Consider the following 68,609-nt stretch of genomic DNA (forward strand, 5'->3'; position numbering starts at 1 on the left):
ACGATATACTGTAGTATATGGGGGAAGCGTACATGTGGCGGCCAAGTAGCTACAAAATGTAGCATAGCACTCACATACACGCAATTACAATACCGTACACTTGTACTGTACACTTGTAAATGGTTTTGTAAATACATGTATTTCGTTTGGAGGCGAGGCGGCCAGCAGAGTAACGCTAGATAGTAGAAGGCTTCCCATTCGGCATTGGCATTGAAATTGTACAATGTCTGCTTCATCTTCTCCTCTTCTTCATCCCCTTTCCCTTACCGCCTCCCAAGTACGAAATGATTTTTAGAGTGTTGTGTGTATGCATGTGTGTGTGTGTGTTTATAACGTTTATTGCACAATTTTCTGCAAGGAAGAGGTGAGTTTCTGTGCATGTGTTGATGTGCCTGCAATACAGCTGTACTATATAAGCCTGACGTCGTCCGACGCTGCCGGCAGCCCTGGCCTGTTACTACGCTGTTTACCTACCGTACGTACAGCGACTGGGCTGTGGGGGTGTGTAGTTACTGCAGGTGAAAAGCGTTTGAACTTTCTCTCCCGTGTATCGTGGAAACTCGATGTGTGTTTCTAGGCCTATCAAAGAAGATCTCACATGATATGATATTTATAACAAACTGTTTTCCATTCCAAATGAATTAATTTTCTTTGTTTTGTATCGTCCCGTTCACTTGATTCCAAGGATCTCTTCGCAATACCGAGTTCCTAATGTGTAGATCTAGATCTAGGCTTAGTGTCTATTTATTTTCGCTTAGCTTTTTCATAGTTTCGGTGCTGCAAACTTCTGCTAGTGCTAGGGCCATAGGGCCTACTACCGGGGAGGTGGGAAGAGACCTCGGCTCCCTGCTACTAGTTAGTAGTAAACCTATCGTTTTATTTCTGTCGTTTCTCACACCTTGGTTTGGTACGATTTCTTCCATTTTAATATCACTTAATCCGTTCCCTTTTTATATGTTGATGTATTTAAACGTAATTCTTTCAAGTGTCTCACACTGTGCATTTCCGGAACGGTGATTTCTTCGCAGCAAAACTGTTTCAAATCTTAACGACGGGAGTTCCATTACAGCCGCTTTGGTGGGCTAGATGTTGTCTTTTGTAATGTTCGTGTTATTGAGGTGTTGGAAGTTAGTATTTTATTTTGTCATTTATTTTCCTGGCTAATTCTAGGTCTAGATACATGTGTATCTCGAGTGATGTTGGTGTTCGTGTTTCTCAATATAATTCTCAATGATAGGAAAAGGCAAAAATGATCCAAGTGATGTCTGAATGGTGATGATAACTGCTGGTGCAAAAACAAAACAAAACAACACACACAAAAAAAATGGCTTGCTGTGAATGCTGAGCGTAAGTGCCCCTCGTTTATTTCACTTTCCCTCTTGCTCTTCTCTGCCCTCACTCTTCTTTACCCTCCCAAGAATGATAGAAAAAGAAAATACATACGCCTCACATCAAAAACAAAAACAAGTGCTAGCAGCCTTTGTGAAGCCCAGGCAATCAACGGTTCAAGTCAAACGAGCCAAGACACTATTCTATGAAGCTCTTTCCTTATTTTAAAAAAAAAAATCCTAAGAGGTGACTACATCAAAATCAAATTTAATTTAACTCTTCCTCTTGGCTCATGACAGCCACACAAGATAAAACCTACAATTAGCCATCTAATTTATGGGAATATTTGGTACTGTGAGATGCCTTTCAAACAATGGCTTGACATGTACTAATGCGTATTGTACATTTTGGCTTATAGTTTCCTGTTACATAAAACCGTACCTTTATTAGCATATTTCTGAAAAAAAAAAATATATATATATGTATATTGTGTGTGTGTGTGTGTGTGTAGACAGCGCAGGCCACGCTAAGCGAAAGTGAGGAGAAATGACATCAAGTATTAGTCAAATTGATAGAATTCAACAACAAATGTCTGATATACATTAACTCACTGATTGAAAATGAGATATCAAAGAAATCCCTGTAACCTTGGTAGGATTTGGTTGAGTGAAAGTCAAGATATCTTCTTGGATATGATACACTGCATTAGCTAGATCATTGACAAAGGACAAGCTCATAAATTTTGTTGTAAACTTTATTTTTGGTAGAATGGACTGTGTTTCATCCCTGATATACACAAATAAAGGTTAAAGATGATTTGAAAATCAGTTCCATAGCCCTAGGTAATACTGCATCTCTTTAGTATCTCAATTTCCCCCGTCAATTTTTTTTTCTCATTCACCCCTCATGCATACACCACATGTATGTCCTGTCAGTTTTAACAACAGGTGCATGTCGTTCATTCCTTTCACCCCCAAGTTCACACATAAAGGATAGAGCCCCCATACTGTACTTCAACACACACATGCAACAAAGACTAAAGAATGAAATTTGTATGCCATTTTATTAAATGGAAAAAATAGTACATCTTATACAAACATTACAAGTAAGAGTGTGAAAGTTCCTCATGACACGTGACATCCATGCAAGGATGAATTCAAGTTGGATATAAAGTGTATGTTAATATTCCTTTTGAACTTGCATGTTTTTCCAAAAAGAACAATGGTGAAAAAATGCCAAAAAATAAAATTAAAGTAGTGAAATGTTACATTCTAGCAAGAATGTGGATACCATGTAGGTGTCAAAATTATCATTAGAATATAGTTGTTTTCAACTAGATCTTACATTGTAAGATCAAATTAATATCAGAAAATTTCATGAATCATTAAATGTCGACCAAACATCAGAAAACACACCAGGATATAAGGCAATTCATTGCATACATAAGCCATAAATGTTCAGTCTCAGTATTAAGTGTACATTATACCAGGGAGTTAAGTTGTGATACATTTGCGACACAGTACCATTGATATCTCCCTAAGTTTGTCGATACGAAATCAAAGCAAGAGTGGATACAAATCTACCATTTTGATGGAATACAAAAATTTCTAATAGCACAAGACTGCATAACCTTTATGTAATTTAAATGACATACTTACAGTAAAGGAAACTGTTTATGTTAACTGCAAATCATTTGACAAAATGGGAATAATCAGGACAATTAGTATAATCGTAACAAATATTATAATAGAAATTTAATGCAAATGAGAAGTGTACATGGCCTTGAAAATTATATGGGAACAATGTGAAAATTCCTTATTGGTGGACTTAAAGTAGCTAAACCTTTCAAATCTTACCAAATACAGTAACTAAAAAATTGGGCAAATTTCAAGCAGAAACAGGTTCCCGAGCCATCTAGCTACGTACAACGTATGTCCTTGTAGCAGGAAGTCTCTATGCAAATTTCAAGCAGAAACAGGTTCCCGAGCCATCTAGCTACGTACAACGTATGTCCTTGTAGGAGGAAGTCTCTATGACCGGCGAATGGTCCTCTTCTTGCGCAAATTCCTGTTCTGGCTGTCGATAGCCTCCACACACTTGTCCCAGATCTTCTTCACTGGCTCTCCTCCAGCTGGACAGATTGCGAAGACTGCGCGTTCGATGGCCTCAACGCGTTCCTGATCCATTGCCAGATTTTTCCTGCCACGCACGTTCCTGTCTATCCTCTCCTCAAGCAGAAACAGAAGATTCACGAGCCGTCTGGCTACGTCTTTGTGGGAGGAAGCAAATGGCAGCATTTGTTCGATCACAACCTGCTTAACCTGCAGCATTTGCTTTCCATCCACAAAGACGTACTCCAGACGACTCTGAATCTCTGCCCTGCTTGTAGCCATGGGGGTCCTCCCACTGTTCTCCAGCATGCTCCTCTTCCAGGCTCGGAGATCTTGGACTTCAGCCTCCAGTGCCTCCAACCTTGAGAGAAGTGAAGCCAAGAGGGGGGCTGATGGCTGGATGACGGGGGGGGGCTGGGCGGTGGCTGAACAGCGGGGGCTGGTGGCTGGACGGCGGGGGCTGGTGGCTGGACGGCGGGGGCTGGTGGCTGGACGGCGGGGGCTGGTGGCTGGACGGCGGGGGCTGGTGGCTGGACGGCGGGGGCTGGTGGCTGGACGGCGGGGGCTGGTGGCTGGACGGCGGGGGCTGGTGGCTGGACGGCGGGGGCCGGAGGCTGGACGGCAGGGGCCGGTGGCTGGGCCGGTGGCATGGCGGGGGCTGGTGGCTGGACGGCGGGGGCCAGTGGCTGAACGGTGGGGGCCGGTGGCATGGCGGGGGCTGGTGGCTGGACGGCGGGGGCCGGTGGCTGGACGGCGGGTGCCGGTGGCTGGACGGCGGGGGCCGGTGCCTGGGAGGTTCCAGGCTGGGAGGACTGCAGTGCAAGCTCTCTCTGGATCGCAGCAATACTGGATCGTGCTTTCTCCAGTAGCTCGGGTCTGTGCTCTGTGCCATACGTGATGGTCTGGGCTGGGGGCTGAAGACTTCGTGTCTGGTTGGGACGTCCACCACCAATGAAAGAAGCTTTCTGTAAATTCAAGACAAAATAAAACATTGTAACTGTTTGCCAGGCTGTATTGTAATGAGGTTTTTAATCTTAAGTATATATTGTGAAAGAAGCCAAAGCCTGTGAACATAAGTAAGGTCCATTGAGGTTAATCCTTTTTTGAAATCAAAACTGCTCAAGCACTAAAAAAAAAAGAAGTTCATTGCCTTTATCACAATAAACTTCATACCCTAAGTCATTTGAAAACTTTTGTGACCCAAATGTTTATAGCTCGTTCATACTTTTGAAAAGGATAATAAACACCCCAAAGTCAATGTATTAATTATACATGAAGTTTTCAACACATTTCAAATTGCGATAACTCAGTGATGAAGAGCCAAGACACAAAATTATTTTCTGTGATAATGAAATTTGTGACATACTGTATAATATTTGGCGGTTTTTAGGCAAGAACCATTAAAAAGCAAGTGGAGTTTGAGTGTGCAGTCCAAAGCTGCAGCTTATATGACATGCAAATTGGTTACCACATGATGAATAGTATTGAATGGATTACCATTATTACATTACATTACATCCTATTTGTACAAGCCATATTTAGTTAACATCAGCTTCGGAACTCTCAAGGAATATACACCATATACAAACTGTATATATATATATATATATATTTTTTTTTTTTTTTTTTTTTTTTTGGGGGGGGGGGGGGGGGCTTTTTTGGCCCCCTCCAGACCTCGGCGACGGATCATGCAATGGCCGTTAAAGGAACAAGGCAAAGTACTTTTCAAGACTATGGATTTTTCACATTTGTATAAAAAAAAAAGATTGTATGAAACAATTCATGCTAACTTATGCAAACATACAATTTGCCCTGAAATCACAATAGGCTCACAACTTCAAAATTTGATAAACATATTTCTTTCAATATTCCCCGCAATAAAATTGGAGGAAAAAATGTGGTTTCATTATTATTTCCTTAATTTCTGTAAACTTCTTATGTTCCTTTTGTTTTTTGTTTGTTTTTTGTTGTTGTTTTTTGTTCAGAGATATTTGTCACAAACATTTCTGGAAGCATTGCTTTTTTTCATTTTTTGCACATTTTCCATCGGATTTGATTTAAAACACTTTTTTAGCAGTTTTGCAGTCGACTAATTATTTTCTAAGAGGCATGGCCTCATAACTGTATGTGCAGGAGCACAAATTTAGTCTTAAAAGTTGCACCATTCTTGAAAAAAAAAAGTCACGAAATTTTGCACTGAGAGCATCTTGTGTGTAATTGGGCAAGATATTGAGGAAATTATGGTTAAAGCACAAAGATAGTTTTGGGAAATCTAGAAATTCTAATATTTAATCATGATTATGAAGGCAATTCATTGAGTTGTAAGATTTGCTCTGAATCTCTTTTATTTTTTCTATAATTCATCTGAAATACAATGTATTTTCAATTTCTTTGGAGGGCCTCCAAATAAATCCATTCATGTTATTAACTATACCTTACAAGGGGTAGTGTATGATCAATAGCAGATCTAACTTCAACTCAAAGCATGGAAGTTGTTCAGAAATACGTCGGATAGTGTGCTATCAAATATAGGAGAAATTTTATTTTTTAAAATTTTCTATACCAAAACTATCTTTGCACATTAAGTGAACTTGATATAGGAAGTAAATTTACAGTAAAAAAAAAAAAAAAATCAAAAATGAAAAAATTAATAACTCTTACCTTTTTGGTGACACTGCACGTCCTTTTGGTGTTCTGGTGTGATGCTTGTTGCTCTGTCTGCCTCTTCCTTGCTACTTGGACTGGGTGTGACGCAGGTGGCTGCGGTGCTGCTGGGAGGGTCTGCACTGGGGATAACGGCTGCAAGGGTTCCTCAGCAAGATGTTCATACCGGAGTTCCCTGGTGCCGTGTTCTGTTGTAATAATCTGGATGCATAGAATGAAAGGATATGTAGAATGTACAGTGCTACCTGGAAACATGATTTACACTGTTAGCAGACAAAATACTGACATTGTATTAGGAGTTTTATCTGTAAAGAATAGAAATACAAACACAGTGATCAACACAATAATTACAGTCAATGATTTACTGAATTAATTACCCTTTTTGACAAGTGCAAAAAGAAATCCATTATAGGTCATGGAAATGTAATTTTTGTTTTTATAAAAACTGAAAAAATGATTGTTTAATAAAAATACAAACACAGTGATCAACACAATAATTACAGTCAATGATTTACTGAATTAATTACCCTTTTTGACAAGTGCAAAAAGAAATCCATTATAGGTCATGGAAATGTAATTTTTGTTTTTATAAAAACTGAAAAAATGATTGTTTAATAAAAATACAAACACAGTGATCAACACAATAATTACTGTCAATGATTTACTGAATTAACGAACCTTTTTGAAAAGTGCAAAAAGAAATCCATTAAAGGTCATGGAAATGTAATTTTTTTATGATAAAAACTTGAAAAAAAATGAGTGTTTAACAAGTTGTCCATAGTATGATGTGATGTTTCTATAACCCTACGTATGACAGTGCACCAAAATTGTAGCGATAAAATAAATATATGCTGTTTCAGCATGGCAATCTTATTATGTTAATCTCAAGAAGCAGAGTGAATGTTTCAGGGCTAAGTACATAGTAACTTACTGTTCCCTTGAAGGGGTCATTCGTGTGAACGGTGACTCTCTCTCGCGAGCCATCCACGGCGACTAAGTGACAGCGGTCACCGGTCTGCAGTGTGAATGGCGTCATCGCTTTCCACAAGGCTGCATCGATCTGGCGAGGGAGCAGCCTCTTGAGGACAGCTTCCCTTACGTCCCCTGCTGGAACTTCAGAAACAATGTTTCTGTAGTTTGTCCATCTGAAAAGAGAGAGAAAAATTTATCGAGAATATGTTTTTACTGTATTTATAGGCAATTTAAGAAAATTTGGTTGTCTTACAGGTACACGTTAGTTTCGAAATTGGACAGAGGATGCTTTACCATCAATATTAATTTACGATTTCAAAATTGTGCGTTACAAATTGCACATCAACTACCATGTATGAAAAAAGCGCTTTGTACGGTCATAGAACTTGTTATATGTCTACAGAAGTAAAATTGAAGCAAAAACAGCATTAATATAAAAATTACTGTGAATTTCGTATCTGCATGGGCGTTGTATTGTGCTTTGTAATTAGTATATTATATGGGGGGGGGGGGCAACTGCCGTTGCATGGTTGACACTTCTCGTTCAAGAAAATGTGTAAAAAGTTTTTTTTTCTTCTTTTTTTTTGGCGATATAGGGCATACAGCAGAAATAGTATCGAAATCACCAAAGTTTGGGAAGAAGGGTAAACTTTGTAACAGCTCTATACTCGTTTAGTCATACTGTGTATATTTTACTTATCATGAAATTGCGAATAAGCTGTACTTGTTTGAAAAGGGTGGGAAAAATCGAAGGATCACTACAGTGTACTTTGCATACTTGCCAACATTTCAAGATGAAATATCTTACTCGTGAATTGAAAAAATCTTATTTTATATGCAGAATGAAGTTAAAAATTTTACACTGTCAGTCATATTCTGAACAGCTGGTGATTTTAAGTTGTGTACAGAAGTTTGAAAGCCTCACTAAAGCAACTTAACGTTAGAGGTGTAACGAACAGAATCAAATCCGATGCAAAAATCGAGATGTCTAGCTACAACTTACAAGGCATGTACTAGCATTTGCCGAGTTATCTACACGTGCGTAACTGTAGTTTACAGAGGAGTATTTCGTCGAAGTTTGTCAGTGTCGACAAGACTTATTCATCACCACTGACAATTTTAGTGAAATCCTTCATATTGATTGGCTGAAAATACTGGTCATTGACCTGTTGTTGTATGGTGACTATCAATGTAAGACAATTTGTCGGCAACGGCAAACCATATTGTGTAAAAATGCCTTGTCGCTTACCTCACGTTCGCAGTCGTATCGTTTTGCGAAAGGACGGTGACAGACATCCACAGTCCACTGTCTGGATCTCTCGCTTGGTACTTGACCATGACGACGACAGCAATGAAGACGATAAGAGTTGAGTGTTCAAACGCAGAAGATCGCATATATGACAAGACTGAGTCGACGAATTCGAGAACGAATGATTACCCCAGTGTGGGTGAGAGATATTTATACTGTTCGTCTTCAAACTTACAAAGCGAAGAAAAAGTAACAAAAGACGGTTTGATAAAAAAGGGCCGACGATTTGCAAGGACTCTTTCACGCGCGCGTCTTGAATCGCGCGTTGAAACAATCAAAAGCGCCGCCGTATGATTGGTGCAGGTATACACACAAAAGAAACGATTAACCGGTTCCCGACCATCGAGTCGGTCTGGTCGAGTCGGCTCAGGACAATAGAAACAGGACTCTGACGAGCAAGGTGTGTTGGACACGCACCCATCTTCCACGAGTGGTGATTGATGTGATGCCCAAATTCAATGGCGCTTAAAAGGTGAAGGGTGCGTTTATCAACTCTTTTACTCGGCAGAAAAAGGTTATCCAATCAACTTTCAAGGAATTTTTACGAGTTGATAAATGCAAAGCTGTTTTGATAGCCCTATCGGAAAACCTTTCCGAAAGCCGCAAATATGTGCTTTCCGAAACATTGTTTCTTAAACAGGTTGTCAGAAACCTGAATGAAGGGACTTGTCGGATGAAATATCTGACAAGTCAATTATATCCGACAAGTTTTGAGAAATTCTTTAGTCTGATTGGCTGATTTCTCTGAACTTGTCGGATATAATTGACTTGTCAGACATTTTATCCGACAAGTTCCTTCATGAAATGCCCCCCCCCCTTTTTGTAAAATCCTTTTGAAGCGAGATGAACCGAAATATGTTTTGAAATGGCTTTCTACTGCAGCTACGAAGCATGCACGCCTTAAACGACCAACGAGAGTTGATAAACGCAGTTTTGTTTGGAATTCGTTTTCTAAAGGGCTTTGGAAAAGGTTTTTGAAAGCCGTTTATACAGGGGAAAGATGATGAACGCACAACGCAAGATCAAGCCGCAAATTTATTGAAAATTATAATTTAACTAATGATGTATCGAACTTGTAACTAACCTTCTCCGAGTGTAGGTTCCAACGGTTATTGACCTCATCAATAAAATTCAAGAACGATTACGATGTTCTCTGGTACTGACGGGGTGACAAAAGTTAATCTTTGGAGATATGTATATAGAAAGATGTTAATTTCCGTCTTTGTAAAGACGACAATTCTCGTGATATTTAATTTACTTATTCGCCAAAGTTATGTACCGTCTAATTTTCCTGGTTCAAAGACTTATTGTCCTCTTTTCTTAGGATGGGTGGGCCGAGCCAACAGGGGGAAAAATAGAAAAACAACTAGAGATTGTAATTTGTCATCACTGACAAATTAAGGTGATCCGATTTTTTTTTATCAATGATTCGAGTCCTGATCGCAATAGGCATGACCATACAAGTTTCATCTCTGTTTAGAGACATTGTCCGTGTGATGTTTGCATTCTCATTTAGAAAAGGGAGTCATATCTGCCATCTTTGGTACCAAATTCTGTATACACTGAATAACGAAGATACAGCAATGAATACATATGACCTTTGACCCACCTTTGCACTCCCAAGATTGCATCTGATGAAATAGTGGTTATTTTGTGAAATGATTCTCGCGACATCGTCGATACGTGTGAAAAATATGGGAAAGATAGGACAGGTATTCACTAAGATACAAGATGAAACATTTATGACCTTTGACCCTAATTTACATACCCAAGATGTTGTCCGATCTAGTAGTTGTTATTTTATGAAATAATGTACGAGACATGAACTAATCATGTGCAAAATATGGGGGTGATGGGGCGTGTTTTTCTTGAGTTATTGCAAAGAAAGTTGCAGAAAGAAAGAAATATCTCAATACATAGAAGATAAGCTTTAATTTCAACCAATTTTTTATCGTCATCCCGACATCGTATGAAAAAACAAAGGAAATAAAACGATAGCGCAAAGTCTCAGCTACAACATATTAAAATCTGGGAGAAATTCACCGAAGGGTAAGTGAGCTAGTGCTCGATAAAGACAATCATGTCAATTTTCACATTAAAGAAAATTCCCTCCCATAGAGATAACACGTCATAACGAAGATACAAAAAGAAGTACATATGACCTTTGACCTCAAATTGTACAGACAAGATGGCATCTGAGTAAAAAGTGGTTATTTTGTGAAATGATCCTTGTAACATGGTCTTTGCGTATGCAAAATATGGGAAAGATAGGACATGTATTCACTAAGATACAGGGTGAAACACTTATGACCTTTGACCCTAATTTACATACCCAAGATGGTGTCCGATCAAGTAGTTGTTATTTTATGAAATAATTCACGTGACATGAACTAAACATGTGCAAAATATAGAAGTGATAGAGGCCGTTTTTCTTGAGTTATTGCAAAGAAAGTTGCAGAAAGAAAGAAATATCTCAATACATCGAAGATAAGCCTGAATTTCAACCCAATTTTTTGACGTGATTCTGACATCGTATGAAAAAACAAAGGGCACACTTACGGTAGCGTAAAGTCTCAGCTACAACATATTAAAATCTGGGAGAAATTTACCGAAGCTTAAGTGAGCTAGTGCTCGATAAAGATAGTCATGTCAATTTTCATTTCCAGAAAAACTGCACTCCCATAGAGATAACACGTAAACTGGTCAAATTTGACAAGATTACTTTTAATCCATTTTTACGAGGTGATACCGTTATCCAATCAAAATATTGTAAGTTTATGTTTGAAAGAACATTAAATAAGCTACATCATACTGAAATCTGGGTGAAAATTGACAAAGGACTAGTGAGATATGCTCGAATGAACTTGAAATTTGATGACGTCATTTTGAAAATTTACTTTTTTTACTTTATTAAGAAATTTGATATCTTTTAATCATTTTGTCAGCATTGCCACCCCATGAAATGACATGTACAACTCATCAGCTTTCAAAATATGTACAGAAAATGGGGGGTCACCGTCCATCCTGACGAGTAAAATCGGATTTAAAATTGGCAGTTTTTTGGCATAGTTGCACTGTATATCGCCATTGACGCGCGCGCGGAATTTCAACTTTGACGGGCCCGTATGACGTCATATTGAGTCGGATTGATTTGAAACTTGGTATAAATATTCCTTAACATTTCAGACATCCGATCAAAGTGAAAAAACTGGAAATTTCAATTGCACATGAGCTGTGCGTGCGTATATGCGCGCGCGCGTACGCGTCCGTCCGATTTTTTCAATTTTTCAAAAAATGCTCCAAATGGTCTGAAACGTGTGCAAAAAAATTTTGAGCTCGATTGGAGCATACAAATATTTCAACGCGCGCGTACGCGCACGTTTTAAGAGAATATATGAATTTTGAGAACATGAGTAGAATGCGCATAATTTGAAATATATGTGACGTAAATTTCATTGAAAAATTTCATTCCATTAATGAGATATGATTGAGAATGTGTTTTCATATAATGACGTCATAGTGACGTCACGGTCCACTGATCACAATGATACATTAGATTTGTCGTCTTTGGGACATGATGCATACATGGTATAATTTTGAAATTGATAGGCAGCGGACTTTCTGAGCTAACCTCTGCACAACTTTTGCGGAGAAATAAAGAAACAAAGAAGAAGAAAGAATCCGTACAGATACAGAAGGTGATCCGAAGGATACTCGGATCACCTAATAATTAACGCCCATGCATCTTTGCTGTAGGTCGTGTTCTCTTTGTTGAATATTTTAACTTTGTCAGCTGAATTGAGACCTATTTTGGAAAGTGATAGAATGCTGTGTCGCTACTCAAAACATTCTTTTTCACTTTTTATGTTCAGTATGGAAAGGATAGCTGTTTGTCGTGCTATAGTATGTCTAGCTGATAGTTAACAGGTCAAGTTAGTCTGCAAAGAATTCGCCTCTGAACCGCTTTGCGAAATAGCCTATATTGAGTGATGTATTCTGATTGAAAGAATTCGTACCCCGCTGTTCACGCCTTTTATGAGTAAGCCACGCGCACCGAAGCCTTATGAGCTGCCTGCTATCAAGGGGTGGATAATCAGGTGACCATCTTTCTTTCGCTATTGATAAAGTGAATTAATGGAACGATGCTGCTAGAGAATCGGCGTTGTGTCAGCTAATTTGTAAAAGAATTTTTCAGTCCCCTTTTGTATTTATGTTTATCTACATTTAGATTGCAAACAGCAATCTTTACGGACCTAAACAAGTTTTCTAGAGCTATCAGTTCCTTCTAAACGACGGCATTCGGATCACTTCGATTGCGTTATAAAATTGTATACACCGAGCTCCTTTCAAAAAATCTGTTATACTTTTAAAGAAAACTTCAAAATTCATAACTTTTGAACGGATTGTCCGATTTTCCTCAAACTCTCATTGGTGTGTTCTACTAATATTGCTGCATTCACTAAACCAACATGTCTATGAAGGTGAACTTGTCCTTTAATTTGAAGGTTTTTAGTACGAGCAAAGAACACGATCTCAAAGACGACTATCGTTAATTAATACATTAACTTTCTCTATCGATATACTGTCTTTTGAGCCCCTGTCTACAATGGGTTCCTCAGGTTATATTTAGGCATTGGTACCTGCTAAACGCATCCTCTTTAGTTTCCATTGACAACAACATGGGAGGAGAATGGAGGCGATCAACGCCCTCGCTAAAAGACGCTTTTTGTAGTAAAACGCACGGCGTGCTTTTTTTTTTTCTTTCTTCTGTTTCCTTTTGTTTGTGAGTTCAAAACTTGCGGCCGACACGCGCAACGACTCATTCATGCGGCAGCGGCGGCACGGACACAGACTCACCAAAGTATTCGGGCTGTCGTATTGGTCAGAATCGTTTATAATAGACCTGTCGTGCTATTGGTTAATTATCTTAAACACCCAAGCTGTTGCCTTATACGGTAATGCTTGCGATGGAGCGTAAATGCCGTCGTTAACTATACAGGACTGCTGTATTGTTTCGTCCCAGGAAAGAAACAGGTTGAACTTGAACATAATATCTTGAACTTGGAGAGCGATTCTCTCTGTTATTAAGAAAATAGACATATTTTGGCCCCAAATAGAACAATGGTTACCCCCCCCCCCAAAAAAAAAAAAACAAACAAACAAACAAACAAACAAACAAAACAAAACAAAACAATACAATACAATACAATACAAAAAGTGCTTCACTGCTTAATTAATGAAGGTTCTATTGCACTTTGATACGTAACTGCATAGTTTTCAACCTATATAAAGGTCTTTGATTTCTCGATTTTACTGTAGCCGGTCAGTAATATCGGAAGCTAAGCAGAATGCATTCAAACTCATGCACTTTGAAAAACAAAATAATGACACTTGGAAAAACAAAATTTGTTGCAAATCACAACACTTCAGAGAAATTGCTATAGAATCAAAAGACTGTCTGCACGCGAATTGATGATCGGATAGTGAAAAAAAATTCGTAGGATTTCTTTTATTAATTCTTAAGCAATGTACTCAGTCCTTCATGTCTTTGTGATTGAAGGTACATTATAAGACTTTAAAAAAACTGTAGTACTCTTTCTGATCCATATTGAATCCAACGTTCATGTATGGGGGGGGGGGGGGGGCTGGGATGTTGCACAGATTATAGTATGCATGGACTTAGTCGCCCAAAATTCCTTTAGCGATACCAATGAAGAAGAAGATGGAGAAAACGAAATAGAAGAGGAAGAAGAAGAAAGGAAAGGAGACATACGAAGAAGAAAAAGAGATAAAAGTGAATACAAAAGAAAACATTTGAAGAAGAACCAGAACAGGGAGGAATAGAAGAACAATAGTGAATAAACACAAAAGCAACACACAGTGCAATCTTCGATTGATATGACCTGGGAAAATTCATTTCTGCAATTTTTCACTGATGCGTTCCTATTCTATGCATGAGAATCGTGTTCTCTGAAATATATATTACAAGAACGTGTGAAGACAAAAAATATATAGCGTTAGTAATAATTCTATAGCAATAATAATAATGATAATAATATGGATGATAATAGTAATAACAATCATAGTTATAATGGTAATACATGGTAATCATAATAATCTTAAAGATGAATAGCACTTTCATAGTAATTCCTAGTCCTATCGGAAGAATTGTGTACAAGTTCATGTTCATTGTGTGCTTTGGTATTATAAAAGTGACCTAGTTTTAAGAATTACGATACAATTTTGTAAACCCAAAGTGAAGCTGTGTCAGGCCTATATACATCAACTTATATGCTCCTGATACGCATAGTATATAAAGAGCATGAATTAGCAAACTTATAGTAAGCGATGGTTATACTGCGGACGACTATAAAGGACATTGTGCCTATGGCGGAAATTCAGAATTGCTAAGGCTGTATACAGCTGCAGCCTGCAGCAAAACAGACGCGAAAGCAGTCTTCGATTCCCTGCAACATTATGACCATGTGTTTAATTTGAGGGTTTTTAGTACGAGCAAAGAACACGATCTCAAAGACGACTATCGTTGATTAACTTCATTTTTTTCCATGATCTTTTATTGATTCCATATTCAATACAATCTCATGATAAATCGAATCACATGTATTACAGAATCCACGATTCAACAAAACACAATTATAATAAAATCAAGCCAAGCTGTACTTTCAGCAGGAACATTAACTTTCTCTATCGATATACTGTCTTTTGAGCCCCTGTCTACAATGGGTTCCTCAGGTTATATTTAGGCATTGGTACCTGCTAAACGCATCCTCTTTAGTTTCCATTGACAACAACATGGGAGGAGAATGGAGGCGATCAACGCCCTCGCTAAAAGACGCTTTTTGTAGTAAAACGCACGGCGTGCTTTTTTTTTTTCTTTCTTCTGTTTCCTTTTGTTTGTGAGTTCAAAACTTGCGGCCGACACGCGCAACGACTCATTCATGCGGCAGCGGCGGCACGGACACAGACTCACCGAAGTATTCGGGCTGCCGTATTGGTCAGAATCGTTTATAATAGACCTGTCGTGCTATTGGTTAATTATCTTAAACACCCAAGCTGTTGCCTTATACGGTAATGCTTGCGATGGAGCGTAAACGCCGTCGTTAACTACAGGACTGCTGTATTGTTTCGTCCCAGGAAAGAAACAGGTTGAACTTGAACATTAATATCTTGAACTTGGAGTTATTCTCTCTGTTATTAAGAAAATAGACATATTTTGGCCCCAAATAGAACAATGGTTACCCCCCCCCCCAACAACAACCCAAAAAAAAAACAAACAAACAAAAAACCAAAGAAACAAAAACAAACAAACAAAACAAAACAAGACAATACAAAAACTAAAAGTGTTTCACTGCTTAATGAAGGTTCTATTGCACTTTGGCGTAACTGCATATACCTTTGATTTCTCGATTTCACTGTAGCCGGTCAGTTAATATCGGAAGCTAAGTTACAGAATGCATCAAACTCATGCACTTTGAAAAACAAAATAATGACATTTGGAAAAACAAAATTTGTTGCAAATCACAACACTTCAGAGAAATTGCTATAGAATCAAAACGACTGTATGCACGCGAATTGATCGGATAGTGAAAAAAAAAATCGTAGGATTTCTTTTATTAATTCTTAAGCAATGTACTCAGTCCTTCATGCCTTTGTGATTGAAGGTACATTATAAGACTTTAAAAAAACTGTAGTACTCTTTCTGATCCATATTGAATCCAACGTTCATGTATGGGGGGGGGGGGGGGGCTGGGATGTTGCACAGATTATAGTATGCATGGACTTAGTCGCCCAAAATTCCTTTAGCGATACCAATGAAGAAGAAGATGGAGAAAACGAAATAGAAGAGGAAGAAGAAGAAAGGAAAGGAGACATACGAAGAAGAAAAAGAGATAAAAGTGAATACAAAAGAAAACATTTGAAGAAGAACCAGAACAGGGAGGAATAGAAGAACAATAGTGAATAAACACAAAAGCAACACACAGTGCAATCTTCGATTGATATGACCTGGGAAAATTCATTTCTGCAATTTTTCACTGATGCGTTCCTATTCTATGCATGAGAATCGTGTTCTCTGAAATATATATTACAAGAACGTGTGAAGACAAAAAATATATAGCGTTAGTAATAATTCTATAGCAATAATAATAATGATAATAATAATATGGATGATAATAGTAATAACAATCATAGTTATAATGGTAATACATGGTAATCATAATAATCTTAAAGATGAATAGCACTTTCATAGTAATTCCTAGTCCTATCGGAAGAATATTGTGTACAAGTTCATGTTCATTGTGTGCTTTGGTATTATAAAAGTGACCTAGTTTTAAGAATTACGATACAATTTTGTAAACCCAAAGTGAAGCTGTGTCAGGCCTATATACATCAACTAATTATGCTCCTGATACGCATAGTATATAAAGAGCATGAATTAGCAAACTTATAGTAAGCGATGGTTATACTGCGGACGACTATAAAGGACATTGTGCCTATGGCGGAAATTCAGAATTGCTAAGGCTGTATACAGCTGCAGCCTGCAGCAAAACAGACGCGAAAGCAGTCTTCGATTCCCTGCAACATTATGACCATGTGTTTAATTTGAGGGTTTTTAGTACGAGCAAAGAACACGATCTCAAAGACGACTATCGTTGATTAACTTCATTTTTTTCCATGATCTTTTATTGATTCCATATTCCATACAATCTCATGATAAATCGAATCACATGTATTACAGAATCCACGATTCAACAAAGCACAATTATAATGAAATCAAGCCAAGCTGTACTTTCAGCAGGAACATTAACTTTCTCTATCGATATACTGTCTTTTGAGCCCCTGTCTACAATGGGTTCCTCAGGTTATATTTAGGCATTGGTACCTGCTAAACGCATCCTCTTTAGTTTCCATTGACAACAACATGGGAGGAGAATGGAGGCGATCAACGCCCTCGCTAAAAGACGCTTTTTGTAGTAAAACGCACGGCGTGCTTTTTTTTTTTCTTTCTTCTCTTTCCTTTTGTTTGTGAGTTCAAAACTTGCGGCCGACACGCGCAACGAATCATTCATGCGGCAGCGGCGGCACGGACACAGACTCACCGAAGTATTCGGGCTGCCGTATTGGTCAGAATCGTTTATAATAGACCTGTCGTGCTATTGGTTAATTATCTTAAACACCCAAGCTGTTGCCTTATACGGTAATGCTTGCGATGGAGCGTAAACGCCGTCGTTAACTATACAGGACTGCTGTATTGTTTCGTCCCAGGAAAGAAACAGGTTGAACTTGAACATAATATCTTGAACTTGGAGAGCGATTCTCTCTGTTATTAAGAAAATAGACATATTTTGGCCCCAAATAGAACAATGGTTACCCCCCCCCCCCAAAAAAAAAAAAAAAAAAAAAAAAACCCAAACAAACACACAAACAAACAAAACAAAACAATACAATACAAAAAGGTGCTTCACTGCTTAATGAAGGTTCTATTGCACTTTGATACGTAACTGCATAGTTTTCAACCTATATAAAGGTCTTCGATTTCTCGATTTTACTGTAGCCGGTCAGTAATATCGGAAGCTAAGTTACAGAATGCATCAAACGCATGCACTTTGAAAAACAAAATAATGACATTTGGAAAAACAACTTTTCGGGAGAACTGCAATATGATAGAATCAAAACGTCTGCTTGATTGATGATAGGAAGAAATAAATTTCGAAGTAATTATTTTATAAATTCTTCAGCAAATTCACTCAGTCCTTCGTGGTTAAAGGTAAGCCGGGTTGGCCGGAAGATACCGAGGCGGGAAATATCGGTATTTACCGGTAAATACCGCCGTTCTCATTGAGACGAAAACGGGAAATACGGGGAAATATACTAAAATACAGTCATTTCTGGAATGCATATAACCAAGAAATGTACAGATTGTTGTGTAGAAATATGATTCAACACAAAATACATCGAAAAAAACTAAGCCCAACTCATGCGAGCTATACATGTAGGGACTCATTATGTTTACTAAGTGCTATGACAAACTCTCCTCATGGCTGGCATTCTTTAAGTCACAAGAAGTTAAACCAACAAAATGTTTTATAAATATCTAGAATATCTAGAATATCTAGAAATCACATGCAAATTGTTTCTTTGAAATAGGAGTGTCACCATAGAGAGTTATGAACAAATAAACAATTTTTATGTACTGTAGTTGTAATGTATAAGATAAGAAACCGATGTATCTATTGAAAAACAAAATCTAGGAACTTGATGTAAAACAACCACACACTTGGCATATCTAGAGATCTCAAAACCAAACTGGACATAATGAAATTTGGAAATCGACATCGTCGTTGCTGTAGTGTACAGTATGGACTGTTTTAACGCAGGTATGCATGGCCCTGAGGAACCAAAGTGTCACATTTGCATATGAGATGTACGATATGCTGTGCATACCCTTTTCCCTCAATCACTTAACCAATGTATACTGTACTTCTTAGAGAAGCAGCATATCTCAGCAAAAGATGGTTCTAAACGCATAACAATACAGTCAAACAGGCAAATTAGCGTCCGCATTATTAGCGTGGTGCCTTCTTACAGATGTGCTTTACAACAAAGCGTGCGGTGCATCCTTAAGTTCAAAGGCGCGGCGACGGTATACTTTAAAAAAAGCCATTCAATGAGCCCCTAATCATGTGTCATTCAGCGCACAATCCGCGATAATCATACAAGTCCTTATAAAAAGTCACGGCATCACGATCGGTTCCATCATTACCACGTTTGTCTTCTGAGTATTCACTTCGTCGAGATCGCTTCCAGTAACTAATTCTACTATGCCGCGAATTATGGACCATGTTCGTGCCCGCATCATCCAGCTGCATAAGGATGGGCGATCGTATCGGGAGATACAAGCGGCGTTAGCTGAAGCTGGCAACATCCACCACGTCGATGGAATCAGGCGTGTAGTAAAACGCTATGAAGCTACAGGACGCCTTCGTGATGCGCCACGACCTAAGCCCTCACTGCTTAGCTCGGACGATCTCGACTTCATCCACCAGCGCATGCTACTGAACGATGAAACTACCGCGTCGGACCTCCAGAAGATATTCCGGACTGAGAAGGGCAGGAGTATTTCGCTCTCGACGCTGAAGAGAGCAAGAAGCAAGCTGGGATGGGTGGCGACTGGAGCGAGATACTGCCAGCTCATCCGAACTGTCAATCGGGTCAAGCGTCTTGAATATGCTGCGGCATGTTTGACGTCAAATGAACAATTTGATGATGTCATATTCACCGACGAATGTAGTGTCCAGCTCGATCAACACGCAACAGTCTGCTTCCGCCATGTGGATCCACACACTGGAGTTGCTGCTGACCGCAAGCTGAAGCCTCGTCCCAAGCACCCGACCAAAGTACATGTTTGGGCGGGGATATCCAAACGTGGCGCCACCGAACTGATGATCTTCGATGGAATCATGGACCAGGGGTTTTACCAATCTCTCCTTCAAGACGGCTTGGTCCCATTCATCGCTTCGAAGTATCCCGAGGGCCACCGTTTTATGCAGGACAATGATCCAAAAGTAAGTTAAAAGGACGTTAGTAAACATGCAATATATGCCAAGTATAGTTATATACAATATCTATAATTCTTCATAAGAATCTTAATATCTGAATTCCGAAATCATCTGAACGTAAATTCTGATTTTTTCATAAACACAATTTGTTTTATTCGTCGTCATGAAATCATAAAATCATGAAATCATAAAACTCAATACATGTACAGTACTGCAATCTTACTTTTTAAAAAGTTATGTTTAAATACAGGTGTATCTCATAATGTTTTTCAATATACATTTACAGGTAAAGCACGATACATGTACTTATTATTTTTTTATGTATCTATTACTATTTATTTCAGCATACGAGCAGACAGACTAAGGCCTTCATGGAAGCCAACGGCATCAATTGGTGGCCAACCCCTCCCGAGTCCCCTGACCTGAACCCCATAGAACACGTATGGCATGAGATGAAACACTTCCTACGAAAGGTGAGTTAGTAAGAAAAAAATCTGGTATCTTTGGCCTCCACATAATTATGTACATGAAACTCTCTCGCCTCTTCACACAGAGAAATTATAAGTCGTTCCTTTGTCTTGTTACTTGTAAGTAAATCAATCTAGGTGTAAACAGAAACGTGATAAGACAATACTGGTAAAACACTTCCTATAAGAATGGTTAGTAAGAAAAAAGTCTGGTGCCTTTGACCCCCACATATCTCGCCTCTGCACATAGAGAAATTATAAGTCTCTCCTTTTCTTACGTTACGTGTATGTAAATAAGTCTAGGTGTAAATATATAATAAAATATATATAAATAAATATATGACAATACTGTTGATACAATATAGATGTTACATCCTTCTGTACACGTTTGTATTATTTGGACGTCCAAATCAAACTATATTACACAACTTAAATGCATTGCATTTTGATATCATAATTCTAGCGATCACAGCTGCCTTTTTTCTTTTCCTTTTTTTTTTTCGTTCCTTTTGCTTGCATTTAAATCAACTTTCATTTGTTTTACTCTTCTTCTGCAGACACACAAACCGAAGACGAAGGACGAGTTGATCGCCGGGCTGAGGCAGTTTTGGAGGGAGCGGATGACACCAGAGAAGTGTAGGAAGTACATCGGGAATCTAGCCAAGGCCATACCGAAGGTGATAGAGTGCGAGGGAAGGGCGACCGGCTACTAGCACGGCATGGGCGATCGGCGAGGGAAGGGCGACCGGCTACACGTGTTTTCCTTCATTCTGTATTATATTGATTGTGTATTTATGTACGTATTCATATGTCAAATCCTTGAATTATGTACTATTCCTTCGACACACATCAAAACCTACAAAGTACGACGTTAATGTATTTTGTACCTATTCTATTAAAATTCAGTTTCATTTGAATTTAAACCGTTCCTGTGAATGACTGTTTCATTATTCGACTGATGACTGAGTTAGTACACATTTGACTGCAATATTTTGAAGTGGATGCATGTAAAACCCAACCTGAAGTGTGTGGATATATATGTGTGTGTGTGCGTGTGTGTTTGTGTGTGTGTTTGTGTGTGTGTCAAAAATTACACAACCAAATACCCCATGGGAAACATTACACATATACTACAAGTACAGTTGGATTTCCGAAAAGCTGGGTATGAAGCAGTGGCAATAATAACCTAAGATCGTATAGAGCAAATAAATACAAGCCCACCCTAAACATATTGGCAATAAAAACCGAATTATGTAGGTTCTGAGAGATTATGCATGTTTGATATGAGAAGTGCCACGAAATACGATTTGAATATCATATTCATATTATGATATTCAAAATTGTATTTCGTGGCACTTCTCATATCAAACATGCATAATCTCTCAGAACCTACATAATTCTAAAATAAAAATACAATGTATAAAAGAAAACTACATGTACTCCATTAGAGGCAATGTCGTCGTCTGTCTTTCAACAGGAATACACGAAAATGAAGTTGATTCCAAAATAGACTTTTAATTGCAAATAAAGAAATAATATATATATATATATATATATATATATATATATATATATATTGTCATTTTAGCTTTTTATCACATACAGTGGCTACATCCAACAAGAAACTGCCATATTGTAAACTCGATTAAAGATTGTAATTTAGGGCAACGTACAGCAAGAAACCTTCAATTTGCAATCGCAGTGTTAGATTGAAAAAAAATATTCCACTGCAGTAATCCATGTCACAGCTAGATAGAAAAATGGATAATCGTTGAATTTTCATTAGAAACAATTGTTTCCATCTTACTGATAGATATACAAATAAAATTCACTCACCCTCCCTCCCCCTCCCCCCATCCCACGATACGCAATCGGGACTAGAGAGGAAAGACAATCTCAGATATCAAGGAATATTCCCTTTATAGTAACCGCTACGGCTCTAACATTAACAAGCATCGGATTTTCTCTCGTGAAAGAAATTTAATTTCCATTAATAATTGAAATGTTTTAATGGTACAGTATACGTGGTGAGTCTCGTATAAGGTCTCGTAAGGAGTAGCTCGTTGGGATGGCATAACGGCCGTTGGATATGATAAATATTTCTAGTATTTATCATTGATATGCAACCGGGTAGTTCTAGGCCTACAAAGTGAAGACGAACGATGAAGGCACGTTACGGTAAAACTAACGTTACACGGAAACAAACGAGTGGGTGCAATACAAACTACGATGTCCTCTCATACTCGTATACATAACATGTGTCTTACACAGTGTAGAATATAATCTAGATTCTACATGTCGTAGTAGAATCTACATCGCATCGTTCCATTAAAAAAAAACGTCACGAAACACTCGAACAAGAACGGCAAATTGTTGCAAACATAGCAATCTCTTACCAAAAAACAAACAAAACACTCTCAAAAGTACGATTGTACTATGAAAATAAGCTGCACGTGTGTTAACGTGTCATCAGAGTGAGTTTATGATTTCAGCACGCACGGCAGCTCTATTTACGTTTTGCGCTGCGATCGATGTACTTGTACACTGTACCATGTGATATGCCACATTTCATGACTACGGTGGTGTCATATCGACGATAAGAATTTGGTGCTGTGCATGCAGTAGCAGCATGCAGGAGCCACGCTCGCAATGTCGATGTGATAAAATACGATCTAAGGGAGTCTTTGCACACATCCGCTATATGCGCGCTATCCATGCACGAACGTCGTCTGCTTACGAAACTTACTCTCTGATTCGATCAGCGCGCACATTGTGCACACGCATGCAGCGCGCCCGAAACGTGTAATAGAAAAAACACGTTTCCCTCGCTCCCAGCACGCCGGACATCGGCACTGAATCGTGAAGTTCTGAACGCTACACGTTTCCCTCCGCGGGCGGGCCAGTGCGAGCGAATCGTGTTTCGTTCACTTTGACTCGATTCGCTCACGCGAAACGCCTGAGCGAACCCGAAACGTGTAAACGTGTCAGACGAAATGGTGAGCGGTACTGTAGCCAATTTGTGTCCATTTTTATCGCGCGCCTTCGTATCTTGTTATCTCTACTATCTTTGATTGGGCCTAACGCACATTCGTTTACAGCCTTCACTAGGGAGTAGTGAGCAAGAAGCGAATTGGTCACATTGGTGGTGCTCGTGATTTCTGCATGCATTTTGCAATATGTATCCATGGTAGAGATGTCTATTTGCCAAAATGGACACACTGACTGTTCAGTGTGATAAGCTGACCCACCTAAGTATGGCCATTACTGTGTAAATGCAAACATTTTCACAGTACATGTCTTCATTAATTTTCATCAATTGTGTGCTACTTCTGGCTAGTGCAAATTCTAAAACCCGCACAAATATCTTCACAATTTTCTGTGCACATTTTGAATTGGTTGACAATTGGGGCAGCACGAACAAGAACCCACGGGGCACGGATATGTTTTAGAGTCGCTCAGTGCAAAAAATCAATCACATGAAAATATCGACTTTTACAGTATTTCAGAACTTAGATGCTAACTGGTGGTCATAGTTTGTTCACAGTGGCATAGTATGTAGTTTAGAGAGGCTAAAACACGGAACCATACATTTCTGTAACCTGAGATATCTGTATCTTTCCAGGTCATGATTGTGCGTGGCCTCTAGTAAACCCTGCCCTTGATTGCCAACTTGAAGGAGTTTTCTATATACTTCAGAGCAAATAGGGAATAGGATAGTATCATGCATGAACATGGCATAGTTTACTGGCAAGACATATTATTCCTGTACAGCTCTGTTCAGAGATTTAATCAGGTTGTGAACACATGTTCATCCTTCATTTGAAATCCAGGAAAGATCTGCATTGTATGTAAGTTCTTGCAAGGACTAATCATTATATGCAGTTCCAACAATGAACACATCTTCACATCACGTTATGTTTTACAAGTACTTGTAATAGTAGAACAACTTGGTGTGACACAGTGGGTACCCTGGCATTTCTTATATGTTCTATTTTGGTACAGCAAGCACTGATGTTGCTTTGTGATAGTGAAGATCATTTTTTATTTCTCTTTGTATTCTAGGCTGTTGCAGCAGCAAGACCACTTGTCACAGTGTACAATGAGAAGAACGAGGTCAGTGGAACCAATGTCACCCTCCCAGCTGTGTTCAGGGCCCCCATCAGGCCAGACATAGTCAACTATGCCCACACCAACATGAGGAAGAACAGCCGCCAGCCGTATGCTGTCAAGAAGATCGCTGGTATGTACTGTAGATGGAGTAGAGCTTGGCTATTTACTTTGTACTTACTGTTAAGATTAGGAAGCTGCAGTCAGACATCCAGTCCATTTGGTTTTTGTTAATCATCATCATAATTTTCTCATTAAATAAAGTTAGGGTAAACTGTATGATGGAGCATTGCACAAAAGTTTGTTATTTAGTCTTTGGAACCCAGACTTAAGCAATTGACGTAAACTCTCGTGTACTTGACTATTTGTGCCACATGAATAGGGGATTTAAATAAGAGTCAAATAGTCACAGTGTATGACTAGGTAGAACCAACTCAACTGCTGTGGCTTTGTAAAGTTTGTCAGTTTTTATTATTATATGAGTTAATTTTCATTTAGAACTTAATGGGTATTATAACCGTCTAGTCTATGTGAGAAGTTGGGTTGTTTAGTTTGTTTGAGTTTTTTGTTGGAGAAGGCAAGGTGTTGTCATCAAATCAGGACAGAATAAAAAAAGTTGTGTGACCAGTTTTGTTGTTGTTTACTAGCAACTTTATTTTGTGATGCTGTGCTGTGATGATACTCCACTTCATGGTCCGTGTTTCTGAATGACCTTGATTTTAGTGAAGTACTGATTTATGCATTCTACAGAGTATCCCTGTTATTGTGCTAGAAATGCTTACAGGATATATTTGCACATGAATTCTGTATGTGAATTATGTCTGTCTTTGATTTTTAATGATAAATCTCACTTGTTTTTCAGATTTGCTATCAATACAAGGAAAAAAGTCAAGTGTTTACTTGTTTGTTGTGTAACAAAAGGAAATTATGTAATGGATTTCAGGTCACCAAACCAGTGCTGAGTCCTGGGGTACCGGCCGCGCTGTGGCCCGTATCCCCCGAGTCAGGGGTGGTGGTACCCACCGCTCCGGCCAGGGAGCCTTCGGCAATATGTGCCGAGGTGGACGGATGTTTGCCCCCACCAAGATCTGGCGCCGCTGGCACTGCCGCACCAACATCCAGCAGAAACGCTTTGCCCTCTGCTCCGCCCTCGCTGCCTCAGCAGTCCCCGCCCTCGTCATGTCCAAGGGTACGTGTTCACAAGTTTTTCCAAGTGTTTTTTGGGAAATCTTAGTGTCATTTGAGCAGATACTGAAATACTTACAGAATGTGATTGTGATCACGTCTTATATCTTTGTAGGAAGTGTGTCAGACCACTGCCTGATAATATATATTTGCAGAATATAATTACAGATATGGTTAAACATCTGGTTAAAATTGTTACAATATATGCTATACTTATTACAGTTATTTGCTGAAGTGCCTTGTAAAAACTGTCACATTTGGAATGTGTGTAAATTGTAACTTAGCAATACTCTAATAATGATGATGAAAATCCAGTGAGAGTCAAGGGTCAGGATGAGAGTATCATCTATTTCATTGCAAGTAGGAGATTATGTTGTAGAAGAAGAAATCTATTGATAGCCAATATGGTTTGTATGTAGATACCTCGGTCACGTGCAGTGGCATATTGTGATATGTTTTGACATGATTGGTTGATACATGTATTGTGGTGTTGACTAATGCACCACCTTTGAAGTCTAGAATTTTCAGATCTTTTTCTGTTACTTCAGGATCTATTCAGACAAACACCAATTCAAGAGTATAATAATGTGACCCCTGCAAATTCATGAAGAAATAAAGGGACTTGTACAAGTACTCCTTAGTGTGCCAAGAGAGGATGATACATGCACTTCAGGTCCGTGTTTCTGATGAACCATGATAACACTGAAGTTCTGATCTGTGCACACAATTTTGTTTCAAATTTCCACTTGTTGGTGAATTCAGCTGTGTGTCATGCTCTTTTGATTATGATTTCACGTTTGCTTTATCAAAACTGTAAGAACACCAAATACAATTGAAGAATTCCACTATTTTTAAACAAATGCAGAAAATTGTTACTGGTTTTGATCAACCAAAACATATTCCTGTATTCTGGTCACCTTGCTAGAGAAAAATGAAATCAAAATACGAAGAATACTCATTGATTAAATGTGAGTTATATGAGAAATATCAGGGGGGGTAATGTAGCAAAGGGAAATTTTGAGTATGCAAATATTCATTTGATTTGTTTCTTGCCAGGACAATGTTATTTGTAATTGCCATATGATATTATATTTACTTGTGCCTCAACCTTAATCTGTGTGACTACAGGACACATGATCATGGGAACCCCAGAAGTACCCCTTGTGGTCAGCGACAAGGTCCAAGACTTCAAGAAGACCAAGGAAGCCGTGTACTTCCTCAAGCGCTTCAAGGCGTGGGAAGACATCAAGAAGGTGGGTGGTTAGATTTTGCAGTCATGAGTCTAGTATGAAGGAGGGATGTAGTCCCCCATCAATATTAATTGAGTATCCATCTCCTGCTGAGGTATTAACATGCGAAACATCTAATTACACATCTATGACAAATTGATTAAATTACTTGAATCATTATGTGTAAGCATTGCAAGACTACTTATATGTATAATTGTAGTCCTGGCATGTGATCAGTCATTCGTATCGCATGCAAGTGTTCAGCCTTCTTCTTATGATTTTTGAACAGGTCTACAAGTCACGGCGCATGCGTGCAGGCAAGGGAAAGATGAGGAACAGGAGATACGTGCGCCGTCTGGGTCCCCTCGTCATCTACGATCAAGACAATGGCATCACAAGGGCCTTCAGGAACATCCCAGGTAAGTACACACAGTGACTGGATTACTCTTCTCCCAGGTGGGAATCCCAATGGAGGAAAAAAAAAATGGCTGGGACAGAGGTCAGAGAAGGTTAGAGCCTGCTAAACTGGTTTGAGGACTGGCTGTGTAGAGGCAGAGTGCCACAAGAAGGATCTCTGGTGCTATGAGATGCAAATACTGTATATGCCATATATTTCGCGAGTCTAAATTTTTGCGAATCGGGAATTCCCGATGATTTTGCGAGTGGTTAAATGCGTGTTCGTGGAGTCTTGTACTGAGAAGTGTACACACGTACGTCACTTTCACATCGGGATCAGAGTCAATATTTTTGCGCGTTTTTAATTTCGCAAATAGCACCTGACACGCGAAATTCGCGAAAATAAAAACCTCGCGAAATATTCGGCGTATACAGTCTGTACTCTTACACTATTCTGCATTTTCTTTCCATTTTAAGTAGTCTAGTCGATACAAAACTATTTTGAACCTGAACTACCAGTGTTAGTTGTTACCTTCACATACAACTATGATTCCTTGAAGGATGGGGGATGTCGTAGCTGTCTCAACCAATTTTCGAAGCTGGAGAACTTGTTACGTTCGATAACCTATGATATGTCATATGTATAGAGTACCTGCAGTCCTGTTTGTTTTTGTTGTATTTTTGATCCTATCGAAATGAGATTAGACCTGCTAAGCCCCGATTTGCTGGAGGCTTCCTGAAAAGTTAATTTTTCGTCAAGTCCTGAGAAAAGAATATAAAACCTCCCTGATCTGGGAATTTTTTATGTAGCTACTGAAATGAAAGCTGTTTGGAATCTCCCTGATTTTGAATTATGAATGTCTGTGATCCTGCAACATTGACGCACCATGATAGAAATTGATCCATTCTTGTTAGCATCACCTCCTGTCTTCTTGGCTCCCAGGTGTCACCCTCCTCAACGTGTCCAGACTGAACCTCCTGAGGCTTGCTCCTGGAGGCCACGTCGGCAGGTTCTGCATCTGGACCGAGTCTGCCTTCCGCAAGCTGGACGGTCTCTACGGCACATGGAAGAAGCCTTCCACGGAGAAGACAAACTACAAGTAAGACATCCATTGTCGAATGTGGACAGACACAATAAATGATTTTATTGCAGTGTATTTTACAGTCACAACGTCGGCATAAAGCGCAATTATTGTGTCTGCTACTGAACTACATTCAGTACATGAGGCATTAGAATACAGTTGTTATACGATAACCCAGTAGTACTAGATGTACATGTTGAAATCTTGCAGGATCTGTAAAAAGCGTAGCATGATTCACTCAAAAACTTTACACACAATGGATTATTTCCAGGTGATACTGAACTTTCTGCAAACTGATTTAAGATTTTATTGTGCCAGCCCGAGTGAACGCTTTACAGACATCCCTCTCTTTGGTGAACTAGTTTGAGTGTCATTCATAAAATATATGTCACGAAAACTAACGATAATTCTGTTTAAAGCTTTGGAGCATTATCCAAGTTCATGCATTTATTAGAATTGATAAATGTAAGAACTAGTTTAAATGCTACATTCAGTCATGCAGTCATGAAATATGCATTAGAAGGTAAAGATATTTAAAGGAGTGTATTTAGTTCTGATATGTTTCAAAATAAAGCTAGGTTTGCATTTCCACAAGAAATTGATTATTCATACTTGTATTTAAGGATCAGGTCTGCTGTAATTTGATGATAAAGAACAAAGCGACTTTTTTTCTCCCTAGCCTCCCCATGCCCAAGATGACCAACACTGACCTGCGTCGCTTGCTGAGGTCTCAGGAGATCCGTCGCCAGCTCAGACCGGTCAACACGACAGCCAACAAACGCAAGGTTCTCAAGAAGAACCCGCTCAAGAACGCTCGCGTCATGTTCAAGCTGAACCCCTATGCCAAGACCTCCAAGCGCAACGCCAAGCTGGCTGAAGAGCGTGCCAAGGCAAAGCGCCAGGAAGTCGTAGACCAGAAGAGGGAGGTAGGTGGTGGTTTGGTTTAATAAACATCGTGCTTAACTCTTTATGTGCCACGTTCGACTCAGTCGACGACGTGCCAACTTCGCATATTCTGCTGAAACCCACAAACCCGCCCAAATCAATTGATAAATCGCCAAATGCCACAGTACAATGAAAGCTTTTCTCGAGCTTCTGTTCTTCTCACATATAGCTTGCATTTTATGTGGTGATTGACTATCAAGCGGTGTTCCTTTAGAGATTTGCGTGTAAATTCTAAGTTTCTGTTACTGTTTTGTGTGCAAAAGTTGTGCAAAAGTCATGCCTTTACAGTAATGTAGCTATTGGTCATTTCAAAGGAAAACAATCATTGATTTGTCATAGAATTTTCATCAAAGCAAAGCTTGGTATTTTCTCTACAACTTCGCTCACTGCATGTCTAGCTTAACAGAAATCTGTAGAAGTTACATAGATTTAAAAAAAAAACAATGTTTTTTAAAAGCATGACTACTTTGGTGTCTCAGAATAATGTGGCACACGGGGTTTCTACCATGGCACATAAAGAGTTAAACTTCCCACGTCAGTAATGCTTTGAGATATGTTCAGTCATAAACATGAAAGACAAGAGTGATCATTTAGTAACATATAGCAAGGCTTTTGCATTTTGTTTTGTTTTATTTTTACCTTTTGTTGTTTTTCATATATCCTCGTTTCATTTAGATACCTTTAAATGACCAGAAAGAGATACACCAGATTTTTTTTGGCATTGATTACGTGCCATGATATGACATGTGTAGTGGGCCATGCCATCAACTTTGATTGCTCCAGTTCATATGAATCTGAATTATCTGAATGCCTAGAGATGACGATGTATCCACTTCAGGTCCGTGTTATTGACTTACCATGATAACACTGAAGTTCTGATCTTGGCATGCTGTTAGTTTGAATTACTGTGGTCTGCACGTGTTAATGGGAGTTATACCCGTTCAGTAACTCGTGCATTTTTTGCCACCTCCTGGCCCGAGCTAATATGGCCCGCGCAAAGCAGTAAAAATTGTGTTCAGTAACTATAGCAGAGCCGCGCTTCTTTAACGATGACCCATTCAAGAACTCGGCCACGTAATGGATAACTAACATAGTAACTGAATTCGCACTGTGGCGGAGGGCATGGCCAGGTACAGTGTACTTCCGTTACAACGAACACGGTTATAACGAAATTTCGTTATAACGAAGTAAAACTTCTGGTCCCAAAATTATCGCCATTAAAGTCTATGGTACAAAATTTGTTTATAACGAACATGGTTATAGCGAAATTTTCGTTATAACGAAGTCTTTTCCGAGCACCACTGACAAAGAAAAACAAAAGAAATGTGCTCCGTTTTAACGAAATGCGGATCGCTTTCGAAAACACGTAGCGGGCAAAAGCGTCACATCATTGTGTGTTCGCTTGGTGTGTCACCCAGAGATTCCGAGGGGAACTTGCGCTATTGTAATACAATAATCTGAAATTGATTAACTATTTGTTTTAATGTTCACATAGCTTTCCAGTGTATGACTAGTATTCAACAAACAGAATATTATATATGCGTGGCTTCCTTGTTTTCGTAATATACTGTATTTGTTCGGTTATAACGAAATGTCGTTATAACGAAAGAAAACTGCCGGTCCCGAGCTTTTCGTTATAGCGGGAGTGCACTGTAATTGTGACCTTTGACCGTACAGGGAATTTTGGCCAGAGCCTGGCGCTGTTATCGTTCATAAACTCTTCGATTGGCACCAGACCCCAGCCTGGCCCGCTCCTGATGCTAGCTTCAACAGCGCCAAAATAGCCCGCTCCTGGCGTGGGCCACTTTGGACAGACCCATTCATAAATTCAAAATTTTATGACTTAGCTCGGGCCTGGCCCAAGCCAGAGGAGGTACTGAAAGGGGTACTAAAAGCTCAGATGGAACACATTAACCTGTCTGACATTATGCTGCTTCTCAGTAAAAGGTTGACTTCAGGCTTTTGAAAGTATATTTTGCATTAAAATGGGATGACTACACTCTTGTGGTGCCTGACTTATATCGTTATCCTCAATCTCTTTGATTTCATTCTCAAGCTCTTTTATGCCATTCCAAGGGATATAATTGTGTGCTCTGTCTTCATTGGCCCTGAATACTCCGTGCAGCACATTTTCGTTTGTTTTTATTTTTTAAGATCTGTTTGCTATCAGGAGAGCCATTGAGTGCACACTTGGTTTACTGTTTACTTTGCAACAACATTTATGTTATGGTCACATTGTCTCTATGCTATTTCTCATGATATTTCTCTTCATTCCTTGTTGGTGCTGCAGGCCCCCAAGAAGGCAGCCAAGGGAAAAGGGAAGGACAAGACCGCAAAGGGCAAGGGAAAGAAGTAACTTACCAACCCAGCTGTGACACACCAAACCATGACCCTGTGTAATCCCCACTGTGCGCTGTGTCAGATATGGCCTTGATGCCAGATCAAGCCTCACTGCTATCACATGAGGTGAACATTTTCTGAGAGAACATCCAATAAATTTGCAAGGCTTACAAAGGCAAACAATTGGGCATTGCGTGGTATTTTCCTGACGTGGTGTAAATGTGTGGAAGGAGTGTAATGTTTGTTCGAAGCAAGAATCATTCAGAGGAAATTCCATCTTGATATTGTGTTGCTTTGTATGAAAACAGAAAAATCAAGAGAAGTGAATCAGTGAAATTTGTTGGAAACAAATAAGACACTTCTATGAAGTTATGAATTTTAAAAGTTAAGAGAGTAAGACCAATTGGCAACTGTGTGATGTAGGTATTTAGCAGCTCTCCTTTTGTTACACACAAACATTTTCACTTATGTTCATTTTTCTCACTTTGGGCACAAGATGGAACTTATCCGCTGAGGAAGACATGCAGAAAGATAATGACTCTATTATATACCAAGAAAATGTCTGTAGAAAGTTTGTTATACTGTCCAAAAATGTGCAGTTCATAATTTTTTTTTTTTTAGTGAGTGATATTTTCCCAAATATTTACAGATCTACGTCTGTAATTTTTCTGTTCTCATACAAACAACATCGGGATGGAATTTCCCTTAAGGATTTTAAGATCTTGCTTCAATGGACTAACATTGGGCTTTTTGCCTAAGGCATTGCTTTTAGTGTGTTTCTACATGGAATACCATGTGACGAATTGTGCTGTTCGAATTTGCTACTACATATTGTAACTTACTGCAAATATGAGGCTTGTATTGCATTGCCGTTGGGTCCAAGTGTAGATCATACTACAAGTTTTATAGGGGCACATCTTTTGAGAGTATTGGTTCTATGAAGCAGTGACTTAGCATAATCTGCACAATGGAACATACATGTATCTTTGACCTTTGCTTTATTTTCAGCACATTTACAATATCAATATTGGTGAACTGACAGAAGGGGGAAATTCTACAATCTAGGGTCAAAGAATAGTAAACAAAATGACAAAGAGAAATAGATTACTGTTATACATGTCTCTCGTTTCAGCAAAGTCGTGATACACCCAAAGCAAAGGCTGGTAGTGAAAGAGGTCTCATAAGATTTGGCTTTGTGGGAGCTTCTATTTGAAAATAAACTTGATATGATGTATGCTATCAAGTAAAAGTAAAGACATCTTATGACATGACACGAGAAGTAAATACATGTGTATCACATGAAGATTCACATGCTTCAAGGAGTACTCTGAAAGTGGAAATTTTCGCAAATTCCGCGCAACCAGAAGCTTGAAAATAAAAGCACACAAATATTTGTGCATGCTACATGTTGCGGTAATTAATGTCCCGATTCCTCGGAATTAAAAACGCTCGAAATTCATCTTACCCAGCCGAGCATGAAAAATTACTCGCACAAAAATATCCACTTTACAGTATGAGGGAGAGGAGGAAAGGAAGCAGGAGCTATGAGAGAGAAATGTGTTGAGAGCAGGAGTGTACAAAGTGGGTAGAGAAGAACTCTGCAGACTTAATATCGCATGTGACATGAAGGCATGTGTATAAATACACACACACACACACACACACACACACACACACACACACACACACACACACACACACACACACTCTCACACACACAAATCTCTTCTTGTCTCGGGCATATGTGGGATGGTGTTTTGTGAAGGGGGGTCTATTCCAAATACATGTACTGTACTTGGTATACACTTCCATACTTCTGTCATAATACCCTAGTCATATTTACTTTATACAGTTAACATTTGTACTACTGTGGTATCTATCCCAAAGTCATATGCTTGCAAAACCCTCTCTGGGCATTTACGAGTATGTAGGATGAAGGTGCGCTCTGAAAAGACAAACTACAATGTAGGTGTAGTTTTGAAGTTGTCATGTGACATGATCACACACTCATCACTTTACCTTACAGGGCAACATACAAAGATTTGATAAGACCTTTGAGTAATCATCAATCTTGACAGGGTCTTCTTATTTCTTTCTAACTTTCACCATTGAGTTGCTGAACTTGTTCTTCATCCTTGCAACTGCATTGTGTACTTGTAATGGGGACATTCAATATGGATAAGAATAGTACCAGTGAGAATTGATGACTACACTGGTACAAATGAGCAATGAAGAAATCTTTGAATTCATGTAACTCACTGTTTGATTATTCAATTTTTGAACTGGAAAGGTATTGTGTACTAGATTTTTCATTCTCTAGGAAGAAACTATTTCAGTGAGACATGAAACTCACGACATAACAGGGTACAGGGATAATACACATGAGAAGGGACATGATTTAGTTCTTGAAATATAAATTCTGTCAATTATGGCCAGAATTGTCAATATGACAGAGCTTCAGATAACACCACAATGAATAGCATTACATACAATATAACAGTTGATAAAGAAAATATGAAATGATAACCTCATCGAAAATGTCAGTCAAATTATAAGACACTTCAAGAATGTATTCGGAAAAGTCGGATTCTAGTTCTCGTCAACTAGTATAACAAGGGAGACCCCTCGTGATGAAATGCTCACGTTTTTATGTTCTTCTACCGTCCATACACATGTACTTTGGTCGGAGATATCAACCTACTTGCATCGTCCGAAGACTAATTTAATGCCTGTGATGAGAGAATACAGTAGAAACGAAATATCCCCAACCACAGCGGCAAAGTAATCATGCGAGTTTTAAGAGATTCTTCGCGGGTTTTTTTCTACCAATTAGATGCGGCGTACAAATGCACTGGTAGGTACGAGTCCTACGAGAGTAAAAGACCTTGAGATAGCATGTGAATGTCACGCCACCGAAAACGAGTTAATTATTCATACAATTGGTTTCGGCATCTAATACGATTTTAATTTCTTCCCAAGGAACATTTAACACAAAACCTTCGATTTTGCCACGCAATCATGGACAAAGGAGGAAGATATTTCTTAAGTTAATTAAATCCAACCACTCACTGGTTGAGTCCGTCCAACGGTCATGCTCTCTGCAACAAGTGATCACGTGTCCCACTTTTTTTTTTCTCTCTCTCTCTCTCTCTCTTATACGATGGACAAAGTGAATTGAGAACGAGTGAAAGTCACAATGATTAGCCATTTCTCTAATAGGAACCACCCCACCACTGGACGTGCGAGTTTACTAGTTATCAGTCGTCAATACCCACATAATTATATATAAACCACACACACGCATGGACAAACATACACACATACATACACGCACACACACTCACACGCGCGCGCGCGCACACATACACACTATTTATCACACATGGTGAATCTTATATCAGATTTGAAAACTAAAATGACACACAAAAAAAATGCCATGTCGGACATTCCCTCTTTCAGTGTAATTTTGAAAACGCAAATGCTAAAGAAGCTCGACCATGGCGTCGTGGTACATGTGTATCGTAATGCAATCCTTGAATATGTTTCTGTACATGTAATATGGGAGCCAAAGGATGAAACTTGTTATACAGTCCGCCTATTTTTCTCTATTTTTTTTTTTATATAGTTTTAATACCCTAATTCGAGGGTTCTGAATCCCGATCTAGATGCAACCCTTGCATCCTTGAGAGTTTTGAGGTATTCAAAATGACTGAAGAACTGGCCACCTATACAGGGCCGGCGCACTGTTTTCAAAAGTGTGGGGGCCCACTTCCGGGTTTCATGAGCTAAAAAGCAAAAAAAATAAAGTCCTCAGCTCATCTCTCCCCGTCCCCGCGTCCACTTCCGGGTTTCTTCAGATGACAAGCCAAAAAAAAAAAAAAAAAAAAAAGAGGTCCTCAGCTCATCTCTCCCCGTCCACTTCCGGGTTTCTTCAGCTGACAAGCACAAAAAAAATTGAAAAAAGTGTGGGGGCCCAAAGTGATGACACCTTATGTATTCCTTTGTATGGTGCACAAAAAGTGTGGGGGCCCGAGCCCCCACGGCCCCCACGGCTGCGCCGCCCCTGCTATATACCACATTGTGGAGAATGGTATTCATGATATTAGCAGTCATTAATTGCATTTTAATCAGTACACGAAAAAGGGATTCATTACAATCAAGATCTGTTTCGAAGTCCGCATAATTTCTTTTTTTTAACAATTAGACTACTGAGTACGTCATAGAGTAACTTAACATCTTGAAAGCTATCTTGGCGACCAGTTTGAAAGCAATTTTCGTGTCTTTTTCCCATGTGTTTCATATACTTTCATCTCATAAGTTGTTAATTTCAACCTTTTCTGTATGAGTAAAACAACCTCTGAGACCTAATCATATTTTTGGACATCTTTGTGTGGCGGACAGTGATGGATACTATTTTAGCTGATTTGACAAATTTGCTTCTCGACTGAAATGTAAATAAAGATACGAAGTACAGTAGTTTTCACCATGATTTCGACTTTCAGAATCACTCCAAACACATTTTTAGAACCATTTTTCCCCATATTTTTCTTTGTCATTTTTGACATCTTTTTTTTTTTTTTTTTGGGGGGGGGGGGGGGGGCGGCCACCAGGGAGAATTCCGCCCAACCATCCGGGGGTTGCATCTCTTTTATTGACTTTTGGGTGTTCTGCATGAATGGTTCCCAAGTAGACTAGTCTTTCGTGCCAGCCGCTTTCTCTAAAATCTAGAGAGGATAGCATCCAATCAGCACAACCATTTATGCCATATTATGTTGGATGACATGTAGAAAAGACTTGCGCGTGAGGACCAAACCCGTACTGTCCTGATCAAGTGACTGCAATGCAGCTACAAAATACAGAATTGACCCCCTCAAAACCACAATCCCAGAGTTGCCGTGATTCTGTGAACAGGTTGTGAATATAGTGAGTGCATTTTCAATACACCTGTTGGTAGACCTTATCCGTCACTGAAAAGGAATTTTGTCACATTAACCCTCTCGAAATCACAATCCAAGAGCTCCATGGATTCTGTATACAACAGGTTGTGAATGGTGGTGGCAGTTTCAATACACCTATTGATAGATCTTGCCCGTCGCTGAAAAGGATCTTTGACACCAAGTATTCTTCCAGTGTATGGCCGAGGAGTGAGGTTCAATAGCCTGGAGTGGACAATGGATAATGCAAGCCGGGTTTTCTACACGGATTACGTGTAAGAATACCATGCCTTAGTGTCGAGGATTTCTGCTCGTATCTATTCGCACCGCATTTAAGGCAGGGCAGGCACGTCCTACGAGACATACATTTGTTATACATAATACATGTATATATCTTATCTTATAGATTACCATTGTGGTGGCCATTTTGGACGCCATTTTGGCTGATTTAAGATTTAAAAAAATACTTTCACCCTTGGTTCAATCTCCCGAATCACGTTAGAGCACATTTTCACCACGTATTAGAAAATAGAAATGTAATTCAGACTTGGGCGGCCATGTTCATTTTGAATATCTCAAAATCCTTAAGGATGACAGAGTTTAATCAACCAGATTCGGATTCAGCACTCTAGAAACAGATTACTAGTAAAACCGTGATTTTCCAGTTTGTCATCATTAAAAGAAAATGCACCCATAGGATTTCAGATTTTTGTGGCCATTTTGGCAGTCATCTTGAAATCTCAAAACTTTCAAGGGTGCAAACGTTGCATCGTCCAGATTTGGATTCAGCACCCCGAAATACGGTGAAAACATCTTTTTTTTTCTTCAATATTCACTATCTTTATTAGGAAATATGTAAGAATGTCACATTTTGGCGGCCATCTTGAATATCTCAAAAACCTCAAGGATGCAAGAGTTACATCGTCCAGATTCAGATTCAACCCCTCGAAATATGGTAAAACCATCGCAAAATTTGGGAAGGACGATAGAACACGTATACGCCCAAAATCTGACTTTGGCATGCAGACACACAATAATAACATCATGATTTATTCACTATTTTCCATGATCAAAAAAATGCATTTATACATAAAGTGTCATTATATTCAGGAGAAGACACAACGTCCTTCGCCATAATTGCCCGATGGGGTTAAAACGGTCCAACGATGACGGCGATTTCTTGTTCATTAATTTTAGGGTGGAATCGACAAAATTAGAAATCTTTTAACACGAACACTTGGTTTGCACTGCATTCATTTTTTCTTTATTACTAAGGGTGGAATGAGCACGTTGTCAATGATATGCATCACGCCGTTGTAGACATTGTAATCCTGGTAAATGACTCTTGCGTTTTCATGTCCGTTCACCCACAATGCATCTGAAAGAAAAATCACATGTATTCCATTCATAGTTATTTGATTCATGATAATAATATATTCTTATTTTCTTGTCTTTACGCCCTGTAAGTCATTTTCATACATCAGCAATTAGATCACTGCAGTGACATTGACAACGATAGGACCGTCTATGTATAGGCATACCCAATACATGTATGCAGGGAGGTGTCTCACCTCCCTGATGTATGTAAATATACAAAGATGTGTTGGAGTTCTGGACATTTGGATGATTACTCAAAAAGACACAATTACACATTACGTAGCTAAATAAATACATGTAAGTAAATAAAAATCTGAAACAAGGCTTCAGCGTATACCTGCGGAAAGAGAAATAAGCAAGCAAAAATGTCTGTTGGTGGAAAATCATGGCTGCAGGTAAGTGAAAATGGGATCTCTTCTCTTTGTATCTTTTTTTCTTGTATAATATACATCATATCTATATATACATTTTCATACAAATGTTGACAGCTGTTTTTCATTCAGCTATAGTCCAAACTTGATCAGCGTTAAAGGAGACCTACGGAAGATTTTCATACTTATACATATGAACAACTATAAATTAGTTATACATGTACCGAGTACAGAGTTTCAGAATAGTGATTGGGTTCAGAAATAAGAATGTTTTCAAAAATTTGCAACAAATTACAATGAACAAAGATGATGACATGGCAGCCTCACCATAAGAATGCATGAGTTGGGGCTCAAGGAAGCAAAACAAAAGAAGATGGCATGCATAGATTGTACACTGGTGAACTTGTTAAGCAAGTTCTATTGAAATGGAATTTAACAGCTACACTTCTGAAATATGTGAGGCTCTATGTCATCAACACTGTTCAGTGTGATTAGTTTAAGATTTTCAGAGTATTGTTTCTCTGCTTAAGGACCACAATATATTCCACAAATCTATACATGGAGCTGTCGATTTATATACTCCATGTTGTGAAATTATGAATATCGTCTGGAATGCCCCTTTAACATAGAAAAGCTTATCTTGGTAGATAGACCCATTTATTCAGTTATAAGCATGATAAGAGTAACCAGATTGACTAATCACATACATACCATACCACACGGTGAGATTAATCTTTCCTCCTTGTACAGTGACCAGAGTTTCCCCTTCATAGCCACCCGATGCATAGAGAGTCCAATCCAACAGGTGATAGGTCAGCAGTTCTCGCGTCAAGGTAGTGTTGTCTTCGAACTCTTTCAAGACTTCGGGAGGAACCTTGTCAAAGGCAGCGTTTGTTGGCGGGAAGAAGGTGAATGGTCCACCTATAAAAGGAGGTTGTATGACGTATATCATGGTCACCACTAATTATAGATTGAACGATACACTTCCCCTATCTTCTCTTTAAGATGCCTGAGGTGGTGTTCCTATGAGTAGATGAGAATGTAAGATTGATGATTTCTTTTTTTAAGACAAAAAATTACCAAGCAAGGAGCATTTACATAACACACACACACACACACACACACACACACACTAATTATTCTTAAATTTGCACGGACTTGCGGAAGAACAGCTTGTTGCTGAAGCAAGTGCCCGTGTGGAAATTTAAATAAAAAATGACTGAAATGGATTAAGTAGGTGTGTATAGGCCTATATTTGTACATAATGTGTTTTGGAATATCTTAGTGTGTGATATGTAGGATAAATCTTGCGTTTCCACTTTGCTTATCTAATTTCTTTGAAAAAAAAAAGGACAAACACGGGGAGAAGACTCCAGGTGAGAGGCGGATCCAGGAGGGGGCGCATTGGCTCCCCCCCCCCCATTTATTTGTGTGTTTTTTTTTGGTTAAAACAAAAGAAAAAAATGGGGGGGGGGCTTGCACCCCCTTTAATTTTGTAAAGGCTCCCCCTCCTTACAGAATTCCTGGATCCGTCCCTCCTGGATGTAGGCTATATGGTGATGACAAGCGGTGAACTCATAAGGGGCATCAAACGGAGATAACCTTTGAGGTACTCGTCTAACTTTGAGGCGTAGACGAGTTTCTTGAGCTTAGTGAACTCGGGATCGTGATCGATGACGTCTACGATGCTGCCCGGAGGGATCGGGTGCATGACATTGCTGATGACTCGAACTTCCCCGTTGCTGCAATTACCGCCATCAATGATGGGACCTCCACAAGCCGTGATTCGCTCAAACTAGGATACGTGGAGGCAAGGAAATAGACACAGGAATATGATTCATATTTGGGGGGAAAAATATGTTTACGTCAGTATACACAAAATCCATACCGTTGCTTTCACAACTCTTAAATCATCAAATGAATTACGTTTTTTTGTGTGTGTCAATAAACAAAAACAAACTAGAAACAATTTAATTTTATTTTGATTTAAGAACAAGTATTTGTAAAGAAAAATCCAAGGAGAAATCTATTTATTACTGGTTACCCTTCTAAGAACCATGCACATTCTCAAAATCGCGTTTACTTTCTACACAATAAGTTATCAATAGCAATGAGAGAATTAAATACACGAGCCCTGTCCTGACGCTGATGTTTTCTAGGGAGGTGGAAAACCTCCCCCTCCCTGGTTTCTCTATATTTACCCCTGTCACCTGTTGCTTGTTGTTTGACCCACTCTTTATCTGGTAGATGTTGAGTCGAATGTTCTTGCCAGGAATTATCGACGGGAGGAGCTCGTCTTGGTAGACATCGTTGACATCGCCGATGACGCCGGGAAAGGTGTGGAAAAGAAGCAGTTCCTGTAGGTACGTTTTATTCGACATCAATTTGTTGTAGATGTCATCGGGTAGAAATTCAAATGCAAGGTCGTATGGTGCAAATAACGTGAGAGGGCCTGGAAAAAAGACACACAAAACGAGGGTATGATCTGTGTGCAATAAAAGGAAAAAGACGACCGTGCCCTTAACCAACACTACAATATCGACAGAGGGTATAGAAGAGTCAATTTATGATCTGCAAGTTGATGTCCCATTATTTGCATTAAGAATATCTGTATTTCAATTGGATTTGACTGAAAAGTTAAAGCGGTTTTGAAGAGGGTCACGCTAGTTTTCCGACTATTAAGTAAGCTGAACAACGATGTTAAAGCATCTCCAGTATTATACGTTTAGGAATGCAGCGCGTCTGGAAATATCTCACTCAGTAAGCTGTTTTGATCTGAAAGATTGGGTCACTAAGATTAATAATTTTACAACGTGAGCAAGTGTATGTAAAGGTAATATTTTTGATGACCTTTAAGCAATCTTGTATAATTTCGTCGACAGTGATTACCTTCAAATTACACCCTTGAATTACATAAAGTAATAAATTTACCCTAGCAAATGCACAAAAGGGAGAAAATGTTCAAAAGTATGTGACGTGAGAGCAGTATACATAATAATTATGTGGATTCGAGATCTTGGGTTTTGTTGCAGTGCATTCAGCAATGATCTCGTACCGCTAGAACAACTTCAGTTTAAAACATGAACGAACCCTTTTGGCTGTAGAACGACCTCAACCCAGCTCGGTCGATCATGTCCACCATGGTACAGGCGTTGAGGTCGTATGCCAGATCGACCACAGTGTACACATCGTTACCCGCTTCATCCTTAGTGGGAGGATAATGAGTGGTGCACGGACCATACTGTGCTCCAACCGTGGTGGACAGGAGCACCACGGTGAGTGCCCGCCATACTGGCGAAAGCGCCATGGTCAACGCCAGTGATCGTCTGCCCATCTTCAGCGACACCCCTTTCGGGTTTTCTGTAGCTGGAACGATGTATTGATCCAGTCGTATCACCTCCCCTTAAACTAGTTGACATGTGATATCTATATACCCCTTGGATATTTTCCCAATTCTTGGAGACTTTGAACCCGACGTCAGTAAATTTCTTTTTTGACTTCGGGTTACTGATAATGGAATTAGCCTACGACCCATGTTATTATTGTGCCTACACGTACACCTATAGGTAAACACAAACTTCGTCATGGGATGATAGACTCTGTGCTCGACATTTGGTAGCTGTTGGTTTCGTTTACATCTTCACAACATTTCCGTGTGTAATTGTTTATTTATTTATTTATTTATTTATTAATCTATTAATTTATTCACTTATTTATTCATTCATTCATTTCACATCTTTAAAGAGGGTGGCCCAAGTCAGCAGCAGTTCGTTTTCATCGGGGCCCTTTAAAACACAGGACATAAAACATTGCAGAATGACAGTTACTAACAAAAATAAAAGTGTGTTCCTGTTTTCAATTAATGTGTTTAGTTAACTGAGTCTCAAGGCATCAATACACAATATCATCCGTCTCAAAAGTAAGAAAAACAAAAACAAAACAAGAAAATTGGGCCTTTTATGCTACAAACTAAAAAGAGTAAGGTGAAGCATCATTTTTACCATAGCAACGAGACAACGCGAAAGACATTGAGAAATAACTTCCTTTCGACAGCAAGACATCCGTCTTCGTTTTCAATGTCGATGAAATGATAGAGTCACATGATTTTGTAATTGCGATTTTAAAGTCGACACATGTGACATATCGGTATTGAAGAGAAAAGAATAATAACACAAAATCAGACCACGATCAGAAGAGGCAGTACAAATGTGTTTGCTAGCAATGTTTAATATCCTAGGATGTTTAAAATGTCCGACTACCAACATTTCGTGACCCGGCATGAAAGGGTCACATTATAGCACCTTCAGGAAATTAGAACTTTAGTGTCAAACAACTTTCATTTTAACATAGATTATTGTTGCATAATGATGTACATATCGCAGAGAATCAGCCCCTTAACAACCAGCAAGTATTAATCATTTTATTTTGCTTTTGTTTATGTGGGGTTTATTTTTTCTGCCAACTCCGAGATGGAAATTCTCTTTTGACATGACCGGAGATTAAGTGATACCCGCATGTCTGCATAAAAAAAGGGTATCAAAGTTATATTTGAGAGATCAAAACTTGTGAGAACATTTCTATCTCATTGATGTGGATTATTTTCGAAATCCCACACGCATCTTCACCTCTCACTCCCTAAGTCATCCCTACGCGGCGATACAGGACGCTCTCCGTGTCCCCCCACTCGTGGGGAGTTTACACCCAGTCACCCCTCTGGGGTCGTGTTGTTATGATGGGCAGTGTTTTATTCAGTCGATAGAGGGGCATTAATGTAATGGACCGTTCTGTGACAGCTTGATATCAGCGGCTTCCGCTCGGGACAGCCAGCCCAGCCTGGGTCTCTCACAGCCGGGCTTCCGCGGAGCTATGTTTGGTGTAAACGGAGACGACGCAAACAAAATGCTTCAAACAACGAAGAGGCGAAATTACAGCATGGCGACCTAAGCGCCATTTACAGTTCAATATTCCACTAATGTCGGAGATTACACTGCAGTTTCGTCACTCATTCTGTCCTGGCAACTTAATGTGTTTTTCTGTTTAGTTTTGTCATTGTTTGTTTGTTGTTGTTGTTTGGTTTGGTTTGGCAGTGTGGCTGTGGACAAACCTTTACATGAAATTTTGAAAATAAATCTCTCTTTACATAAAAAGAGTCACTGATTTTTTCCGAGATTCTGAAATTCAACTCTATATTTGAGGCAAATATATGAACAATCGCTTGACATGTTTATCGAAGTGAGTGGATACATGCAATGACAAATATCAAGACTGAGACAGGGACAATTTGTGCGTCAGAGAAGGAGCGGGGGAGAGAGAGATTAAAAAAAAAAGATGAAATATATCCCATTTATGGCAGTTGCCATGCAAAAAACCCATTTCCCTCCTTAAAGAGAAGCAGTCCTGAGATTTTCACTGTACTGATAATTAAGAAGAGTAAAAAATATAACCTTTCACCAATTTATACGCGTGGACATCAAAAATGGTCTCCGTACGCGATTTTTAAAAAATAATTCCTGCAAGCGATTGTGTAAGAGGCTGCCAAAAGGTGCAACGTCATTGATGCCCTACTCTCAAGTTGACAGCCGTGCCTCAGAAAACCAATTTAAGTGTTCAAAATGATCATATCTGATTTTTTCATAAAATGTGACAATATGTGATTTATTATTTCAAACAAAATATTTCAAGCTTATTTATATATACAATTAATATAAAGATAAATAGTAAACATGTATTTTTAAATAACTAGGGATGACGAGCAGAACACCGCTGGAAAGAGTTGTGCATCGATGACGTATGACTCTCCGCCAAGACTTGCTCATTTGCAGAGTCACACTTTTTTAACCGAAATGTACGAGCTTATTTGGTGATTTGAAAGTTTGTTTTTGATGAAAGTAGTTCATTGGAGGTACCAACAACAACATATTTTTTTAAATTTCGTGAGGACTGCGTCCCTTTAACGCTATTGTACCTTCTACCCAGATATCACTGTTTATTGTTAGAAATTGGCGTATGTTAAATGTAGTCCAGCCTCCTCGATTTTCCATCGTCGCTATTGCAGATTATCTTTCTGCAGTTTGTCTCTACTAAAAAACTCATTCTCATGACTCAGTCTTTGTCTTCGTCAATGCCGTCAATAATTATCCGTCGCTATTCCTTTGTCTTCATTTTTCGAACGACTGACAAACTGACGCCAGATAGTTTAGTTTTTATTTTTCTCTCCATTCAATTATTCATCCTATTCGGTCGTTTGTTTATCAATCTCACTTTTCTATTCATTCCTTCATTGGGGAAGTAGTGATGCAGAGACTACAGTTGTACAGTAAGTTGTACAGCTGTACAATATTAGGTATGATAGCATTAGAGTAAGACAGAACGATTGCACATTGACGAAAATCAGATGTTTCCAGGGAATATTATTCTTTGTGTTGTTATTCCCAATTATCCCTCATCACCTTCACCATGATGCTAACATTTTAGCCGTTACGTATCTTTTCTCTTTGAATGAGATGTACTTGGTTGTTGAAAGGTTTAGAAGTGAGAAAATATTCCTCCAGGACAACCAATCGCATTCATTGTAGGCGGAATCGATGCGCAGTTTGGGGCAATCAATCATTGTTCGCGCATGCCATTCGATGGTGTGCCAGTGAGAAGGGCGGGGCTTCATTTACGGTAGATAAAATAGTTGGTCGGCGTGTGACGTACGGCCAATCGAAAGCCATTACATGGCTTCGTATTCATTTCCCTCCCGCAGCGCGGGGTAAAGAAATATTCGCCACCACAGCTCCATTTTCACAGAGAGCGCAGTTTGAAAAGCCGGCTTTCGCGACGTTGTGGAACCACGTTTGGTGAGGATGGAAGTTGCGGCCATAGCGACACGTGATAGTTGCACACTAACTTAAAAGTATGACGCATTTCTCTCCTTAATCAAAATATTTCACCAACCGATTCGAAAATTTGATATTTTTTATCCTTACGTGTTAGGAAAACGCAATTACATGCACTTTTACGTTGGCAGCGTTTGTGGGTGAAAGAACTCTTTATACTGAGTGTGTTATGCTCGTCAATGCTCTGTAAATTACAGCTTCTCCGTGTTTACAAAGATTCATGAAGGATCAGACATTGATATGAAGTGTGTGTGATGGAGTCAAGGTAATTGAAATGAACAAAGTTATCAACGCCCTACGCACTGGAAGAAGGTGTATTTTAATTGGTGAAGTGGTTGAAGTGTGGCTCTTGTGAACAAAAGGTAAGATGGAGCTAACGTCTATGATGATGCCAGTTCTAGGACTCAGCGAACAGGCGAATTCTTCGTCCGATTTCTACGAGGAGTACAGCTCCTCGATTATCATTCCCCCCAGCTGTCAGAAGGTGGACCACGGTTTTGCTAGAAATGCCATAATTTTGGGCATATTCTTCTTCATTGGTTTCCTTGGCAACAGTTTTCTGATGATGGTGATTTTGAGCAATCCTCGGTTACGCACCTCGGCGAACATTCTCCTCACTAACCTGGCACTGGGAGACCTGCTCTATGTGGCGGCATCGGGACCATTCTTCTTGGAACACGAGCTGAGTCCCTGCTGGCAGTACGGACATGTCGCTTGCAAGTTGGTCAACTTCACACAGGGTGTGGGACAAGGTATTTGCGTCTACTCATTAACAGCGCTGAGCATTGAACGGTATTCCGTGCTTGTCCGTGGTGGCACAATCCGTCACGGAGGTCGTACGCGACGTGGAGTCCTTGCAGCCTGCACAGTGTGGTTCGTCTCTTGCGTGGTCGCTACGCCGGTTCTCGCCTACGCCCATGTCAAGGGTGACGACAGCTCTCCGCAATGTTTCTACACCAGACTGTTTAGTATCGAAGCACAGATATACGAAATTCTCAAAGCTTTGTTAATGTACATTGTGCCACTTGTGATCATAGCATGCCTCTATACCATCATCGCTCATACTCTGTTCAAAAGTGCAGGAGCGTTTGCGGGCGAGACCCAGCCAGGAGCGCGCCATTTTTCCGCTCGCAGACGACTCGCTCTTACCGTCCTTCTACTGGCGCTCTTTTTCGGTACTCTATGGCTGCCGTACTACGTCTTCATCGTCTGGTTCCAGCTCCACCCTGAATCAATCAGCCAGATGCCAGGCTTTCACGCTTTTCGATATATATACTACTTCTCGTCACTTGCCAACTCGTGCATCAATCCCTGGATCATCTTCGTGATGAGCACGAGCCACAGAAAGGCGCTGATGTTCTTTATTCGATGTCGGAAGCATGAGCAACCACCAATCAGCGTTGCCTACACCCGCACGATGCCGAACGGGATTCCTGGAGAGAAGATGAAACAGCCGGTGGACAGCCGGTCTGGTTCTCGCAACACGAGATGCACGGAATTATAACTGAGTTTGAGGAGACAGTGAATGGTTGAGAGAAACGGGTAAGATTGCTAGAGGCTGACTCAATGCAGAGTGTTAGCTGCTTCAACATTTACGTTAGATGTATATATACAAATGGTATGGAGACAATTAGCTAATTAGTTCATCCTCCTCGCTTACAATATTGTGCGAAACCAGTGTCTTAATTTACAACTTCCAAGGCTTTAAATTTTGCGATAATGCCGAAGAATCCCTCAGATGTGAACAAGGCCATCAGTACCAGAATGAGATTTGCACTAATCTGACATTTTGATTGATCTCGAATGTTAGAAATTGGCTAATTGATACCTACTACACTTAAACAAAAAGTTATTTAAATTTGGTATTTGACCTCTATTTTTTACCAACACTGTCTAATTGTCTGCAACGAGGTTTGGTATGAAATAATGAGGCATACTACATTCTTATGATCCAAGATGAAATTGTGTGTTAGCACTAATACGACTGAAATGGATAAGCCTCGATTAATTCTAGCACAGGTTATCACCAAGTATATGAAAATTGATAAACAGGACACTGATTTCCCTTTCTTGCATTCAAATTACGTTCAGTTATGTGTAGGTATTTTGCTTAGCAATGCATTATAGAATCATCATCGCGCCAATCCCGCCAGTACACAATCTACAGTTCAGAAGAAAACAAATGTGGCCATGTTTAGCTGACGAAATAATGGTCGGCAATTATCATTCTACGTGCATTGATTAAGATTTGATTTGACGAAATATCGGGTTAAAGTTTTGTCTGTGTTTAGAAATGGAGATAATATTCTACGAGAAATCTGTCACGTGATTTATGGAAACAGTACACATTGACTGGAATCCTGTCGACCAGTGAACACTTCCATGCAGTGTTGACATATTGTTGTCTTTATAGAGCAATTCGTGTATTGTTTGAAAACATGGTGTTAAAATACCTATTTTGTGTCTTCATTTTCTTTGCATAAAGCCCTTTAGGTGAAATTTCAATTCCAGTTTATTCTACCAATATTAATTACATTACATTACATAATTAATGTCATGACAATATAGGCGTCATGACAATATAGGATAAGATAAGCATTTTCCGATTTGTAAGTTCATATCAGATAACAGCGTCGTTTGTGTCACTTGATAAGATTCTCTGCGTCATACTGAAGAGATGTATGTGACAGAAGAATTGTCAGTATACTGAGTACTGCAGAACGTTTACTATTCATACAGTCAATCTTAAAATAATCCCTTCTACTCGTCTTATTAATCTTATCGTAGCCTCTGACGAACACGTGAATGAAAGGGGCATATCAGATAATGTTTCCATTTTCGTTTGAGACGTGTTCGTCAAACAAACTTCCCACAACTTTATTCTAATGTGTTAACTGGTATTATGTCTGCATGTGAACACGCCGAATATTAATGGATGAATGCAAAACTCTTTAAAGCATGCAGAATGCACTGTGCTTTTAATAAATCGTTATGTCTTGTGCAAGTCGAAACCATTACTAAAGTTGTTTGCTGGCAAACACTGTTATAAGGGTACGTGTTGGTATAGATAATATCCAGATAATAAATAACTCAGTGAAAGGGATCGCAAGTCTTGAACCAGTGTTAGATCAGAGTTCTCGGGTTAAACACAATCAGCGATGAACAACCTGTTAGTGGATATAAATATTGGGCGGTGATATCCATGTGCAGGTATAATTGATTCCATAGCAGTCATCAATCTTGGGATGGACGAAGTGTCAGAATCAGACTGAATAAAAAAGTTTTATCATCCTTATCTTCTTTCGCTTGAAGCTCTGACTGAATGATTTTAGGGTTAAAATACGGAATATATTCAGTTGCAGTCTGATACGTAGTTGTAATTTTCATCATGAAGCATGAATATTACATAATGAATGTCAATCCTTTCAGTATCAACAATTATCTATTTTTATTTGCTTTTTGTGGAAAAGAAATAATTATCATCAGTGCAGAATACTGAGAACTATATCTTAGGTATCATCCTCATCTATGATTTAAAACATACCGTGACCAGGTGAGAAAAATCCATAACAAGAAATGTCGCGCAGGAGAATCAGCATAAAACACAATACTCAAACATAAAACGTCATATCAATTTTCAGAGTTCCTCCAAAATAATGACATTAATTTCTGATGATTTGCCCATCTCGTAGTGAATGGCCTTTCACAGTATAAAGGAAAAAAATGACGCAATTTTTAAATAGAACATAATGCAGTCCTCCTTATGATTCACTTCTAATCTAAATCTCTTTCCTGGCTCACGTGGCTTGAAAGGAACTGCATGCTTCTAGACAACAGAGGCCCTTATACGACACCCTCTACATGCTCTACACGTAAATCACCTGACTTTGATAATGGCCCAGAAGTAAGAGCGTTTCGGATGAGTTGTGTAATCAGTTACATGTTTAATGAAGTTGTCAAGATTCAAAATTCACGTTACTATATAGCTGATTTAATAAGGAAACTGTTTGACTTCTTTTAGCAAGCTCATCTTTACTGATTTTATCTTCTTATCAACGAATCTGTCTGCTACATTGGTTTTCTTCAGAAAGTCCAAAGTTCAAAGTCCATTTCAATTTTGTATAATATGTCAGTTCGTTTTTAGCAATCATAAGTGAATACAATTATTATTATTGATAATGATAACAATAATAATAATAATGATAATGATGATGATGATGATGATGTTGATAATCACGATGATAGTATAGTTCGGAAAATAACAAAGATGGTCTCTTTTCAGACTTGTACATACAGATGACAATGTCATGTATTCACTAGGAGACCACTGCCTATGTGTTATATTCGTCAGGTTAATTCATTACTGACGTCACGACTGAAGAGATGTTGGTGAAAACTTGTATCATGAGGATTTTAATTCTAGACATGAGTTGAAATAGAGTGATATTTTCATATCGTCTACTTGGAAAATGGATAAATTGCACGACTCAGTAATGGTATTCGATTAATATTTGTCTTGCCTTTCCGTTTAGATGTAAGACACGATAAAATCACAAGTTGTGCTATATGACATAGATGTTGCACTCTGTAAATATGTACATATTCCCTTATGAATTGTCAATGTAGTACGATATCCAGAAGCGAGATCTAACCACTGCGATGTTACGGTAATGGGAAGCCACTTTAACGCCATTACCATTTTGGCTTATTAGCAGAAAAGATCGCGTGAATTCATATTGCCGTAAACAACATCGTTGGTACCTTCACTCTTGCGACACAATACTGCATTCTGAAGAGTCTTACGAGGCGAACATCCTAAATACTGTTATGTCACTGCACGATTGCTATACAAGGAAAACAAATCAGAATTTATGTGGTTTTTCATCTTTTACGAGCTCTCGTAGGCAAGTCCACGTCCTGTTTTGCGACAGAGAATCAAACAATGTTTGAGAAATCCTGTATTGAGGAATATGGCGTCAAATAGCACTTACAGCCACCAATTTATACTAGAAAAGCTCTCACAGAGTGTTTAAAGACTGGAAAGATAACTCTATTGGCCGGGGCGTGGAAGGTGAATGACAGAAAATGTCCGATCCTCCTCTTTGTTTGTCACAGACCAGTCTTTTTTACGTTTTCATTACAATCATCCTATATTTACGATTAAATCTGCAAATCGTGAACAAAAAGGAAAGATATATCTTCGTCTAATGTAATCATCGTCTCGACCTTTTTGTATGATTTTAGTAAGTATTTCAAATGCCAGTGTCACTAGAAATGAGAAGATTCCGAGTTGACAATATTGATTTCATCATTTACAAATTGTGGTGGAATAAAGTGGTTATGATCGATCAAGTCGTAAATTTGCTGGAGCGTCATTTTATGTTTCTCAGACAAGAGTCAGACTGTCAAAGTGTATCCCTGAGATAATAGCCTTGTAAGTCAGACGTGTGTGTGTGTGGATGGAGTGTTTCAGAGGATGCCGCCTTCAGGAAACCTCTATCAAAGGGGGACAGATCAACTTCTTGATGGGACAGTGATGGTATCGTCACGTCTAGCTATACCAAGATAAACATTTCTCTTCTGTCTTTTAATTTTCTTACCTGTTAACTCTTTCCTTTCTTTCCCCGTCTTTACCAGATTGTACATTTCATTAAAAACAAAATGCTTGTTTAAGACTATCAATATTGATTTGACGTCATACTCTCTCTTGCTGTTTTATCCTTTTCGTCGTTAACTGGTTAATCTCCTACATAGAATGCTTAAACCTGGATGACGTGCAACTTATCCTCTACAAAATAATCTACAAGTATAAACATGAAGGCGAGGTAACCAAGTTTGCAACAGAGAGTATTCCGGGAGCAGTTTTCTCTCTCTCTCTCTCTCTCTCTTGTTTACCTTTGTCTCTCATTCTCTCTCTTTCTCTCTATCTGTTGGACATTAGCCTTGTTCTCGCCTGTTGGTGTGACGGAAGGACGTAATTTTTAAAACAAAGCACAAGAAATTTTCCGTGCATCCCTTGACGTCACAATAAAATATACCAACAAAACTATGCAAACACAAAGAGAAAATCCACAAGACTGCATCTGTAAACCGATGCATTCATGTTCATACACTGAAAACACGTTTATTCATAATTATCTTGTTCCATATTGTTCCAGATTTGCATGAAATAGTTTGATATATATATAATATATATGATATACACAAATAGAAACATATATATATATATATGTATATATATACATATATGTGTGTGTGTGTTGTGTGTGTATGTGTGTGTGTGCGTGTGTGTGAGGGAGATGGTGTACCATGAAATATATTGTATGAAATATATGTATATATAGGAGATATATTACTAGCATTGTTGGGGGATTATATCAAAATGCAGGAATTGTGGCAAATCATTATTCAGAAATTGAATTTCGATAAGAGGAATTAGGAAATACGTGTTTGGAAGTTGGTTGTAGAAATATACCGTGGAATTCGTTAAAAGATAAAGGATGGAACACAATGATATTGATTATAAAAAGATACGTGTTATCTTCAGCAAGATGAGAAGGGGAGATACCAAATGTTAATGATGTAATGAAGTATTTTAGGGAGTGTAAAGAAGAAGAAAATAAAACAGTTGGAATGCATTTGTCAAAGTAGGAATATCATGATACAAGCCGATGACGGATTTTTTTTTTTTTTTTATGAAGAGTGCTTTTTTTTTTCTGCAGCCTTTTTTAGTTGTATTTGAGGGTTTGTTGAGAGCAATTAATTGTTATTTTGTTGTTTTTCATTTGTTTTCTTCTTTTTTTCATCACTTCCACATCACTATCAAGATGTCTTGTATAAAAGAAAATGGCAATTTCATGAAGGCCATATGACAGATTTATTCAAGTGTGAATAGAATCTGAAACCTGAGGGCTGGAAGCATGCAAGGCGGGTTGGTGTGAGTGTGTGTGTGTGTGTGTGTGTGTGTGTGTGTGTGTATGTGTGTGTGTGCGTGTGCGTGTGCATGTGCGTGTGTGCGTTGAAAATAGATTTCGATCAGATCAATTGAATCATAATGCAAGAGCTCGTATACCTCCATATAATGTTGTTAGTTTATAAAATGTATAAAATGTTGTTTGTCTTTGTGAATGTGGTTTTTGTGGCAGTGAATGAAATTGGAGTAAAGAATCATTAAGAGAATAATGTGTGCACAACAAAGAGGAAAGATTTGTCAAGATAGAAGAATGACACGAGATTTTTTTATCCGTAGCTTTCTTTTCCGCTTTTATTCACAATTGCAAAAAGAAGAACAAATTATATGATTAACTTTTCTTTATCATTAGGTTATATCAAGTGTTGTGATCGACGAAATAAGCAAGCCGTGGCTAATATGTAAAAGATGTAATTCTTGGTAAGTCTTGGTCAATCCTTTAAAGTATTGTTGACCACGTATCGGAATATATATAAGTCCTATAGTCCATGAACTCTCTGAGAAAGAGTCCAATTCATAGAAACTCAATACCACACAGTTAGTGGACTGGTTACACGCTCTGATAAATTCTGAATATCAACTGACAAATAATACCCCAGCAAATATCCGCAACCGCGCTGATACGAATTGCGAGAATTAAAGTCGCACATCATGTATGATCGCTTTGCTAATTTCCATGGTTTCATCCGCAAACTTATTCCGCTGAGCTTGAAATCTGTGGCATCCTAAAGCGGTTGTATATGATTAAGATAAGGCTGGCGAAAAGAAAATTTCATGAATAACCAAAACTACTCAGCAGGAGGGAGATTAGGGTATATCTTTGCTTGACATTTAGACAGCAAAAAGTTATATCTTTTACAGAGTGAATTTTGCCTAGACCCATCTGTGGTTGTAAAAGTAGAACGAATTATAGATTTTTGGTTTGGCTGCCTACTGTGTTTGTCTCTCTTATTCTTGTACACAGAATAACAACGCTTAGCTTTCCCAATTGATTTTTGCACATGAATTTTGATTGGTAGTTGTAGGCTCAAATGAACTTTAATGTCCTTCAAAAATACTCATACATCAACTTGCTTCTACATCGGTGTGATAAAATAACAACACTTAGCGTTCACATTTGAACTTCACATAATTGTGAATTTTGATAGGTAGTTGTACGTTCAAATGACCTTAAATGTCCTTCAAAAATACTTATACACCAATTTACTTAAACATCGATAGAGTAATTTTGGTCCAGTACCTTTGTATGTCAGAAGAGAAGGGGAGGTCTTTTGGTACAGTTTGGAAAGTGATAATTATTACAACATGGTTATGTATTTTGTGTGTCAGTTACATACAACCCAATATAGATATTAAATCATTTTGTTTGTCTGTCTGTTTGTTTGTTTGTTTGTTTGTTTGTTTGTTTGTTTGTAGTGACATCTTCCCTAAGATGTCCGTTTGTTTGTATCAAAAGTCCATTCAGCTTCCTTCCCACAGATATAAAGCGATTGCGACAAGCATGATAATGTCCGTTTGAAGTGAAGACTGACCACACTGACCCAAAATGAATGACTCTCATCAAATCCAAAGACCCGAGTTTGAATATGTGTCTGGTAATTACGTTGGCGAGCTTTTAAAGAAAAATGATTGCAGATAGGATTGCTGGATTTCAAGTCTGCGACATCAGCTGGTAAGTTATATACAAAATGTATAGGTATATATTTTCCCCCCAAACCGTGAAAGTCATGGAGGACTGCCATGAATTACGGTAGATGAGATCCAAGCGGTCCCATTGGGCTACATAATGTTTCGCTTGTGTGATCTCGGCAGTAACCCGAATCCATCCTCGCACCTCGATCCATCAGTCATTCATTCCCGCAGACTTCTTTTTATCACGACGTCTCGAGTTCATTGCAGTGCTCAGATTACGAAAGGGGTTAAGAGAAAGGCAGTTCCACGTGTCTCGTTCTTGATTTATTATGATGAATGATAGGTCGAATTTTTACCATTTATCTCAGTTCAGAGCCGGTAAGTCGAGATTGGGTGATTCGTTATCGCGAACAGTGTGCCGAGATTCGGAACTTCTCCATTTAACATTGCCGTATATTGTACGGTATTTTTTTTTTTTTTTTTTTGCGTTTAATCGCACATTAATGTTTTCTGCGGTCTAGCAAATGTCCAGTGATCTCAGTGCTGTATAATTACATCGTAGATTAAAGAAAATGCACTTACCAAAGACTGTATGGGGTAATGATTATAATAATAAAAATAACGAGACTGTAATTTGTCATTACTGACAAATTAAGGTGATCCGATTTTTTGTTAATCAATGATTCGAATCATGATCGCAATAGGCATGACCATACAGGTTTCATCTGTGTTTAGAGACATTGGCCGTGTCATGTTTGGATTCTCATTTAGAAAAGGGAGTCATGTCTGCCATCTTTGGTACTAATTCTGTATTCACTAGATAACGAAGATACAGCAACAAATACATATGACCTTTGACCCACCTTTACACTCCCAAGATGGCATCTGAGGAAAAAGTGGTTATTTTGTGAAATGATTCTCACAATATGGTCTTTGCGTGTGCAAAATATGGGAAAGATAGGACATGTATTCACCAAGACACAAGATGAAACATTTATGACCTTTGACCCTATTTTACATACCCAAGATGGTGTCCGATCAAGTAGTTGTAATTTTATGAAATAATGTACGTGATATGAACTAAACAGGTGCAAAACATGGAGGTGGTAGGGGCTGTTTTTCTTGAGTTATTGCAAAGAAAGTTGCACAAAGAAAGAAATATCTCAATACATCGAAGATAAGTTTTTAACATGATTCCGACATTGTATAAAAAACGAAGGCGAACTCTCGATAGCGTAAAGTCTCAGCTACAACATATTAAACTCTGGGAGAAATTCACTGAAGGGTAAGTGAGCTAGTGCTCAATAAAGACAATCATGTCAATTGTCACATTTAAAAAAATTCCCTCCCATAGAGATAACACGTCATAACGAAGATAAAGAAAGAAGTACATATGACCTTTGACCCCAATTTGCACAGACAAGTTGGCATCTGAGCAAAAAGTAGTGATTTTGTGAAATGATTCTTGTAACATGGTCTTTGCGTGTGCAAGATATGGGAGAGATAGGACATGTATTCAACAAGACACAAGATGAAACATTTATGACCTTTGACCCTATTTTACATACCCAAGATGGTGTCCGATCAAGTAATTGTTATCTTATGAAATAATGTACGTGACATGAACAAAACATGTGCAAAATATGGGATTAATAGCCATTGTTGTTGTTCATCTATTGCACAGAAAGTAGTAGAAAGAAAGAAAAATAAAGAAAAAATATGTTATTTTTATAGAAATTTGAAGGAGAAGCATGAAAAAAGTCAGAAAAAGATAAAGTTAGGAAAGGAGATTAAGACTAACTAAAGAAAAAGCGTTAAAAAAAATATTGGCAGGGGTGAGCCTCGAACCAGGGACCTTAGGATTACGAGTCGGATGCGCTATGCAATGACCTATTTCATGCTCCATAGGCCCTGTGTATTAAGCAAAATGACGTTGCATCGAAGCCACGTGCCATTTTTCAACCAAGTTTTTCGACGTGATACCGACGTCGTATGAAAAAATGGAGGGCACATTCACGATAGCCCAAAGTCTCAGCTACAACATACTAAAATCTGGGAAAAATTCACCGAAGCATAAGTGAGCTAGTGCTCGAAAAAGATAGTCATGTCAATTTTCACTGCCAGAAAAACTGCTCTCCCATAGAGATAACACGTAAACTGGTCAAATCTTACAAGGATACTTTCAATCCATTTTTACGAGGTGATGACGTTATCCAATCAAAATGTTGTTTCTACATTAATGAAAGAACATTTCATAAGCTACAACATACTGAAATCTGGGTGAAAATTGGCGAAATTTAAGTGAGATACGCCCGAGTGAATTTGAAATTTGATGACGTCATTTTGAAAATTTACTTTTTTTATCTTATTAAGAAATTTGATATCTTTTAATCATTTTGTCAGCATAGCCAGCCCATGAAATGACATGTACAACTCTTCAGCTTTCAAAATATGTAAAGAAAATGGGGGGGTCACCGTTCATCCTGACGAGTAAAATCAGCTTTAAAATCATCGATTTTTTGGCATAGTTGCACTGTATATCGCCATTGACGCGCGCGCGGAATTTCAACTTTGACTGGCCCGTATGACGTCATATTGAGTCGGATTGACTTTAAACTTGGTAGAAATATACCTTGACATTTCAGACATCCGATCCGTGTGAAGAAATTGGAAATTTCTATTGCATATGAGCTGTGCGTGCATATATGCGCGCGCGCGTACGCGTCCGTCCGATTTTTTCAATTTTTCAAAAAATGCTCCAAATGATCTGAAACGTGTGCAAAAAAATTTTCAGCTCGATTTGAGCATACAAATATTTCAACACGCGCGTACGCGCACGTTTTAAGGTAAAGATGAATTTTTTAGAATATGAGTAGAAGGCATATCAATAGCACTTTCTGAGCTAACCTCTGCACAACTTTTTGGGGAGAAATAAAGAAAGAAGAAGAAAGAATCCGTACAGATAGAGAAGGTGATCCGAGAGGATACTCGGATCACCTAATAAAGGACATTCATGTTGCACAGCATGCTCTCCTGCGCATTACACAGTAGTAGTCATAACGTAGATAATTTGAACCATGAGTATATAACATTTTTTCAGAAGACGAGTTTTTTAACCTGGTCTTAAACTCATTAACTGTAGCTGCTTACCTTTACAAACAGAGGGAGATTATTCCAGAATTTCGGAGCAAGCATACATGAAACGCCTTGTCCACCAAGCCTTTACTTTAATACCTTGCTTGGGGAACCCCTGTGGTATAGCGGACGAGGCCTTATAAACAAGAGATCTCGAGTTCGAATCCTGCCTACCGTGCACATGCTCGGACAAGATAGCGTACGCACATCCTCTTACCACAGACGTATATATGGGGGGTTACAGCTCATTATTCCGAAGACTCTTCAGTCCGAAGATTCGTTATTCCGAAGGTTCGTTTTTTCCGAATTTCATTTTTCGGATTAAACAAAATCTTCGGAATAACGAACCTTCGGAATAAACGCCACAAAATGTTTCGGATTAACGAACCCTTTTTTCATTTTCGGATTAACGAACCTCTAGGTATAAGGAATTTGTGTGTTTTCGGAAATTAACGAAACCTTCGGAATAACGAACCTTCGGAATATCGAAACCTTCGGAATAACGAAACAGCAGCCATATGGGGGACCTGACAACGATGTAAGTTTCGTATTACTGACAGGTCCATCTGATATAGAGATTTTTCCTCACATCGAAGAGGCTTCACTGATTTTATGTACTACCCACTGCTGCTGTTAAAAACCATTTTCTGACATTCAGTGTAATTATTCATTAATTCATTCATTCATTCATTCATTGTTTCATTCATTCATTCATTCATTTCATTCATTCATTCATTCATTCATTCATTTTTTTTTCCATTTCCAGCAATAAGATATGCATTTTGTACAGGATTTGGGGTGCACAAATTACCATTGAAATGTAACAATAATAGAAATTACAAAGTTTGCACAACAATTTGAGTATATGAAAAATGCTATAAATGGGGAGGAATGCTATAAAAACAAAAAGCCCCCCCCCCCCCCAAATAAAAAAAAAAAGCCCAAAAAAAATGCTTGTTACTGTGTGTGTATGGTGCATTCCCCTAAAACGTAAAAATACAAATTGCATACTGTTATACGTAAAAAGCGAAAATAACAAAATTCAGTCACATAAAACTAAGACAAAAAAAAAACCCGCCTAACCCTAAACAAAACACCCTGATTGTGGCAAAATTTTTGACTTAGGCAATATTTTTTATGAGGGTGACGATGAACACAGTTGGTTAGAATTTAAGATTATAAAGGATTATAATACGAGATTTTATAATGACAAACTCGGAACGAAGATTCCACAAACGTTCATTATCGATTTTAAGTTCCATGAATTTCATTGATGAAATTCTATCCATAACTATTATATTATCTAAAACTATATCATTGGGGAGACTATTCAAAATAGTTAGTAAATAACATACGCTTAGTTTTGAGAAAGTTTCAAGACAATTTGTTTGAACTTATCCACTAATGCAATTTAAGGTATATTTACCAGAGTGTGAAGATCTGGATGCGAAAGAGATACGATTGAGTCGTCTTCAAACATTAGAATATGATATATTCCACTGCACATAATGACATAAAAGATTATTATTCTTTTATGTCATTATGTGCGTAATGAGCAAAAGAGGTGCCTCGTGGAACGCCAGCAATTAACAGATTATTTGCTACAATTCTGACGAAATAAAGAAAACATATCATCTGCGATCGGCAAGGTAGCTTCTGAACCAATCCAAGGCCTTAACGCGGATACCATAGTGACATTATTCATGAAGTAATATTTTATGATCAATGGTATCGAAGGCCTTGGAGAGGTCCAGGAAAACACCCACATGGGGTATGGTGAAACCTGTCTGTACAGCTTTGGCGACTTTTTCAACAAAGGAGAGAATTTACTGGATAGAATATGATGATCTTTCCGAATTCCGAATTGTGAATCAGAAATATCATTACAAATGAGAAATCTGCTTTTCAACAGTTTAGAAATCGGAGACAACAAAGATATGATTTTATAATGACAAATATCTTCTTTGCTACTTTTCTTATTACTGAAATTACTTTGCTGATTTTAATTCGCAATGGGACAACACCATTGCTTAATGATGAGGTAAAGATATGAGTTAGAATTTCAACAGTATTCTCATTTATATTCTCTAAACGTTATTAATACCAACGGGTCCAGTACATTTTTTTCTTTTTGTTTTCCAAATTTATAATGATATCTTTTGAATCACAACTAACAGCCAGGTCAAAGTAGAATGAATGAAGATTAGGTGATAGAAGGAATTCCTGAAGTTTCTTGTGAGATGGAATATTTTGGGCGAGATCATGTCCAATCTGAGAAAATGAATATTTTATAAAATTCATCGGCTTTTTTCAACATAATGACGATGATGCGATGACTATACGATGATAATGATGATGATGATGATAACAATACATTTAATGAGAATAACAATAAACATCATTTTTGATGTAGTCTTTATCATTACCATCATCATCTTTATTTTGTTATTATCATCATTATAATTATTATTACTACAACTTCTACTTCTTATCATTAATTACCAGTAAAACTTTCACTTAATAACGTACCAGAAAATTAGATCAGAAAAAGCATAGCATCAAACTTCAGATATTTTGTGATGAGAGGAGCATTTTTTTTTTTTCAACTTAAGCTCAAGTAACAGGACTGGTACAACAATAACGACATTGTCTACGATGAGTTGCTTACTTCAGTTTTTCATGCTTGGGTTCGTTCGCACCTGTGCGAAATGCGAGAAGGGATGACACTACTCTCGCTGTAAAGTACGTGTGGGTGTAAAGAGAGATGTGAAAGTTATCATAAAGCTGAAGAAGGTTATTTGTTCCCAAGGCTTACCCGCATTACACGATCACAGTCTTGGCTGATTAAAAATCAATCATAGGCCTTTGTTTCAACAATATGATTCCTACATGCCACCTGAGCATCTTCTCAAGCTCGCGCTTGATACGACAGCGACGGTGAGAGATGCTGTGATACCGTAAATATTAATCTAATCTGTGTGTGTCTTGTCATTAGCGAGAGGAAGAGAAGAGTGTAATGTGACCAAAGAAAGGTGATCCTTTTTTCCCCCGCCGCGGCGCGCCGTTTGGAGAGTAGATGAAGCAACCTAACGTCTGAGAGAGGGAGAGAGCGAGTCACACCTAGCGGGCGACGGAAGTCGAGCCTGCAACACGATACCGTTTCTCTCCGAGGGAACTCAACAAGGGCATGCTGGGAATTGATCCACAAAAGACTTGAGAACTGTGACCGAACAAGTTGACAGGTACAGGCTGAGCATGCTGGCTCTTGAACAAACGTATTGGGTGACAGACATGAAACGCGCACGCGCACTAACGGTAACATTACGTCTCATTCAACTTCAGGCGGTCATTGCGCTTCGTGGTTGTCCAATCATAACACGTCACTATCAGTTTTTAACATTTTTTTTTGTTGGTTTATTTGTTCTTAGGCCAAGAGTATATTTGTTCGTCTACATTTGGAAAAATTTAACAGAAACATCCCACCTTACGCCACTTTTTTTTTTTGTTTGGATAACTTGATAACCCCCTGGCACTCACACTCACCTCCTCCCCCCCCCCCCCCATACACATACGACAAACAGTATTCGAACATTTCCCTAAAAACTAACAAAGTAGTCATTTCAACTGAAGACCAATTCTTACAAATTACACAGACCATGTGATTGTAATGCCCGAAAGTGTTGCACCACAAACCATTATGAACTCAAGTGATGTAAGTGTCGAATGGCAAACGTCTCTGTTACTCTGCTATTAATTGTCTTTTCATCAACCGCCCCTCAGCTCAACAGTTGCAACAAATATGTCAAAATGTTTTACATTTCCTCCTGAAATTGGCGATATCAGCCAAATCTAAATTTCCCTTCACAAAGTCATGCAGATGTAAAAGAGCATAAAAAAAGTATTGTCACTCTTGGTCATCATACTTTCATATTTTAGAGCCAATAAATAGGTTTTGATATCTGTGGAAAGGTAAATTTTTGGCCTCATTTTTCATTCTTCATCTTATTTCGCATTTCCTAAAGAATATTAACAACCGACGAGTGACAAGTGTCCTTAAATTCCATTATTGGTATACCTCTTCCACCCCTCCCCCTCCTTAGAATCATTTTGATTTCAAAGATTTATTTTCGGATCGAATAACAAATCTCTCGAGGACTGATTCCAAGAAACGAGTCAAAGTTAGGGCAGCTGTGGTAATTTATTGACTGGCGATACGTCATCGCACTGATAAACGATGCTCCATCTTCGAATCATGCGAGTATGATATCTGCGACGTTTCGTAGTAGCGCTACTGGGTGCCAAATTATAAGGAAGCTCTGAACTTTGGTCAAGATTAAAGCATAATGGTTATCAAAGGTGCCAATTTTGTTTATACCTTTCTACCGGTGAACGTAAGAAAGGTTATCACAGCATGTGACAATAATTCTTATCGTTTCATCGAATACCAGAATTAAATCTAGAAAGATAAGACTTGTTATAAAATGGCCATATGGATCCTAATCAAATGATTGGTTGAGAGCAATCATGTGACCAGTCTTTCATTTTGCCAAAAATGCTCAGCGGGCATAAGTTTTAACTAGTGACTGGTACTAATGACGGGTACTAACGACCGCTCAGAGATATCTTTGATCAAATACGTGACTTTTGTTCATTCAGTTGGCTTGCCGTAATCTACAAAAGCCTTGACAAGTCCATCATAGACCTCGAGTATTATCCTCTAGGACCATATAGATGATTGGCAAATGAAGTGTTAAATATGGATGATCTACGGGCAAAAATGTAATATTCTACCGAAACTATCTTTGGTCGAGATGTGTCATTACCTGTTAATATCCAGGGTATAAATATCATCTGCCCTCGGCTGCATCGCATATCATACTTCATAATAATTGCTTCGCCTGGTACAGACTGTTCCAAAGCTATTGGGTGGATAATTCTTACTAATGCCCTCTATAATGCGCAACATTATAGTTCCTTGAGAGGTCAGGTGAAAACTCCCTTCCTTTTCGTCCTAAACCATTTTGGTCAATCTTGTGTGTGAGGGGCAGTGGAATCTTTGCTTTTATTTTTCAGCATTTTCATTCCGCTATCGTTCTTTTTTTGGTGCATTCAAACAGTACGGCATTAGGTTACTATGATATTTGAAGACTGTTACATTTTCTATGTCTAATCAACTACATGGCACGGAAGTTGTTCTCCTCTTTATGTTTTTCAAACGTCGATTTTGTACTGGTTATATTTTATTTTCTCTAAGTGAGTGTTGCGTTTGACATGATTTTTCTTTAATGATATTTCCGACGCCATCATTACATTTATTTTCATTTCATTTGAAATGCTTATAACCTTGTTTCGTATTAACTCTTTCCTTTGATGACGTAGTTAATTGTCACGTTACTCATTTCGTTACTCTGGAACATTAAATCATTAGCGAAACCGCGGCAAATTTAAAGTGACGCCACCATTGTGCATTATTTTGTCACTTCATATGCGGGCGCGAACTTTTATCAGAGCTCGCATCATCAAGTAGATAATTTTCTGTATTTTAAGACTCAAGATCCATGCATACTCGGTCCGTTATTACCTGGATAACAAGACAGTTAAAGAATGGTCGTTCAATGTGTTTTCATGAAGTATGTCTTTTCCCTTCTACGAGTCCTTTCTCAACTGATTTTTTTTTTCGATTGTCGCATAAACAAAACTAAATGAGGCATTAGTTAAACATCTTGTTATGGTGTTCAAACTTCTAAAAATTCTGTGAAGATTCACTTTAGCGTCCGAAAAAGTGTCGAAGCTAACACAAGGCGAACTACAGAGTAATAGCCGGATGACGGGTAATTGGTGTGGACTGCCGGTAATGCCCCTCGGATAGTCGTTGAGTATGCAGACCATGTCATATCATTGCATCCCCTGGGTACTCAATGAGCGCGGAAACCACTCTGATTGAATCGTTAGGGTTAATATTTGATGAGAGCTGTGGTTCACGCGACTGTGTTGTTTGCCTTTCCGAGGTGATCGCCTCCAAGCCCGCACTACGCTGCCACCTTGTCGGGCTGAGCGCAGGGGGTCAGCTCTGCGGACATCGGAAGGTATAGGGTAAATCGAAAGAGATTCTAACAGAACAGCTCTCGTTTTCCGCCTTACAAAAAGCTCGAATGGGCTTAGCAAGTTTGCAAAGACTCTTGCATTGCTTCCCTCAAACACATTATATAATCCGATGACCATTAACAAGATAAACGTGACTCACTATCATTACGTACAAGGCTTCTGCTTTCAGATACTATCTAAAACATTTACTCTTTGAATGATGTTATCATCTGTGATTGTAGTATTAGTTCACATTCCATAGCTATTGTGATTTATCATATAATTATTATATAAATCATGGCAGAAACGTATGGGTAAATGAAACGCGTGCGCGCATACACACACACACACACACACACACACACACAGAGAAAAACCAAATCACAAAATCATAGAATATTTTCGAATTAGACAGATAAGAAGCGACATGATTGAATTCCTCGCATTTCAGAAAAAATGAGATAGAAACGAATAAGTTAGATTTACTGATATCTTACAAACCCCATGCCATCTCCGTTCTCAAGACGTGAAATTATGTAGATTTAATTCCACTCCATGTTCAAGTTGAAAAGTAAATGTTTTATCATGAATCGCACACGAGAGAGAGGAAAGTTATAAATTTTACCAAAAGATTCATATCTTTAATTTGCCTATCGATGTCTTTGTCCAAAATTTTCGTCAAAGTTCTTGTTTTGCGTCAATTATAGACACTTTCAAGAAGGAGATATGGTCACACATATAGGAAAGTTATGAGGCGATCAAAATAATCATTGCAATCAATTTCTTCACGTATCAAAACACAATGCTTTACAGACTTATTGCCAGAGAGATATGACACATTCAAAACATCTACCGTGTCTATCACTCATGCAGCGATTGACATGTAGACAGTCTTTTCAATATCATCATCCTGAATTGTATTTGAGTTTCAGCCTTCATTCGGCAGCTATAATGAGAGTTTCAATTAAATATTGTATGCCGGGATCCATTCAAGGTAAACCGCTGATTTCCAGACAGATTCTGACTCATAGAAAATTACCATATGTCATTAAATGGATAGTATAGTATTGGTTAGATGAGGATTTACCTTATAACCTTTTGCGAGATAGGACCTTCTTAGAAACCACTATATAAAATGTTAAAGACCATACAATTCTCAGAGGAATTCATAGTTTAATTGATGAAATAGCTGAGACATCTAACAACAAAGTAAAACAAAGTGATCCTAATAAAAGTTGGATCCCGTCTTTCACTAGGATTGCTTTGTTTTTGGTATCTCAGTCATTTCAAAACCAATTTTCATAAAATAAACTTTGAATTCCTCATAGAATTATATTCTCTTTCATATTTAATAAGAGGTTTCTCATCATCTCACAAAAAAGTTGGAAACTTGAAGCCCCACCTCAACCGGAACTAAACCATCCCTTTAAAAGGGACCCTGTTCTCACAGGCGTAAAATGATAAAAGCGGTGAAGTTGATGCTTTGATTATAAAGGAATGGGGAATTGAATGTCACGAAATTCCACAGGTTTTTAGTTTCGGCGGTATGTACAAGTTGATTAAGTAAAAGTGGCAGGCGTAACCCAAACGCCAAGCAATTTATTCTTTTGGTGAAAGTGCGGCGAAGCAAAAATGTTTTAGCTTCCGGCAAAGTCGAGGAGGTTGCCTTACTTAAAAATCATAGCTAAAATTGGGTGGAGAAAGAGAATCATAGATAGATTGAAAACTTTTGTAATTCAAGACCAAAAAAGAAAAGAAATGGTATATCAGAAAAACAGTGCTCATATTTACCATACGTGCAAAAAGAATGATAACTAAAGGGAAATTGGCTCACCAACATCTGGAGTTGTTTATATTGAAGGTAAGTCTTGCTTTAGATTTACCCATTTATACACCTGGTCGAGAGGGATGTGGTAGTTAAAAACATCTTGTCCGAGGACGTAAGCACTGGACTGGATTCGAACTCGGGTCCTCTGATTGGGAGTCAGGAGTCGTATCCACTATGCCACAGTGCTCCCATTATAACATCTACTATTAGCTGCTCACTATTACTTTACTCATTTCGTACCTCGACTTATCATTGTGAATATTATTTTGAACTGTGTTTGGAGCACTGCGTGCATACACGCCATGAGTTCATCGTAGATCGAACTGCTTTCCCGCTCATCCGAGTTCGTGTGTCAACGGATGATAAACGCCGAGGAAAGGCAACACGCCGCGAAGCCCTGATGATGAACTATTTCTACTGGAAGCACGAAGAGCCCGCTGACAGCATTATCAATAACTTTCCCCATCTCTGCCTTGTAAGCTGGTCTTAATGGATCAACACGTAAAGCACGAAGCGCAAAATAAGTGAAAGGAAAAAAAAAAGGATCAGATCTCCTCTCGTGTCAGTTGCTTCCCACGATGCGTGGCGCCCATTTCTTTCACCCCTTTTAGGCTCCCCATCACACTCCAGCAGACCCCCTGTTTGAGGCCGCGAAAGGGTGTGTGTGGGGGGGGGGGGGGGGGGAGGTGGTTGAGGGGTAGAAGATGGGACGAAATTCTCACTCTCGCATTGAAAGATTTCTTTATTGTTCAGCCGTAGTTGCGGCATTGATGTCCATAGACTGCAATGTGAAGGTAAGCATGTTGTGATCTGCGTCGCTTAAGATTCTAACGTTTCCATCCCGTGGGCTCCGCTTCGTCCTGGCCAGGCAGAGTTCTGTCTTATCGGGTGCCCTAAACTGAGATCTGATGGGGTCAACTTGAAACTTTCTCCATGAGACTCCTTTCCTACCCACAAAATATTGTGCCTGAAGGAAGTTATGATTTTCATGCTATACAATACAGTGTAATTTTTATCTTTCTTTCTATATTGTTATGTTGCCACTGAACGCAAGTGTAACATCATGCTGTGACGTGGAAGGTTGGCGTATATTGTGTTCAGCATGTCGCACAGACCCTTGCATGACACCGTAACGAGTATGCGTGTCTTTGTGTCTGTGACCCATGCATCCGGACCGATTCGATTTAATTTATTTCATTGCAATGTAGCAGTAATTCAAACAAAATGACAAAAATTCGAACCCATGACCTCCTGTTCCAGTGTCTTGAGCCTTATCCACAATACCGCAGGCTCCCTCACTTTCCGATGCTTGCGACTGAAAGTTAATAAAAGAGATATATATCGGAAAAGATACACTCAAGCTAGGATTGTGTGAGAAAGAAAATCTTGACATTTTGTGGCTTAATTTTTCCTCTTATTATTAGATTAAATGGGTTATTTTTGCCAGAGGCATTCAGTAATGTAACTTTGGAATAAATCAGATATCAACTGCATTACGCCTTTCTTGACGTTGTTCCTTTTTTTAAAGTCACCCATCCTCACAATTACAGCGCACTGCAGTGAAACTCGTCATATTTGTTGCCACTCTCGTTATCAATGTAATCGTAATTAATGTTGTTGTTCTTGTTGTGAACATCAATTTGATATATGCTATCCGACAAGAATACAAAAAGAAAAAAAAAGTCTTGCATACTAGAAAACCAACTTCCCGGCTGATGTATTATTCATAAAGCTGAGAGGGATACACTATTTTGGAAAGTTGGTATATAAAGCACTTGGATAGCATATAAAACAAACTACTTTATTCTTTGTTATGTCTAATGTCTGGCGTGGTTGTTTTAGTTTGCATATTTCCATTATCGATAGAGCAATTCCTTTTTTTTTCTTTTTTTTTGTGAATATGCGAATGCGTACCCAACATCGTGATTGCATGACAGAAACAAAGGTTCGGTTTTTTTTTTTCTTCAGTTGATTTGTCGATAGAATTGGCATGCAAAATCTGAAGACCATTCTTTTTGTCACCCGCTTTTGTGCGATAACGTATGAGGACCCTTGTCAGCCGATTTAGCCAGAGAATGGGTATTTTTTCTTTCTCCTTGGTTGAGATGATGCATGCATTTCATGCCAATTTAGCATGATTTTGGGCAAAATCCCATTTTGTCACGCTGGCCACATTGACTGATAAACGGATTACAATGTCAGTCGCCCACAAAACCGCACCAGCTACTTGTGCATTCACCAGCAATCTCCAGACTCCCACTCTGTTTTATGAAGCGAAGATTACACGAGGAATACCAATCAAAGCCTCTCTTCATGCCATTTTTTTTTAATGCTGACGCCCATGTTTCTTTAGTGTACATTTCCAAGTGATAACACGATCGCTGAATTCTACAGAATCTGACTATGCAACTTCTGGTGGTACTGCACAAAGCATATCAAATTAAAGTAAAACCCCAACTTTGGAGACGAATGTGTGTCCGTTTTGTGTAAAAAGAAATTTTTGTTCGTCATAGCCACCTCAGCACACTGTACGGAGTGTGATAGGCTACTTGAAGTGATGAAATGACGCAGTAATCATATTTTTGGTTACTTTAATCGAAAAAAAAAACATAAAAAGGATGCTGATATCTGGTTATCTGATGCTCTGCCGTATCATGTAACTGTATAATATAACAAATGTAAACGAGCATGTGTATCCACGTACTTTAAGTGATAACTTCAATAGTTTTCAGTATTGCGTGAATGTAATATAGATATCAATGTTCCTGCTGCATTTTATTCTTATGGTTACATAATCTATTCTACTTTATCATTTGAAACTAAACATTGAATACGAAATTATCGATAAATATAAAAATGATTTAATGGACGGGTAGAATTGAATGTATTACACAAATAACACTTCATTCATTTTACCTTAATGGATTTTACTAATGACGAGGATAAAATTATGGGGACATTATTTGCCATATTCGAGCTAACGGAAATCGACGGGAATGTCGTCTGATAACAATGACCCTCCGTATCGTATTAAGTATTCGATGTAAATGAGAATATTATACAGCATTATCTCGACCAACTTCCGCTGGGTTCCATGCTCTCTACGTTCGCACGTCGATTATGCATCTTGTTTCTATCATGGCTGTGTTCGATCACTGTGCTCATTATACTATACATAATATGTTTGCTTCTTTGCATTGGTTCTGGCATTGAGAACAAAATAAAGTAATAGATATATAGATAGATAGATTGATAAATGAAATAAATAAATAAATAGATGAATAGATAAATAAAGAATAAGAATAATAAATAAAGAAATAAAGAAATAAAGAATAGAAATAATAGATAAATAAATAAGTAAATAAATAGATAAATAAATAAATAAACAAATAAATAAATAAATAAATGAATGAATACGGACTTTTCATCACCCATGCGTACTTTGTGATGAGAATGAAAGAAAAGCTGTCTGACAGCATTGGCCCAGGGCATTGGCCCACTAATCGGAGTAACCTGACTTGACTCTACCCAGTCACCTACCATATTCAAAGAGTTTTTCCCCCTTCTTAATAAAAATCCCTCCCGATTGAAACTTGTCTTACCAACTCACAAAGTTATCTCAATAATTTGTGTGTGAGGTCAAAAGGATAATTATGATCATAATGATAATAGTAATGATAAT

General features: G+C 38.6%; 3 protein-coding genes and 3 non-coding genes across 6 annotated transcripts; 5 read left to right on the plus strand and 1 right to left on the minus strand.

Moving 5' to 3' along the window:
- The first annotated feature begins 19,226 nt into the window (after positions 1-19,226).
- On the plus strand, positions 19,227-31,898 carry LOC139733735 (uncharacterized). The gene is made up of 10 exons (XM_071644545.1): positions 19,227-19,970; positions 20,309-20,437; positions 20,989-21,108; positions 24,494-24,671; positions 25,482-25,727; positions 26,852-26,976; positions 27,242-27,371; positions 28,292-28,448; positions 29,110-29,356; positions 31,666-31,898. The coding sequence occupies exons 1-10, from the start codon at positions 19,227-19,229 to the stop codon at positions 31,729-31,731; spliced, it is 2,142 nt and encodes a 713-aa protein (XP_071500646.1). The 3' UTR covers positions 31,732-31,898.
- LOC139733746 (small nucleolar RNA SNORD18) lies at positions 25,206-25,276 on the plus strand. Its single transcript, XR_011711113.1, has one exon. It is a non-coding gene; the product is annotated as a small nucleolar RNA SNORD18 (small nucleolar RNA).
- Positions 26,371-26,441, plus strand: LOC139733747 (small nucleolar RNA SNORD18). Its single transcript, XR_011711114.1, has one exon. It is a non-coding gene; the product is annotated as a small nucleolar RNA SNORD18 (small nucleolar RNA).
- LOC139733748 (small nucleolar RNA SNORD18) lies at positions 30,188-30,258 on the plus strand. Its single transcript, XR_011711115.1, has one exon. It is a non-coding gene; the product is annotated as a small nucleolar RNA SNORD18 (small nucleolar RNA).
- Positions 31,899-37,902: 6,004 nt separating the features above from the next.
- LOC139733736 (transforming growth factor-beta-induced protein ig-h3-like) lies at positions 37,903-41,704 on the minus strand. Its single transcript, XM_071644546.1, has 5 exons — positions 41,488-41,704; positions 40,599-40,849; positions 40,000-40,186; positions 39,109-39,318; positions 37,903-38,027 (listed from the first exon to the last, which is right to left on the minus strand). Exons 1-5 carry the CDS (start codon positions 41,702-41,704, stop codon positions 37,903-37,905), a joined length of 990 nt encoding a protein of 329 aa, XP_071500647.1.
- Positions 41,705-45,645: 3,941 nt separating this feature from the next.
- Positions 45,646-46,845, plus strand: LOC139733737 (neuropeptide CCHamide-1 receptor-like). Its single transcript, XM_071644547.1, has one exon. It carries the CDS (start codon positions 45,646-45,648, stop codon positions 46,780-46,782), a length of 1,137 nt encoding a protein of 378 aa, XP_071500648.1. The 3' UTR covers positions 46,783-46,845.
- Positions 46,846-68,609: the final 21,764 nt, after the last annotated feature.

Source organism: Diadema antillarum, unplaced genomic scaffold (genome assembly GCF_040938485.1).
Source record: "Diadema antillarum isolate AM-2024a unplaced genomic scaffold, OU_Dant_1.0 seq00000488_RagTag, whole genome shotgun sequence".
Lineage (NCBI taxonomy): Eukaryota > Metazoa > Echinodermata > Echinoidea > Diadematoida > Diadematidae > Diadema > Diadema antillarum.

Bases quoted from the DNA above. Each gene is read 5' to 3' on its own strand.
- LOC139733736 (XM_071644546.1), bottom strand. From the start codon at position 41,704: ATGGCGCTTTCGCCAGTATGGCGGGCACTCACCGTGGTGCTCCTGTCC. The intron at 40,850-41,487 runs GTTCGTTCATGT...TCTTTTTTCCAG, and splicing joins GTCGTTCTACAGCCAAAAGG to GCCCTCTCACGTTATTTGCA. The intron at 39,319-39,999 runs GTTATCTCCGTT...CTCCTTTTATAG, and splicing joins GTTAGACGAGTACCTCAAAG to GTGGACCATTCACCTTCTTC.
- LOC139733737 (XM_071644547.1), top strand. From the start codon at position 45,646: ATGGAGCTAACGTCTATGATGATGCCAGTTCTAGGACTCAGCGAACAG.
- LOC139733735 (XM_071644545.1), top strand. From the start codon at position 19,227: ATGCCGCGAATTATGGACCATGTTCGTGCCCGCATCATCCAGCTGCAT. The intron at 20,438-20,988 runs GTGAGTTAGTAA...CTTCTTCTGCAG, and splicing joins TGAAACACTTCCTACGAAAG to ACACACAAACCGAAGACGAA. The intron at 27,372-28,291 runs GTAAGTACACAC...CTTGGCTCCCAG, and splicing joins GGCCTTCAGGAACATCCCAG to GTGTCACCCTCCTCAACGTG.